At 38.7% G+C, this 72,089-nt stretch overlaps 1 protein-coding gene across 1 annotated transcript; it reads right to left on the bottom strand.

Annotated features, from left to right (window-relative positions):
• Positions 1 to 30,755: 30,755 nt before the first annotated feature.
• On the bottom strand, positions 30,756 to 42,297 carry spp1 (secreted phosphoprotein 1). The gene is made up of 8 exons (XM_038280658.1): positions 42,149 to 42,297; positions 39,277 to 39,352; positions 39,115 to 39,159; positions 38,959 to 39,024; positions 37,527 to 37,589; positions 37,309 to 37,443; positions 34,936 to 35,265; positions 30,756 to 31,695 (listed from the first exon to the last, which is right to left on the bottom strand). The coding sequence occupies exons 2-8, from the start codon at positions 39,328 to 39,330 to the stop codon at positions 31,282 to 31,284; spliced, it is 1,107 nt and encodes a 368-aa protein (XP_038136586.1). The 5' UTR covers positions 39,331 to 39,352; positions 42,149 to 42,297; the 3' UTR covers positions 30,756 to 31,281.
• Positions 42,298 to 72,089: the final 29,792 nt, after the last annotated feature.

Genomic DNA, 72,089 nt, shown 5'->3' with positions numbered 1-72,089 from the left:
GAGAGAGAGCGCATGTTTTGAGTGTGAGCATTATAAGTTTTGAGTGCAAGAAGATGAAATTCTTTTCTCTAATTGAAGTTATGTGCTCTTGCATTATGGCAGGATAATTCTCCCATATCTATGTGCCACCAGTCTGATAGGGCGACACTGTGTGATATGGTAGTGCTTCCTTGGGTTGACTATAGTTCTAAGTTGTACGTTTCATATACTGTTGATTTTGTGTTTTCATTAATACATTGTACTTAAAAATACTTCCTTTATTTGCATTAAAACTTTGTCAGACTGATGTGAAAAAGTCTCAAGGATATCCTTCTTTGCAATGATGCTATTGCCTATTGCCTACTGTCCATTTATGCAACTTGTATTTTGTGGTTAAACTTTAGATTAAGCAGAAATCTATCAAAGATAATGCTGCATTTATTGTTAAGTTCCTCACATATATGTGTTTCTCTCTGTGCCAGGTGTAGAGAAAGACATGCCAAAGTCCAGGTCACACACACACACCAAGCACACACACAGAAACAGGGTTATTGCAAAGCAGACAGGGGTTCCTGACAGGTTGTGGGTGCAGGGGAGATGGGGAAAGATGAATGGCCAGGTTAAGGGTTTATGAAGATGTTGGGAGTCTGTTGGTTAGACAACTGTCTTCTGTAGAAGGTTTCCATTATGATGAGTGGCGAACCACTTGCCTTCTTCCATTTATGCAGTAATGCATGGCACCTACCATTTACTCTTTGTAATTTAGCACATTTTAACTGGTGTAGTTTAGTTGGTGAAGTAGCATTAGTGAGGGAAGTGTTTCCCAGGTATGTTGCTCTTAAAATAATGAATTTATAGACAGCGCCTTAGAAAGTGCACTGAAAAAATTTCGGCGCGCGCTGCGCGCGCGCAATATCTTACCTAGGGGCTAAGCCACCCATGTCTCTCAAACCTAGTGACGGCCCTGCCAAATGTTATTTTACTGGATAAGCTGGGGGTGGCGTGAATCATCTGTAGAGAGAAACGACTCTGAGCCTAAAAAAGCCTGTGATTACTGTCTATCACCACTAGATGTCAGTAAACACCAACGTTACGTTATTCATGCAACTCATGAATTTTCTTCAGAAGTCTCACCAGCAAAATCTGATTTTATTCTTTATTCAGAGCAACACATAGAAAGCCGTTTCAGGAAAAAGAAAAAAAAAAACAGCTTTTAAAACTGTTGTTGGAGCTATTTTTAGTTTACTTTCAATCTGTTGCTTACTTTCTTAAAAGACTTAAAGGACAGTTTTGGTTCAATAATTATGCCTAAGTTTGTATTGTTGAACCACAGTTAAGGTGCCACTGGAAAATCGAGATAGATACAAACAGATTTAACTCAGTGTAAAAAAAATTACCTGAACATGTCGACTCTGCTTTTTTGTTGAATAAAACGAAAAGAAAAGAAAAAAGCACTGAATTTAGGATAAACTTTGATTCATGTCTCAGTTTTATGTTTACATTTAATCACCACATTTTATCACTGCTGCACTTTAAGAAATCGAAATGTCTTGATAGCTGTACTGGACAACATTTTGTTTGGTATACATCCTTTGTACAAAATGACAATAGAAGTTTGTCTAAGTCTGTTGAAAAGAGTGAATAGATCAGCAGGAAAGCATATCATGGTATGTTTATAATTTATTTAATATGACCTGCGAAAGGAAAAATTCTTTTAATTTAATTTGTCATAATTGGTTGTGCATTCTCATTTACTCCTCTACAGAAATAACTTTATTTTTTGTTTAAAACAACATTTTTTTAAATTCTTTCCCTGGACTACAATTGTTTAACATTTACATTTTTTGTTGTTTTGAAATCTGATATGGAAATCATGATGTTAGATCCATGTTAGAAAAACACAGACACTTAAAGGATGTCCTAAAACCCTCCTACTTTTCTCCTAGCTTTAGATGGGAAAAAAAACGAAACAGTTTTTAGGTTCTGAACGATCACGTCTTGCACACACTGCAAAAAATGGAAATCTAAGTAAGTAATTTTTTCTTAAATTGAGGACAAAAGTGAGAGACTTTGCCAAAGGAACAAGACAATTTACATTTAAAATACGAAAAAAAAAACAATTGCATTATCTTATTTCAAGTTCATATTATCTAATTATCTTATTTTAAGAGTAAAGATACTAGTTTCATTGGCAAATCCTCATATTTACCTACTCAAATTAAGGGTAAATACACTTAATTTAAGAAATTTTTACTTATTTGTAGATCGTTTTTGCAGTGCATGAAAAAACATACAAAAATCTGCACTAAATTTGATCCGCGTGACTCCAGAAGCAGTCATGAGGAGGTGCTCTCTTGCTGCAGGACGGTCCTGGGTTCTAATCCCTCCACCTGGAACTGAATGTTTTCTCCAGGCTCTTTGGATCCTCCCACTGAGGGACATACATAACTAGCAGGGATTAGTCGTCTCTAAACTGCCATTGAATAGATGGAAATGACGATGCGATGGTTTCACATTAGATGGAGGGTTTGTGTGTTTGTCTCTTTATAGATTCAAGAAAATAATAGGAGCAAAGTGTAATGTTGTGTTTGGGTGTTTCATGAAATTAATGCCAATATCAGGTGTTAACAAGTTTCTTCCCTTGAATTAAGGAGCTGTTGTCTGAATCATTCATTGGGTAACAGCTAAGTGACTTAAACAAACACCACACTGCTGTCTGTGGGCCACACCAAAACATGAAGCAACACAGATTTAGGCCTTACTAACAGCCCTGCAGATTATCTTTAAATATCAAATTTAAAAGAGTTACTTTGTTGATAAAATAAGCTGAATAAAAAAACAACAAAGTGATTCATTAAGATGTGACACTGTGTACTTTAATGACTTTAATGTTTGTGGTTTAAATACAGGATCATTCTTGTTCTACACAGTTAATCCATCAGCAGTGGTTTTCTTTTTCGTTTTAAAGCAGCTTCCCACAATGATTTGATCATTTAGAGATTAGCCATAAATCTATAAATGTTTCTGAGTTATTGTCATGCACCTGATGAAGGTGATAATTTTTCTAAATCTGACAGCTATTCTCTTAATTCACAGCCAATTCGTATTTGAAGAAACACTTTATCATCATTAGTCTAATAAAGCTAAACCTTTCAGGTCCAAGCAGACTGCTAATTAAATTTAATGAAAACATTCCATTAACCCACTTCACATGTCTGCTCACATTGTTTTTGGTTTTTTATCTACAAGTTCCAACAGTTCATCTATGCAGGTATAATACTACCAAAAATAAAGCTACTGTTGCAATAATATTTTTTAGGGAAGCGCTGGATTCGGATCTGGTGGGAAAATTTTTTTGCATTTGATGGAAAAATCTATCTGTCCTTCGATCTCTATAGATTCCTGCATGATGCAGACATGACTTATCTAAAGGAAAAGTCTGGTCATATTCAGAATACAAACTTCTGAAAGAAATTATTACATACTGTTCAATAAAATGTTTTTAACGAAGAGTAATTTTCAATGTGCTTTACTGGAGGCATCCGTTTTTGTCAAAGAACACTACTGCCACCTACTGGTTTGTGATGTCATGGTGCGGTATCGGCTGTTGATCAAGTCCCAGTGCTGTATCTGGTGTTTGTCACAACGCGCTATTATCCAAGTCATCTTGAAAACATTCTTCTTCCAAATGTTGGCTACATATTACGGGTTTTTTCTCTGGCCAGAAGTTCGATGGCAAATCCTCCCTCTTCAAGTTGGCGATCCAACGACGAACCCGTCCGTGGAGGATCAGGAATCGGAAAGGTGAAATAGCCAAATTTTTTTCACTTTTACCCGATGTATTCCAGCATCCAGCTGCCATGCACGTGGGCATTGTCAGTTTCACTACAGCTCTGGTGAATTTCAATGGTGAAGTCCTCTGGAAATCTTCAATAATTGTTGTTGATTGCAGATGTGTCTAGTAGTTCCCATTGATTTAGCTTGTAAAGCGGAGAGAATGACGCTAGGCTTACCGCACCGTGACGTCACTGCTGGAAGATGGCAGGAGGGAGGGGTTACTATATTTGGACAGAAATGGCCCAAATATAGTAACAAATATAGCAATCACTGAGTCCCGGACTCAGTGGCTGGCCAACATTAGATGACTGGAGGATCTGGTTGAACTGTAAAGTGCCTTGAGATGACTTGTGTTGTGAATTGGCGCTATAGAAATAAACTGAATTGAATTGAATTGAACATCAGAGTCCCTCAGTCAGATCAACTGTGAGCTAGATCCCGCTGACTCCGCGGAGCTTGAATATCCCATATCCAACTTCAAACCAATTTCACCGCGGTGCTGACGGCTGGGTTCTGCTGCACTGTAGTCGACCAAAATCCCGAACAATTTTGAAATTCCCTCCATACATGTTTTTTTTAATGAAAAGTAGGACATATCCGGGAAAAGCAGGACGTCTTGTCACCCCACTGTCCACTGGCGGTGCGCTGTCCCTGGAAATCCGCTACTATTTTCACGTACCTAATCCAAACTGCAGGCACCAGAATAATAAAAGCGAACATATTTTGACATTTTCAGTTAATTTAGTTGATCATAGCGCTCTGCATCAGCAGCGCTGTGTCTGTCTCCCTTCCAGCTCCCAGATCAGCTTCTCTGATTGGTTGATGTGGTGCGTCGAGCAGCAAAGGTTAAATTCTTCCAACTTCAGCAGCTGCTGCTTTTGCGGGGGGTCGTGCGCGTCAAATGCTCAGAAGCTTGTGAGGCGCTGCTCAAAACGCGCTGTGGGACCTTTTGCTCTGCCTTGATGCACGTCAACCATTGACTTTGCTTGTAAACCAGCTGCTCCTGCAGCCTCTAGTGCATGCGGTCTGAACGTAGCATAAGATGGCCTAAAGTCTGCTGTTCTGATCCGCATCCCTCCAGGTGACATCATCAAGTCCTTCTCTAGTTGTTATTTAATGTTTCTGTGACATTTCCCTAAAAAACGCAGAACATGTCCGTATATCTGAAACAGTCTATTTGAAAGTTATGTCCATATATAGCTATATTAAGACTGCACAGGCGAACAAGCATTTAACTTAAACCGCATTCCCAGTCATTGTTTACTTGCCTAAATATAAATTGAGCACTTCCTGATCATGACCACGGACATAATAGGAAATAGCCATGACTGAACAGAACTGGGATTTTCCCACTAAGGCCTCCTAAATAATGCAGCTGAAGCAGTTTCTGGCTTCTGTTGATGGACTCCCACTGTGTGCCTGAGGACGAGTTAACAGTAAAAAGTAATTCTGCTTTTGGTCTCATCTACAGGAGCAGCTGCAATGACTAAATGCCTCCATGCAGCATTTTTGTAGTCACCACAAGGAGCTTCTTTTCTTATTATAGTGTCACATATATTCATGTACTCCTACAGTTTTATCTGATTAAACCATCTTCTTTCATTTTACTAAAAACTGAGAAACATGTAGAAATAGTGGTGATCTCACTGGATGAGGTCATGACTCAATCCTATTTTCAGCTCAGTGATTTAGCATTGTAATGGTGATCTGAAAGATATTGTCAGGACTCCGCTGCCTCTGCCTTCTCCACAGGTGGTCCAGGTTGACTGATAGGTGCTCGCACACCTGCAGGTGGTTCTGCAGCACCGGGGCGCTCTATAAGAACTGCGCTCAGACAGCGGGAGGACGCCTGAGTGTTACCGTAGTGGTATGCAAACCTACCACGGTCTCTAGCCTTCTAAGCTCTTTGAGTAACTAATCTTACCCTCGTGTTCTGATCCTTCCTCTCAAGTCCAAGTTATCCCTCTCGTGGTGGATTCCTCTGAGTGGTTCCCCCGGTTCCTTCCGAGTCGGTTCCCCCAGCTGGTCCCATCACCCTCACTGACTTCCATCAGGTTCCCCCCGCTGTTCTGGATCCCTGGATTTTCCCGGTGCTGCTCGGACCCTCTCAGGCTTCAGTTCTCTGGTCACCTGGACGATCGCCTACTCCACCTTCAGGCAAGCATAGAGTCCAACCCGCCTTCTCCCCGGTTCGGCTTTCCCTGCTCTGAGGTAAGCGTTCGTCCGGCTGTACTGTACATTCCTCTGCTCCGTCCCTGGTTAACCGACCTTCTCATTCCCTTAGACGTTCCCTGGTTCCGTCTCCCTGTGCTGAGCTTCGTTCTGCTGTTGCAGAATCCCCTTTCGTTAAGTTTTTCATTAAAACCCTTAACCCCTAGAACCCTACGGACCCACCGGTGGGTCCAGCTGCTACGTGACCTCGTAATTTTAACAAACCCCCAGTATTGATGTAAAAAACACATTTGGCATAGTTTGGTGACATTTTTGGATAAATGTGCCAAAATGGCCTCTCCGCCTAAGAAATTTCTCACTAAAACCATTCTAAAATAAATATGATTCATCTGATTGAGTCCAAATTTGGTATATTTTTACACAACATTTAGATTTAAAAGTCTGTACTACTTTTTTGTGCTATAAATAATATTTTGGTAGTGTTTTGCAATGTTTATTTCAAAGAAAATTTTGGCGAGGTTCAAAAAATGCAAAATATTTTGTATTTTGTCCCTAATATTTCAGGCAGGGTCAAAGCTACAATGGTGCTGACACCAGAAAACCATTCTAAGACATCTTACCTTTACAGAGGTACCAACAGTTTCTTCTTAAATCTAATAGCTGTGAGGCTATAAGTGATTTACTTTTGTGTGTTTTTGTCAGGCAGAAATTTATTTATACCCCCTGAGGGTGTAAGAGGTTAAAGATCTGCCTGTTTCCGAGTGTTTTTTGCATGTGGGCCAAACACGTCAAGCCAAACATGACAGATATGGAAGTCCAAATTAGATATTTTTGTTGGATAGACGAAGTGGGCACAAACATGGGTGCAAATTGTTTATAAACAGATGTTTATTTAATCTGCCAATCATGGGCGTAGGTTTGATTTCAACTTTGGTAGGGACACTGTTGGTCTGATGTCATTGGTCCTATGCAAAAATATGCATGCTCGTTTTTTTATGCTTGACGTGAAAATCAGGGTGTATTTCGTTTAAAGAGAAAAGAAAAAATCTTTTATAAGCACTACACACTAGATGCTGTTTATCAATGACTGACGCTTTACTGGCTCTGATGAATGAGGAAATAGGACTTTTTTCCACTTTGAAAAGGTTTGCATTTGAAATTACCCAAGACGGTAGGTAAATCTGTGTCTATTTAACAGAATATAGTCTAAATATTTCTGCTATATGTGGATTTATACTTTTTTTTGAAGATATAGAATGGTGCAGAGGTAAAACCCACTTTTATCTTTTAAATTATCTCTTTGTATCATTAAAACAAAGCAAAATAATAGATTCAAGGGACGCCAAATAAATGTATTCTATTTACATGTACACTGGAACTAGAAGAGGAACTGACACTGAGCAGGTAATATATTAACTTCACTCTACAAGCTCTACATCCAGGCTCTAGTTACTCTGTTGAACCCATTTCATGTATTTTATTTAGGACTGAAACAATTCATTGGATGAATCAATTATTGAAATAAATTTAGTAATTAATTGATCCTTATGAAGTATGGAGACTCTAAAAGATGTCTTTAGCTCACAGAGCGACCAACTTAGAGCAGGAATTATACCAAAATTGTAAAAAAAAAATTATAAACATTTTCCATTTTATATAAAACATGTTTTTGTCTGTCAATATTCCCCATTCCAGAACTCCTCTACTGCTGCAACAACGCTGTATTGTAAATTATAAACATGGTATTCACATCTAATTGTTTGCAGGGACAGGTAGGTCGGTCCAACGGTTTGGTAGGGACATGTCCCTATGGTCCCTATGCAAACCTACGCCCATGGTGGGCATAATTCTGAAAAGACTGTTGGATTTAGCTTGTATGGGATCCTTGCTGCTGGTGTTCCCACACCTGTATCGGGAGACATGACAATAGGGCTGGGTGTGGCGTTGGGTACCTTGGATCCCTGCCATGTGCCTCTTTGGGGCCTGAAGTTTCCTGTGCTCCATTTCCTTTGTGTTGGGTGTAATGCTACTCCCCAGAAGTTCCTGGTGTCTGTTCCTCCAGGGCTAATGGCGCCTGCGGGACCTGGGTTCACTTTCTTCATGATGCTCTTTGGTGCTGAGTGCTGCAAAGTTTCCACCCTACAGTAATGGTGGCAATGGTTGCAAAAAAATGGCAATGGTTGCAAAAAAAAGTACTGCGAAAACAAAAATTACATTTGCAAACATAATTAGCCCTACATAAAAAAAAACAAAAATTGCAAAATGAAAATGCTTCAGGTTACACAGTAAATTCCACAGTCTTAAATATGACTGGATTAAGATGCTGGTGAAGATTCCCAGTTATCCAGGTCATAGTCGTTCCAAAAAAATATTCCACTGGACTTTGTTTCCAAGTTTGAAGATGTATTGATTCCCATCCAGGAAGCTTTTTCAATTCAAAATGTCAGAAATAATGTTGAGTTCGAGGCTTTATGGAATAGAGTGGACCAAAAACAAAGCCTTGTTTTGGCTGAGAAAACGGGTCATTGGGTTCTTTGTTAGCCTGTAATAACCGATACCTGTCTTTGTCTCTGAAAGGGGGGTAGTTAGAAGGAGATATTGGCCTGGCTGAACATGGCGGTGCTTTGCTCCCCTGCATGAGGGTGGGGGCTTCAATGATAGCGGAAAGGAATAAACTGTATCCCTTATTGTAGGTTTTTCAAAAGCTGAAATCTGAGTCCACCCCCTCTGTTTAAGGTTGTTTTTTTATTTCTCAACATGTTAAGAAGGGAAGCGAAACGTCTTCAATCTTGGAAACAAAGTTCAGTGGATTGTTTTTTTTTTAATTTTTGGAATGACTGAATGAAGACATACTGTACACTATGTAGAGTGTTAATTTAACACATATTCAGAGTGGGACCTAATGCACTGGGATTAGTGTTAAATTGAACTATTATAGTGTTACATTGTGTAGAAAAAGCTGAAATTAGCTGAAATGTAGTTCACCACATTTGTACAACTTGCGCTTTTTGTAGTTCTCTTTCAGAACGCTGTAGTCCCAAGTTGACATCCATGTGTGTTTTCGTCAGATAAAAACATTGGGAAGCTAAAGGCTGTCTGATTCAGAACATCATCAGTCCAGATTTCCTGCGAAGATTATTTTCTTACTGTTGATCCCTTGAAAAGTGAAGGAACAATTTGTTATTTAAGAGTAAGTGGAAGTTGTGAACCCTAAAGGAACTTACGCCTGGTCCTTTAGGGCCACTAGTGGTGTGGCAGGAAGATTATGAATCTATACATACACACACTATATATATATATATATATATATATATATATATATATATATATATATATATATATATATATATATATATATATATATATATATATATGTGTGTGTATAGATTCATATATCAAACATTCTTTCTGATAAATTTTAACTGGCTTTATTTATACATAGTTCTGTAGGAGGTATCAGTTCTGCATTCTTTGTGTTGGTTTGTACCCTAAAGTGTCGGTGAAAACCATCCTCCAGCTTGATCGTGATTCATGATGAGGTTTAGGCAGGAATTTCACAAACAGCAGAGAGGAAGAGACGTGGGGAAAGATTCAAAATGGTGAAGTAACACGGTGGTGTTACTTGAGATCAAAGTATGGCTTCACTCGGTCTGACCTGTAAAATTCCGACTTAACAAAATTTCAGCCGTCTCTCCCACTGTGGGACCAGCTATTTACTATTTCTGCCACAATGCCTCCGCTGGTTATGATTCCTCACCATTTTGGTGTCATAATGTCAGATTTCCCCTAAGTTTGTGACGCAAAGTTGATGAGTACAAGAATAACCTCTGAGTCAGTGCATTACAATTCTGTTTCCAGGTACAGGAAACATTACAGATGACTTTAAGGTTCCAGTCTGGGAGGAATCCTGAGCACTTTGCAAAAAAGTCTGGCTTTTATGGTGAACACAAACATACAGATCTAAGCTTTGTTCATAGTTTGATATTTCCCCCCCAAAAAGGAATTTTCTAAATGACCTGGCAGGCCTTTAGTTTAAAAAAAAACAACTCCTTTTTTAAGCAGAATGCATCCTTAATATTCTAAATATATTTTCTGCCCTTGTGTGTCTTGTGTTAATGTTTCTTTACATTGATAAAAGTTAAGTTTTTGACACATTTCAGCACTAATCAATCATCAGTCACACTTTTAAATATCAATTAATGTGTCATACTCTAACGTGAATTTCTCATTTTTCAATGAAAATACTGATTTTATGAACATTTAATTGCGAAATGGCCCTGACAAACATTTTACTATAAAGATTGTTTTTTGTTGAAAAAATATGAACAAAGTACATTTTTTTGCACATTATTTTGCTAAAAGTTCCTCAACTTATAAAAATGAATATATTTTCTTCTTCCCTCTCCCTTTTAGGCGTGTTTTTTTTCTATTCTTTTTTTTTTTTTTTTTGTTATTTATAATATGACTCATAAGTTTGAATAGATCAACTGCGATTCATTTGTATGTTTCAATGCATGTATTTGCCTGAAATGAATAAAATAAATAAAAAATAAATAAATAAACTTCAGCTCCTGATTGGCTAACAAAGCTATATTGACTCCTGTCCTTGAAGCAAAGTTGCAAAGCAGCCTAATTTAGCTACCTAAAAAAATGTCCACAAAAAAAAACAAACACATGTTTTATACCATTTATGTTAGATTTGAGGTGTTAAAGGTAGGGGTGTAAATCACATCCATCATGGCGATTCGATTCAATATCGATTTTCCTGACCCAACAATTCGGCGGAGTCAGGTTACCTATATCCTGCTTTTTTAGGCTTTAAAATTTATTCAGGCAAACATATAATGAAATAACTTTAGAACCATCCATCCATTTTCTCCTGCTTAGTTCTTGTCAGGGTCGCGCTGAGGCCGGCGTCTATCTCCGGCAAACTCCATGGAGAAAGACCCTGGGCCAGGAATCAAACCTTCTTGCTGCAAGGCAACAGTGCAGGCAACCGTGCAAGCCACTGCACTACCGTGCAGCCCTTGGCAATGGCGTAAATATTGGTAAGCAGAGACAGCATTTGCTTACGGGCCCACGACCTCTTGGGAGCCCCATTGCTGACACCTGGCTGGCCCCCTACGCAATTGTAGACTAGGATGTCTCTTTGCAGATGTAATGGTGAGAAAAATTCTTCGTAAATCCACCTGATACTGAAGCGACTGACCGGTCCGGATGCCAGATTTCAACATGGTGGTGAGCCGTTTAAACACAACACCAATAGCAAAGCAGACAGTGCTACTTTTAACTACTGTTAATAACTATGTTTTTTCATTAGACAGTTTGTAAAAAATAAACTCATATAATACGTTTCAAACTTTAATAAAAATCTTAAGAACAATGTATTTGACTATTGTCATGGCGGTTTTCAAATGTTTAGCCCACATGCAGAAGCACACTCAGAGGCACGGAAAAAGTTTAACAGTTTATTGAAATGAGAAAGCTCAGAGAGACAACACAATAATTTTCTCAGCCAGGGGAATATCCGGCGGTCTGTTGAACCGGAAGCAGAATCTCTAGGAGGAGATCAGAGTGGCGAGTTCATGGTCCATAGGAAAAACTGGTTGATACAGAAAAGTTGCCTGATAAGAACTCACTGTAGTGGTTAGCGGTTGCTCCTTGGTTCCTGTTTGTGGGGGGCTTGTTCTCAATAGGTGATAACTTGCTGGAGGGCGGACAGGCAGACTTAAGATGGTCCAGAGGAGTAGCGGAGCAGACTGTCATTAGCGTTCCTGAAGTGGAGGGTGTACTGATCAGGTGAATAGTTACTTTTCCTCAGAGAGACGAACAAAATCCTTCCAAGGCTTGAAAGTCCAGGCTTATCCAGAGGATTTGGGGATTATCCTGCCGGAAACCACAAGAGACAAAAGGTTAGAACGAGGTGACTCTGAGAGACAAAAACTCAAAGATTAGACTCAGAGGGGCTAGAGTACCCAATACTGGCACTCTGACAAGGAGATGGTGACAGCCTGCTGCTCAAATACTCCTCAGACGGTGATGACCAATGAGCTGCAGGTGTGAGTAGTTGAGAGCAGGAAGAGGCCCTTCAGACCAACAGAGGAACAATGGCACCATCTAGTGCAGGGGTGCTCAAGTCCAGTCCTCAAGAGCTACCATCCTGTACCTTTTAGATGCATCTCTTCTCCAACACACCAGAATCGAACGGCTCAATCCATCATTTAGCCCAGCAGAGGAAAGGTAACGAGCCACTCATTTGATTCAGGTGTGTTAAAAGTGGGGTGCATCAAAAAGTTGCAGGATAGTAGCTCTTGAGGACTGGACTTGAGCACCCCTGATCTAGTGGATGCATGGAAACACTGAAAAGAGAACACGAAACAACCCCCACAAACTGGAACCCTAACAAGTATTTTATTTTTTACATTTCGACTTGGAATTATGGGTAACCCAGAGTGTAGATTAAAACCATAACCGTTATGTACAATGTTTTAGCGATGATGGATACTTAAGCAGATTCCAAGAAAGAAAAGAAAAAAAGGAGCAGCTGGAAGAACGGAAAAAAATTTATAAGCATCTCCCTGAAAATTGTTTTTGGAACTTGGGATGTCTGTAACATGTGGTGGTGCGCTGTCACCAATGGTTCCATTCAACGTGCGCAGTCAGTATTTTTCCGTATGTGATGTGGGATCATATACTACTGAGAATTGAATAATTGTATCTTCTTGGCCAATTTATGAAAATGTCACCTTATCCTGAACCTTTATGTGTTGTACTTCAAATGGGGCCCACCCAGATAATGTTGCTTACCTATTGTTGTGTCATTACGCCATTGGCTCTTGGGTATCAATATGTTATCAAATATAGATGTTTTCTTCGATTACAAGTCAAAAAACACATTTTCATGAACTAGACATTAGTTAAAAGAGAGAAGTTTCTCCCGCTGTGCCGATTAACTGCTAAAAAAGCTACTTCATCCTAACTTTCAGGCTGAATAATCTTCACCTCTTCCTTATTGGAGAAAGTGTGCATTTTTTTTTACAGTAGTAGGTAGGTGCCTCCTGGATGGGGCAGCTTTATGTAGATATTCTCCAACAGCTTGTTTTCCTGCTCAGGAAGGAGCTGCTGCTGGTCCGACAGCAGAACTCATGAGGATTACTCAGAGATGCATTAATCAAGCAAAATAGCACTTTGTCCCTGATTTTGAAGAAGTAATACCATTATAACATGACTAAAAGCTAAAAAAGTTACATTTTGAATGAAATAGACCCTGTAAAGTCGCGAGAGAATGAAAAACCTTTGACATTTAAACCTTTTATCAGTTCATACATTTTCTTTTTTTATATTTTACAAATGTCTGCTCTTAGCTTTGGTAACAAACTAGGATTTTGTTGTTTGGTTTTTATACTTTTGCTGCTGCTTCTATAAAAATTCATTGTCATTTTATGTTTGTTTTTTTTGGTTAAAATGTTCTTTCTTTGAATAAAGAAAAAACCAAATAGGAACAATATCCATTCTAATTTACTTTAAATTAAAAGTCTAATTTCAATGTCTTACACTGATCAAAAGATGCTTTATTATTTTCTTAGTGTCTGAACTGTGAGAGGGAATAATTTACAGTGATATTTGGAGTATATTTTAAAAATGGGTAAGATGAGAAAAAAAGGGGCAACTTTTTGTTTTATGATATTTTCAGAACTGTTTCTAATGAAGTTTAGTTTCATGATATAAGAACAGAAAGTATCAACAATAAGCAGTGTGGTGTGGTTTCTGCGGTTAGCTTCCAGTTCTGCTCCTCCTCTGCACCTCAGCTCAGGAAAACCAATCTTTCACAACTGGCGCCCCAGGTCTCCTGTCCATCATGGCCCCGCCCAGACCGGCCAGCCCCCCCCACCACCCGCTGAGCCCAGGCAGCATAAAGGAAGCAGCCGCCTGCAGGAGACTCAGAGGCATTTCTGAGCTGAAACAGTGAAACCTTCTGATTTATGCTCAGGATTTAACGACTGACACAGGCAGGTGAGGAGTTTCCTTCTTTCTCATGTTTGACTTAAAAAACCCATATAAAGTTTTGCTTATTGGTAACTTTTCAATAAAATAACCAAATCTTAAACAGATCAATGTATTTTTTTTATGTGTTTGTTTTCATGGTCCTCCGTTAACATTTTGCTGTTTGATGTTTTTCACACACAGACTGTAATCTATCAGAGATGGGGCTTCTGAACATCACTGTGGTCCTCGTTGTTCTTCTCACGACAACAGCCGCTAAACCAGTAAGACAAACCACAACAGCACTGCTATAATATTCCTCTGTCCTGGATATCCCCTCATTCATTGTGCCTTTTTTTATTGTCCTGGATCAGTTTGGAGACACTTCTCCCAGGGTGGGGCTGCAAAACGTCCTTTTATCAGTAGAAATAGAAGTAAATGTGATTTTAAGGATATAAAATGAATTACGATCTCCTTTGAAAGCTTTTAGCAGCGATCCTGGTCTTTTTAAAGGAAATTAAGACCACCTTCCCTCTCCACTGTTATTTTGCCTTATTTACAGACTTTGTTTGTACAATGTGTAATGGTCCTAACACAACATTTTGTTTTTAACATTGGCTGGGACATTTCCCTGCGTTTCTTCTCTGTTGTTTTGAGCTGATGCTGGTTTGGACGATCGTTTTTAATGGTTTCATTTGTATATAATCTTTTTTTTTTTTTGCGTAGAGACAATCAAGCTGTGAGGCAGTGAGCTTAAACCCTTTTACAGATTTATCAGCCATAATAGTTCCTCCTCTAAGGCCATTTCTGTTGATTATAAACCTTAGCAAACATTTTAAGACTAGAAGTTTCTACTTTACCACTTGCTTATAGTTGTACTTTGAGATACCGATCAAGTCATAGTACATTATAGTGTCCTGAATAAGGAGAAATCATCATACCTCCACCGTCATGCTTGAAGATGGTATGTGGTGATGGGCTCATATGCTCTGCTTGTTCTTCTGCAAACATTTTGTTCATTATGACCAAACATTCCTACTTTGACCTCATTCAAACTTGAATCAAGCTGGTTTGGTTTGCAGAGTCTTTCTTTCATTCATTCCTCAAAAGCAGATGTTATAGTTTTTCTGTTCAGCTCCCATCAGGATATTCTAACATTTAACACACCTTTTCAGAGCAGAGGCGGCTTGCCTTTTAAACGCATTGTCGTTCGCTGTTCAAAGGCGGTTTATTACCACGCAGGGTAAAGCAGTGCAGTGGCGGTTCTAGAATATTTTCATAACGGTGGCCAGGCAGCGACCAATGTGCTCCGAAGGGGGGGCGATAATGATTTCACGGTTAATCTATACTGATCACAATAGACCAACAGGAAAATAAACAAATTAATCTATTTTTATGTATTTACCAAATAAAACACTAAAGATAGATACATTTTTATGATAATAAAGCTACAACTGCTGTTTAGATTTGTTTTATAGTTCTAAATAATTTATGCATTAAATAGGTTGAGCAGTTAATCTTTATCTTGAGTCACGGAGAAGACTCCTAAATGACTGCAGTGATAAAATCTCCCCCATAAAACATAAAAAACTAATTGTCAGTTCTTTGTAACTGTAGTATTTTGTTGTGAATGATTATATGCTGGATTTATCTTGTTAAATGCTCAAATGCTTTGTTTTCTTTTTTGGGTTGATATGCTAACCCTAAAATGTCAAAGTAGGATATTCCACATGATGATGTCACTGCTGCCACCTTCTGGTTAGGAGGAGAACTACTTGATCCTGGGGAGGTGAATTACATCCACAAAGGAACACCAAATCACCTCATCCTAATCACATCCAGCTCAGTGATTGGGCAGGGGTGGCCCTGGGCTCCTTAGCCCCCCCACCCACCTCCATCATAGGCAGAGTGAACTGCCTTTGGAGCTTGCAATCAAAAACAAAGTCAGATGAAGGAGAAGCCACTACTGTGTGTGTCTGAAGGCTTTTTTACAAGCCTGAAATCCTCAGTCAACCTTTTTTATTGCTAACTAGAATTGCTGGTGCTAGATTTGAACCACTTGTAAGAGTTGGAAGTAGTTTGACATTTATCTGAGCATAGCATACTCTGATTTTCATTTCTGTATAATATTTCCTTCTGTAGAAAGACAGACTTGAGATAAAGTTGAAAGAGCATTTGTTGCCCTTTTGGTATTAGCACACTGTTAACAAATAGATAAGATAGAATTTACTGATCTCACATAAGAGAAATTCACTTATCACATTGGCTCAATAGTCAAAACAAGGTGCAGAAAGGAGGATCGAGAAAAAACAAAAAAACCCACCATATTTGCTTCATCTTAGCTTATTGAATAATCAAAGTGTGGTTGGCCACCATTTTTGACCAGTCATCCACATCTAAATAATAAATCTCCTCAAAAGGTCAGAAATCCAAGGAAAGAGTTATCATTTGTTGACCTTATCCAACAAGTTACCCTGGTTTTCCTTTGCCTTCACAGATGAGCCGCAGGCAAGACGCCGACATTCCTGACAAACACCATCCACGGAGATACCTGGCAGAGCTAGCTGAAGGCTCCAAGGAATCTTCCGAGGAGTCTTCCGAAGAGGAGACTGAGGAAACAGAAGAAGAGGAGGAGGAAGAAGTCGTTGTTGTTGAGACCGAAGCTGCCACCATCCCCCCCTTGCTGGTCATGACCACAGAGGCCATGACCGCCATCACCTCAGGAGACGGCAGTGTGATCACCCCCGAACCGGACACGGCGAACACGGTTGGACCGGTCATCATGGTCCGTGACACTACGCCGGGGCCGGCGCTGACAGACATGACCCCCGATGTCATCGTGACAGATGTGTTTCAAACATCAGTCCGTGCCACAGAAATAAGGGGGGACATTTAAAGCAACTAAACATTTATTCATTTGGTTTATTTAACATTCGCTCCTCTAGAGGTTGCTTGGGAAGTTTTGAAATCAAAGTTGTTTGTCCTGCCTGGTTTATTTTGTGGTAGATGTAAAGAAATGACCAAATATATCATATAGAAAGACATTCTTCCCAACAACATAGTGCTGCCACTGAGTACATACTTGTATGGTATGAAAATCCCTCTTTATTATTTAGAAAAGCAATGTTTACATGTGTTATTTACCCTATTTCTAATGTACTGTATCCTCTAGACTTGCGGCGCTTTCACCGTCAAGCAGAAGCCTTGCTTTGTACTGTAAAAGCTACTTTAACAGGTTTATGATACATTACAAAAAATATGTGTTGGCATGTCAATCTTTGGAGACTTGTAATTCTTAACTGTAATTAAAGTGAATTAACTTTTTTTTTTACTTTTCCTTTAAAGATTTGCTGATTACTATACAAATATATCAATGCAAGAAAGCAGAAAGCATCCAGAGTATGTAACCCGCAGCTGGATGGTGGCTGGGTGTGTCTGAGTTTTTAACACCGACATTGAGTTCCTGCCACACTGTGGATTATGGGTTGTAAATTTATCTGTTACCCTGATTAAACACGGCTAAGACAATACTAACATGTTGTTGACTGGTTTTCTTTTGTTGCTTGGAAGGTTTCATGTTGGTTTCTGGATCTTATTATGCACTTAGGACCTAAATATGACTGCTGACTAAATCCATGTACAACAAATTCAATTCAATTCAGTTTATTTCTATAGCGCCAATTCACAACTCATCTTCATCTCAAGGCACTTAACAGTTCAAATGGATGCAAAGCACATGTTTTCACAGCCAATTTAACAAGTCCAACCAACTAAAAAAATAGAACAACACACAAACACCAAAAAGCAGGCAAATGAAAAATGCTGCAAGTAGCAAAAACAACTGAAGGTTAAGAAAAGCTTCCAACAGGCACTGCATAATGTGCTCCTGACCACCAGTGGGGAATTCAATTCAATTCAGTTTATTACTATAGCGCCAATTCAGAACACATGTCATCTCAAGACACTTTACAGTTCACCAGATCATAGAGTGAAATGATTCAAAGTTTTCTATCTAAGGAAAACCAGTTGATTGCTTCGACTCATTGACTCGAATGCAATCCCTCACACTGAGCATGCTTGTAGCGACAGTGGAGAGGAAAAACTCCCTTTTAACAGGAAGAAACCTCCAGCAAAAATAGGCTAAGTGTGAGCGGCCATCTGCTGAGGCCGACTGGGGTTCAAGGAGACAGAAGCAGAGATACAAAAAGCAGCTGTAAAAGGCGGCCCCGTCCAGGAAGCACACAGCCAGGCAGACGAGCTCCGAGCCAATCCACGTTTCAAAAGAGGAAGAGAGCACATCCAGCCAGTCACTGTCAGAGAAACAGGACTACACTGAAAAACAGGCTGATCTCCAACATCTAGAAACAAAGGTGTTGATGGCAGCAGCACAGCTGATGGAGTGACACTGGAAAAAAATTAAATCTAGATCAGTATTTTTTTCTTTAAATAAGTGCATTTGTTCTTGGATTTAGGAGGTAAAAGAAAACCTTTGCCAATGGAACAAGATAATTTACACTTAAAATAAGAAAACACAATTGCATTGTCTTATTTCAAGTGCATTGTCTTATTATAAGAGTAAAAATACTCATTCCATTGGCAAACCATCTCATTTACCTACTCAAATTAAGGGTAAATACACATATTTTAAGACATTTTTACTCATTTCTAGATCGTTTTTCCAGTGAGAAACAGACGAGGCAAATCTACTATGAGAAAAAGCAGAGAGAGCAGAACGTTAGAGATTAAACTAATTCTGCAGAGTGGGAGAATAGAGATAGAATGAAGCAGAATGATGAAAAAGGGGTCCCTATGTCCTCCAGCAGTCTAAGCCTATAGCAGCATAACTATAGAGATAGCTCAGGATAACCTGAGCCACTCTAATATAAGCTTTATCAAAAAGGAAAGTTTTAAGCCTAGCCTTAAAAGTAGACAGTTAGTTAGTTAGTAATTTATATATAATAGATGAAGAACTAAAATAATTATGTTCAGTTTATATACATATATAAATCACTCAATGGTAGGATGATGATAACATCCAAAGCAGATGGTCTTTTTTTTTTGTGTCACATCTGCCTGCTGTGGGATCATAGCCATATTGTTCAGAGCTACTGGCAGACATCCTTATGCATCAGAGCAGCAACGGACCAAATTACAACCTCAACTTCTAGAAAACCTCAACTTCCAGAATTATTATGTTTCAAATCAAAGCTTTGTAATAGTGAGGACTTACAGCCTAAAGTGGTCAGCCTTGCCAACATCTAGTCAGACTGAACCAAAAACATCTACTTTGCTCCAGAGAAATCAAAAGTCCTGATCTCGTTCAGATCCAACATGATGCCCACAAGAAGTTTATCCAGGTCCAATGTCTTTTCACTGTAACATCCGGACACACCACATGCTGAGCAATCTGGTGTGTTCTGCTCGTTCTCAGCAGGACTCTGAAAAATACCATTGCAATTGCTTCTAAAGGCTCAACTTGATGTAAAACTAGTCGTTGTTTGCATAATCACAGCAATGAACACCTTCTACTATCTTTTTATCAGCTTACTTTTCATAAGGAAGCAGAAAGGATAAGACATGCACAAGCCACAACATGATTAACCACTGATGGGTTTAGTAAATAACTTCAATCCAGAAACCTGTGGTAATTGTGTTCTTGCTGATCTTACATTGGCACATAACCCTCTACCAGCAGGCACTTTTTGTTACATGGTAAGCATTCTAGGCCCCTTAGGGTCTGGCTATTCAGGCTACGGTTGATTCAGCATCATCCTTTAGCTGGTTACTTTTTCGTTTTCTCAGATTTTACACTGGAAAAAAACAAAATCTAGGTAAGTAATCTCTTCTTAAAATTAGTGCATTTGTTCTTAAATTGAGGAGATAAAAGAGACATTTTGCCAATGGAACAAGAAAATTTACATTTAAAATAAGAAAATACAATTGCATTGTATTTCAAGTGCATATAATCTAATTATCTTATTTAAAGAGTAAAAATACTCATTCCATTGGCAAATCATCTCATTTATCTACTCAAATTAAGGGTAAATACACTTAATTTAAGACATTTTTACTAATTTTTAGATTGTTTTTGCAGTGTGTGTTATTTACAGAAAATCTAAATACACAAAAATAGATGACAGTGAGATTCTGAGAAGTCTTCTCAACCAACATATTCTCATTATCAGTCCGTATGAAATCATACGAAAAGTTATGCACACTATTTCGTACGTTTTGGACGTTTTTCCTCAAAAAACCAGATCAGTGCGCATGCGCTGGCAGACAGAAAAAAAAAGCAGATCCGCGGAAGGATGTAAAACTGGGAAAAACAGTGCAAAAATCACTTATTCATGTCTCTAACTACTTTGCTTGCTGTTTTATATCTTAGGGTTAGGGTTAAGGTCAGGGTTAGGGCTAATTTTAATTTATATTCTATGTTCTTGAATTGTGCGTAAGATGCGCATGCGCATATGACGAAAAAAACGTCCAAAACGTATGAAATTACGGTGCATAACTTTTCGTACGATTTCATACGAACTCATAAAGTCACAAGCTAATAGGTGTTGACTTCTATTAACTTTAAACGTACATGCTGGGTATTTATTCTCTAAAAAGATTACCTAAAGGAGAGGGCTCCAATGCAAACTGTAAGATAATGAAGAAAGAGGGCTTTTAGTTTTAACTCCCCCTCCAAAGAAAACATACGGTTCAAACTTCATGACTATACAGGGCAGCAGCTTTAATTGCAGTTATAAAAGTCAATAAAAGATTCTCTGCATTAAAACAGGTAAGAGTTCAGGGGATCACCGCTTTGCACCCTGAAGATCAAGTACAGAGGTGTTCATAAAGCTTTCTACTGGCCTCTGAGAGCATTCAGAGCATTTTAGGCCAGACCAAATGTCATATAGATACAATAGATTGTTTAGGTGTCAGGTTGAGTGGAGGTTTAAAGAGGACCCAAGTGCAGAGACGGAAGCTGAGCTGGTTTCTTGCAGATTTGATAACAACAGGTGGTAACTGAAGCAAAAATCTAAAAGTAAGAAAACAAAGAAAACCAAAATCTAGGAGACATCAGGGAAAACAAACATAAGGAGCTTGAAAACGAGAAGGAAACAGCACTGAGGAACTGCACTGGGAGAGTATATATGGGAGACTGAACAAAGACTGGGCTAATGAGCTGATAAGTAACAGGTGTGGATGGAAGCATCTAAAAGGGAGCTAGAGGAAGGAGACTGACACAAGGGGGCAACACATGGTAAACAAGAAATACATAAGAACTTAAAAGAATAACCAAAACAACTAGAATTGAAAGCAATGACATTGAAAATACAGAATGAATCAAAATGTAACAAAAAACTCAAAAAGAAAACTTAAACAGAACTAAAAAGTGCCAAATCAAGACATTTGGGGGCAGTATTCGGCTAATCAAGTTGAAGAAAAAAAGAAAGTCTGCATCACCAGAGATATTCTTTAATGCTCTGCATGCTTTGAATCAGTTCTTTGAGCTAAATCATTAAACATGTTTATTTATCAGGCGTTCAGAGTCACAGAAAACTGTCCTGATGGGGACAGCTTCCTCATCTGTTGTATAAGTCTCACTGAAGTTCCACTCCTGAGCCGCCCGCTGACCCCGACTGAACTAAAATAAATCCATCAATAAAGTGATTCGATTCAGTGAGGTTACTACAAACATTTGTCAGTTTGTTACGATAAATCTTTCAAAAGAGACACAACATTTCTCTGATAGGGTTCTGATTAGTTGTTGTTGTTGTTCAGGTGTTTAAATGTAATGGTGTGCAAACACCTTTCTAGGTCTCAAAGCAGCCCCACCACACATCTTAAAAATCTTTTTTACAATTTGCGCTACCTCTCTTCTTCTACTCAGGTGCATTTTTTTTTAATCATATGCTCTCTTCATGTTTTGGCCTAAAAGTACTGAGACCGGTGCCTATCTCTGTCAGTCTACGGCTGAGAGGCAGACTTCACAGGTCGCCGGTCTGTCACAGTGCAACACAAACATGCACACACACCTAAAGATAATTTAAAGAAGCCAATTAACCTAACAGTCAAGTTATTTGACTGGGAGGAGGCGAGAGTACCTGGAGTGAACCCATGCATGCTCAGGAAGAACATGCAAACTCCAAGCAGAAAGACCCCAGGCCAGGAATTGAACCCAGAACTACCCACTGCACCACAATTCAGCCCTTATGAGTTTATCTATATATATATATATATATCCTATTTATTTGCTTCACACATTAACTTTATATATGAAATCCCAGAAAGCAGAAACTATGAGTCCAGCTCTGAAGGGGTTCATGAAAAGGCTGAAAACTCTAAAAAAAACTCTAAGACCTTTTGGCTTAAAAACAGTGTTAGATTTTCTGTAATCCTGAATTATTAGAATAAAGACATCGTTGGTTAACTTGTAGTGGTTCTGGTCTTTCATATAGCGGAGGATTTATCACTCAGGTCAGATCCAGCCCTTTTTGGTAATAGTGCGAATAAACAGAGATAAGAGGTTCTTTAATGATAAATAGTAGCTCTGCTGGCCACTTAACCTGGGTCACTAGATTGGTGGATACCTGGATTTTAACAGCCGGTCCAGGAACCCTCCAGAGGTGCATCCGCAACCCCGGTAAGTAGATAATTTAAAGCTACAATTATCCAATTAAGAACACTAAATTGATTTAACCTTCGATTTTGAATAGGTTAAATAATTAGCTATAACTCCAGTTCTAGTTAATCATTTATTCATTATTTGCAGGATATTATTTTGCACAACAACAGGATGGGTATCTTCATATTTCTGTCCTTAAAAAAAGAAAAAAAAAAGCCTGTCCAGAATCATTATCACCCTCTCACAAGGTTGAAAAATCTGCAAGACAGCAGCTAAGAATAAACAGACATTTAGGCTGCACACTGCAAAATAATTAAATAAGTGTTTGTTTTCTTGTATTGAGGAGGTAGGTGCAACATTTTGCCAGTGGTACCACACATTTTACATAAAAATAAACAATTGCATTTTCTTATTTCAAGTGCATATTATTTAATTATCTTATTTTAAGAGTAAAAATACTCATTGTATTTGCAAATTATCTTATTTATCTCCTCAACTTAAGGGTTAATACGCTTAATTTAAGAAATGTGTACTTATTTCTAAAATTATTTTGCAGTGTCGCAGCCCTGGTTTTTTCATTTTCTGACTTTTGCAAGAGCCTAGAAGAGTAAAATGATTGACATCAAGCAGAAACCTTTAAATATATTGGTATACGGGGACTAAAAAGGCTTTTTCATATCCATATTATTTAAAAGCTTACTGAAAATATTAAATTTTGTTTTATGACGTTCCAATTTGTTCAGGATTCATGTCTCTTCTGAAAAAAACCACAAAAAACTTTAGTGATCCATCCCCATCTAGTGGAGCTATTCAGGTATTGCAGTGTGTTTTTCTAAATCCATACATTTCCCCAGAGTGTTTCTCGACCTCAACTTGTTTTTTGTTTTGGTTTAGTAACATTTTTTAATCCTCAATAATACCTTTTGTTGTTTCTTTGCGATTTCTGTCTACACATAAACCTAAATGATGTGAAGAAAACCTGCTAAAAGATCTCCTGATTTCAGTGGACTCATAGATCTTCTCTATATAATCTTACTGTTCCTTCAAACATTTTTGTCGACTCATAGATCTTCCTTTTGGGGGGTTCACAGCTGCAGTTTGAAAGCTGAATGGACCGAAGCCTCTAATCAGTGTGACGTTTTTATGTGTCTATGTTGTGTTGAAGATGAGAAAAGGACAGAAAAAGAAAGAGATAAAGTTAGAAAAAGACCAGTAGCTTCGTCTGTCCTGGTTGTTTTATGGCACAGATGGGACTAAAACTAGACAATGTTCTATGTCATTATGCATAAATATCTCTGAGCTGTCTGGGTTTGCTCATCAAACTTTGAAAGTTCTCTTCTGGTTTCATTTGCTGCAGACTTTTCTTATCTTGCTACATTTATTCCTACTCAGCATGACCATTATTACATTTATCTTAGCTGTATAAATAGGTACAAGTAAAGGAGAAAGATAGGCCACATGGGTAAATAGAATAATGTCCTCAGCAATGAGGAATATTTAATTAAAAGCAGCTTAAATGGTGGACCAGCTGATTGCTACAACTATTATTTTGACTAATAGAATAGAATAGATAAGAATAGAATAGAATAGAAAAGAAAAAAATAGATTAAAATAGCATAGCATAGAATAGAATAGAATAAATCTTTATGTCTGCCTTGGTGGAAATTTTCTTTTTTTCGCTGCAAAAACAATCTAGAAATAAGTAAAAATATTTTAAATTAAGTGTATTTACCCTTAATCTGAGTAGGTAAATGAGATAGTTTGCCAATGGAATGAGTATTTTTACTTTTAAAATAAGATAATATACACTTCAAATAAGACAATGCAGTTGTGTTTTCTTATTGTAAATATAAATTGTCTTGTTACATTGACTAAATGTTTCTTTCACCTCCTTAATCCAAGAACAAATGCAGTTATTTTAAGAAAAAATGACTTATCTAGATTTTGATTTTTAGTGTTCACCTTATTTTTTTGACACATTTGTTTTGACACGTTTGTTTTATATACTCTATATTTAAGCATAGCCAAATCCAGGGAGGAGAAAAGGAATATACTTCTATTTGATTAGTGCAGAGGTAGCCTCTAAAGCGGCAAATAATTGCACTTACGGCAATTGAGAGGTAAGACAAGTTTATTTTTACAGCAAAATTCAGTAATAGGACAATTTAAATTGCTTCACGTTTATTAAACAATATAATAGAAGAAACATAAGAGCAAATAAAGCCGGTAGTAAAACAAATAAAACAGTTTGACCACAACCTTAAACGGATAATACCTCAGTTAGCAGTTTAACTTCAACATTCAAAGGCATCTCCAAAGCAACGAGTTCCAGATTTCAGGATGGGTGGGGACAGGTGGGCTCTCCTCATCCTCCGGAAGAAGTAAATGCGCTTCTGTTCCCTTTTGACCAGTGAGGTGGTGTTTCCAGTCCAGGTGAGGGTGTCTGTGATGTGCACCCCCAGGAATTTGGTGCTGCTGACACCTCTACAGCTGAGCTGCTGATGAGCAGTGGAGCGTGGTTAGTTCCTGAAGTCCAAGATGATCTCCTTGGTCTTCTCCACATTCAGGATCAGGCTGTTATCTTTGCACCACCAGCTGCTCCGCCTCCTCTCTGTAGTCCTGGTCGTTGTCGTCTCTGATGAGGCCCACCACCGTGGTGTCGTCTGCAAACTTCATGATGTGATTGGTGGTGAACGTGGGGACGCAGTCATGTGTCATCAGGGTGAACAGCAGGGGGGTCAGGATGCAGCCCTGAGGGGAGGGGCTTAGACTGATGACATCAGAGGTGTTCTGTCCGACCCGGACTGACTGAGGTCTGTTGGTGAGGAAGTCTAGCAGCCAATAGCAGAGGGGTGTATTGAATCCCAGCTGTTTCAGTTTGCCCATGATGGTGTTTAAAGCTGAAGTCCAGGAACAGCATCCGCACGTGGCTGTTCTTCTCCTCCAGGTGTGCCAGGCTCAGATGGAGAGCAGCAGAGATGGAGCGGTTTCGTCGGTAGGCAAACTGGAACGGATCGATTGTTGGCGGGAGACTGGAGACGATGTGTTCTTTAACCAGATTTTTGAAGCACTACATCATGATTGGAGTCAGTGCGACAGGCCGCTTATCATTGAGTGAGTTGCCCTCAGGCTTTTTTGGGACTGGAATAATGGTGGCAGACTTGAAGCATGCTGGCACTATGGATGAGGTGTTATAAATGTCTGTGAGGACACCAGCCAGCTGATCTGCACACTCCTTATACACCTGCCCAGGTATGTTATCAGGCCCTGGGGCCTTCCTTGGATTGACTCTCCTCAGAGTTTTCCTCACTTCAGCTACGTCCAGGTTTAGTGCCTCCTCCCCCCTGGTGTGGAACAGCTTTCATTGCTCGAGGCTGTTTAGAACCTTAAACCTTCCAAAGAAATTGTTCAGTTCATTTAGGAAGTAGAGACTGACACGGGAGTGGATTTTCACCCACTCCCACAGAAAAAAATTGTGTCCAGTCCCGATCCCGGGCCAGAGTAGAAATCTAAATCCTGTCCCGTCCCACTCCTGGTGAAATTACTCCCACTCCCATCCCGCTCCCATTCAGAATGACTCCCGCTCCTGCACCAGTCCCATTCTTGTTGTCTTCAATAAGATTTCTGCCAATACATTGAATCTGAATTTCTATGAAGGGTCAGTTAAGTTCCTGTTTCTAACTGGACTAAGAGGACCCTTTGTAAAGCAAGAGCAGCATACTTCTCCTCATTAATAGAGGAGAATAAGAATAATCCTAGATTTCTTTTTAATACAGTTGCCAAACTCACCCAGAGCCATAGCTCTGTTGAACCGTCCATTCCACCTGCTCTTAGCAGCAATGACTTTATGGGATTCTTTATAAATAAGATTGATCTTATTAAAAATAAGATCATAAGCACTCCTCTATCCGCGATTGTACCTGAGGTAGTCATGGAATCTGAACTGGGTTTAGACTGCTTTGATCCAGTTGAACTCTCTGAATTAGCAAAATTATTGTCTTCATCTAAGCCTTCAACTTGTATGTTAGATCCAGTTCCAACCAGGTTATTTAAGGAGGTATTCCCTTTGATCTCCTCCTCCATTTTAGATGTGATTAATCTATCTCTGTTACAGGGATATGTACCTAAAGCTTTTAAGGTTGCTGTAATTAAACCTCTGCTTAAGAAACCGTCTCTTGACCCAGATGACTTGGTCAATTATAGACCTATATCCAATCTTCCTTTCTTATCCAAAATTCTTGAGAAAGTAGTTGCCAAACAAGTTTGCGATCACTTCCACCATAATGAACTTTTTGAAGAGTTTCAGTCTGGCTTTAGAGCTCATCATAGCACTGAAACAGCTCTGGTGAAAGTCACTAATGATATTCTCATGGCCTCAGATAATGGACTTGTATCTGTGCTCGTCCTGTTGGATCTTAGTGCTGCATTTGATACAGTTGACCATAATATTCTTTTAGAAAGACTTGAATATTTTGTTGGAATTAAAGGAACAGCACTAGACTGGTTTAAATCTTATCTATCTGATCGAATTCAGTTTGTTCATGTTAATGATAGATCTTCAACACGCTCAAAGGTTACCTGTGGAGTACCACAGGGATCAGTGCTAGGACCAATTCTCTTTACTTTATACATGCTCCCAATTGGTAGAATTATTAGACAGCATGGGATTAATTTCCACTGTTATGCTGATGATACCCAGCTATATCTGTCTATAAATCCAGATGAAGCTAACCCATTACATAGATTACAGGCATGTCTTGAAGACATAAAAACCTGGATGACTCTTAACTTTCTGCTTCTGAATGCAGACAAAACAGAAGTTATAGTCTTTGGACCAGAGTCTCTGAAAAAGAAACTGATTAGCCAGTCACTTCATTTGGATGGGATTAAACTGATTTCAGATAATAAAGTAAAAAATCTTGGTGTTGTTTTTGATCAGGACCTGTCATTTAGGTCCCATATCAAGGAGGTTTCTAGAATTTCCTTCTTTCATCTGAGGAACATTGCAAAAATTAGAAATATCCTGTCCAGGGGTGATGCTGAGAAACTAGTCCATGCATTTGTTACTTCAAGGCTGGACTATTGTAATTCTTTACTATCAGGAAGTCCACAAACTGTAGTTAAAAGCCTTCAGCTGATCCAAAATGCTGCAGCCAGAGTTCTAATGAAAATTAAAAAGAGAGATCATATCTCGCCTATCCTGGCTTCTCTTCATTGGCTTCCTGTTAAATCAAGAATAGAATTTAAAATCCTCCTTCTCACATATAAAGCCTTAAATGGCCAAGCTCCATCTTATATCAGAGATCTGATTGTTCCTTATGTTCCTAACAGAGCACTTCGCTCTCAATCTGCAGGTTTACTAGTGGTTCCTAGAATTTCTAAAAGTAGAATGGGAGGCAGATCTTTTAGTTATCAGGCTCCTCTCCTGTGGAACCAACTACCAGTTTTAGTCCGTGAGGCAGACACCCTGTCTACTTTTAAGGCTAGGCTTAAAACTTTCCTTTTTGATAAAGCTTATAGTTAGAGTGGCTCAGGTTATCCTGAGCTATCTCTATAGTTATGCTGCTATAGGCTTAGACTTTTGGAGGACATAGGGACCCCCATTTCATCATTCTGCTTCATTCTCTCTCTGTTCTCCTATTCTGCAGAATCTGTTAGTTCAATCTCTAACCTTCTGCTCTCTCTGCTTTTCCTCAGAGTAGCTTTGCCTCGTCTGTTCCTGTTTGGCTGTGACGTCATCCTGGAAAGAAACATCAGCTGTGCTGCTTCTATCAACACCCTTGTTTATAGATGTTGGAGATCGGCCTGTTTTCCAGTGTGGTCCTGTTTCTCTGACCGTGACTGAGTGGATGTGCTTTCTTCGTCCTCTGGCATGGGAGCTGCCTTGGAGCTCGTCTGCCTGGCTGTGTGTTTCCTGGACGGGGCCGCCTTTTACAGCTGCTTTTTGTACCTCTGCTTCTGTCTCCTTGAACCCCAGTCGGCCTCGGCAGATGGCCGCTCACACTGAGCCTGGTTCTGCTGGAGGTTTCTTCCTGTTAAAAGGGAGTTTTTCCTCTCCACTGTCGCTACAAGCATGCTTAGTGTGGGGGATTGTATTTGAGTCAATGAGTCAATGCAATCAACTGGTTTTCCTTAGATAGAAAACTTTGTATCAATTTGATCTGGTTGAACTGTAAAGTGCCTTGAGATGACATGTGTTGTGAATTTGGCGCTATATAAATAAACTGAATTGAATTGAATTGAATTGAACTGTAGTAACTGTTGGTCCCTCCATTGTTGTTTTTGAGCGTGGGTGAAAAACTCAGAGCAGAAGCACTGTTGATTTTTGGGTCGTGTAGTTTTTTTGACTTGTATTATAGAGCAGCCCTGTGTAGGCTTCAAGGAAAAAAACTAGAAAATGGCGGCGCCAATACTGGATTTTTTTTCTTTCTATTTTATTGTATTTTTTGGCATCGATCCTCGTTTTTTTTTAGTTACTATTGGTTTGCTCCCGCTCCCTTGTGCTCCCGTTAATGTTTAATCCTGTACCGTCCTAATCACGTGATTGTTACTAATACTGACTACCATCCCACGGGAATCCCGTGACCCGTGGGATTCCCGAAAAAATGTCAGTGTCTATGTCTATTAGGAAGTCAGTGTTTGCTGCATCTACCGAGGGGGATGGTGTGTTGTAGTCTGTGATCATCCAAATGCCTTCCCACATCCTCCTGGTGTTGCTGTCGTTCAGGAAAACATCTTGGATTTTCTGGTTGTGGTTCTGCTTCGCTGATCTAATGGCACGGTTTAAGTTGGCATGCGCTGTTCTTAGTGCCTCTTTATCACCAGACTTGAAAGCTGAGTTCTGTGCTTTAAGCGATTTCCGAACCTCTCCATTTATCCAAGGTGGTTGGTTGGCCCGGGTGGTGATGTTCTTTTTGATGCTGACATCCTCAGTGCATTTGTTAATGTAGGCTGACACAGTCATAGCATACACTGATGTTTAACTTACACATTTACGCAGTCAGCAATCCTTTGGGGTGCTATTTGGCATCTCTTTCATGCTGTCACCATGTTTTACTCTTCACTGAGACTTTTTAGAGACTTCTTTGTATTTCTGTAAGATGTGCTCATGATTTTTAAGGCGGCAGTGCCGTTAGACGTTTGCCCTGAAATCGAAGGGTTGACGGTTCAAACCCCGGCTCTGACTTTCATTGTCGTTGTGTCCTTGGGCAAGACACTTCACCTGCATTGTCTACTGATGGTGGTCAGAGGGCCCGGTGGCCTCAGTGTACGGCAGCCCCGCTTCTGTCAGTGAGCCCCAGGGCAGCTGTGGCTACAATGTAGCTTGCCACCATCAGTGTGTGAGTGTGTGTGCGTGTGAATGGGTGAATGAATGTGGTGTAAAGCGCTTTGGTCAAATGTCCTGACTTGAAAAAAGGCGCTATATAAGTACATGCCATTTACCATTTTGATTGGTTTGCTCCCCAGAACCACTCAAAACCACCCCATACCCCAACCGCCCCTTATATGTGCACGTTCACAGATTCATGTTCTGTTCAAGCTGGGTCGAGTTAGTGAGTCGACAACCAGCTTGTTTGTACCGCTGATCCTGATTGCCGTTGTTGTGAGTTGGTTAAACTGGGTAGGCTGGAAGTAATCCTGCAACGTTGAGGTCACTTTGTGGGATCTGGTGCTGAAATTCTATTCAGGCTCAAACTGAGAGAATTGTAAACACTATCGGGGCATAAACTATTAGGATCAAATGGTTTTATTGTTCTTTTCTATTTACTGTTACATCATACTCTCTCATACAAATGAAAACAAAAAATGTAAACAGAAAGAGAGTAATAAACAAACCTTAACTTTTATATGAAAACATTTTTTATTAATATCTTAGAAATGGTACAATATGATACATTACAGTAAACATTGCTGAAAACATCACCATGTAGTGAAGGTAGGCACTGTGCAAATAAACAAGACTGTGTTTGAAGGTATACATATGAATACTGAATTTTTACCCAACTAACGTCTATACTGCAATGCAAATGAATCTGTCTGCATCCTTTCATCCACACCAGAAAACATGTATAACGGCGAGCAAAGAAGCTTCAGCCACACTGGCTGCAAATGTGCGGCTTTAAAATCAAGTTTTCTTTTCTATTACACAGAAAATAATACTCCAACGAAAAGATTCATTATCCTTTATTACCAAAGCTCTGAAAACAATAGTTAGCAAATAGCAGTTATCAAATGTTAATTGCACTGTGTGCTGGTGTAGACAAGAGGATTTAACCTTGTCTGTTGTGTTGCAGTTTTGACTTTTAGCCCTGCAGTAATGGGGTTACTGCAGGGGTTAACACCATGAGGTTGGTGAAACCTGTAGCAGGTAGCAGTCGCCATTTTGAACATCCTCTGTTCTCCCCTCAGGGACCAAGCATGACGTTTCTCGACACACCACAGAATGCAGGAGGTATTGCTTTGTTCTAAAAAAACACACAGCAGTAAGGTTGGTTTATGTACAGATTGTCAGAAATAATTGGATAAATAATGTTGGAGAACATTAAAGATAGAAATAATAATGACGCTGTGGTTTTCCCTGTTTGACTCTGCAGTTTTAGTGGCCTCATGAGAGGAGAGGGAGAGGTCTTTACTCCAGGATGCAGCTCTTTATGTGACGATTACACCACCATCCACCAGCCTTTCCCAATGCCTTATTTGGCGGTGACAACTACCGGCGCATCAGTGGTGTTGTCGGGTCCCGCCCCTTCTTCATCCGAGTCGCTCTCCACGCTGTCGTCTTCATCTGAATCAGTGTCAGCAGCTCCAGGCGTGGCGGTGGCCTCCTCGCTGCTCTGGCTCTCTTCATCCTCAGACTCTGCGCTGGCACTGTCGCTTGGGGAGCTAGCTCCTTCCTCTTCCTCCTCCTCCTCTGGAGTGCTGCTGCTTTCGCTCTCGTTGGTGGTGGAGGAACCGCTGCTGGCGTTCTCCTCCTCTTCGGGGAGAGCGGCCTGCCGGGGACTGACGTTCTGGTCCTGAGAGATTCCGGAGGAGGCATCCAGGCCTTGGGTCTCCACCTCTGGGGTGCTGGTGTCCTCTTCAATGAGGTCAGAGTGGATCTGAAAAGCCTGAGAGTCACACAAAGTATAAAGTTATAAAAAATGCTTGCTACACCAGTGAAAGGGATCAGCCTGCTTGGCAATATAAAATCTGCCTGGTATTAAAAGTCAGTCTTAGATATCTGTAAAGACAAAACATATCATCTATCAGACATAAAACTACTTATAAGCCTGTGAGACTCCAGAAAACTCAAATGTGAGCCTTTATGCACACATTGGAAAGTGGTGAATCCTCCCAGTAGTGGCTAACCTCACAAAGTTACTGGAGGTGACAAATGGACTCAAAACCACAGAAAAATGTCTAAAGCGTTTTTTGTAAGGCAAAGAGGGGTTTGCCAGCAACTATCTGGGGCGCCATCTGCTGGACAGGGTGCAGAATTGCAGAATAAAAAAAAGATATATGCTTGATACATACATTTAATATATTTTTAGTAACAGTATTTTTAGTATTCTCAGGGTACTTATCTTTCAAGTTTTTATTAATTTTTTTGTATTTTGCCTTTCACAGTTTTCTTACCTTTTAGTTTTGCTCTTGATTGTGCAGCTTTATGTTGCTTCTGATTTTGCACCCATCACAATTTCAGGTTTTTGGTTATTTTACTATTTTAATTATATCTATCCAATTTATATAAAATCTTCAATTTTTGCATTTAAATTTTTTGTAAACATTTAAGATAAAAATATAGATAGATAGAATTATGAAGAACTGGAGTTGTTTTTTGGGAAGAGTGCAAGCTCATAACTGCAAATATTTGGCTGTAAACAAAAGGTAGTTTTTGTTATACGTGAACTGGCCCATGGGGTAGTTATTTGTCATTTCTTGCCTTGTATTTGTTAACCTGAAGAAAGGAATTCTATTCTGCATTTATTTATTTATGTTTTTTACATTAAAGAAATAAGTTTTAAGGACAATAAAAAAAGCAGTGTTATCTTTGAAATGAAAACCAGAAGCCTACATAATGAGGCAGTTACACTGCAATTATATTTTATCTGTTCTACCCAGTGGCGGTTCTAGACCAAATTTTCCAGGGGGCCAGTGTTTTCATGGGGGCACAGAAAAGCATGAAGCAAAAAAAAAAAAAAAAAAAAAAAAAAAAAAAAACAGGCAAGCTAGTCAAATATATTAAAAGAGCTAAATGAAGTGAAATTTCTTCACAATTAGGTTTAATTAAAATTATATGTCTTCTAACTGAAAATATTTATGTTTGGCTCAAAAATATTCATTTGATTATCGTTAAAATAAAAAAACCTTAGCATAGCAAAAAAACAACTCAAGAAACTGCAGTTACATAAATATATATAAAAAAAGATCACATAAAGCTAATATTTGGAATATTAGGTCAATATACATTAAGAATTTTGGAATTTTATGTATTTTTAACTTAATTTAAGTTAAAATTATAGTTTTCTACAAAATCAGAATTAGAACTCAAGGAAAACTGATAAATTCAGCTGTAAAACATAGTCTTTTTCAAAATTTGTTTAAAAAAAAAACAACAGATGAAAACGGGGATCCTATCTCAATATCACTGAAGCTATCAACTTATGTTTTTTGAATAATTAGTAAAACAGAATTTTTTAAAGAAAAAAAACTTAATAGATCCAAAGGACTTATCAGAAACCATGTCTGCTCCAGCGCACACCATCATTAGAATTTCTCCTCGTATTATGTCTTTAGTACAGGGGCCACAACAGGGGCCAGGATATGATCTACAGGGGCACTGGCCCCCGTTGGCCCCTGCCTAGAACCGCTCATGGTTCTACCACAACAAAAACAAGATGTTTCTTCTCAAGGGGCTATCCAATTATAATAAATTAATTTACAGGTGTTTACCACTGACTGCCACCATTTAAAGGATTAATTGGCGGTTTTTTCCTTTACTGAAAAATCAGGAATTTAGCAGAAGACTTTATCGATTGGAGATAATGTTAAAAATCATTAGTCTTACTCTTAAATCAGGAGAGTTTGGAAGTATACAGCTCGGGGGGGGGGGGGGGGGGGGGGGGGGGGAGACACTATCGTCTTAGCCAACAAAGAACCCAGGATTGTAAAACAGTGATCTAAAGCACTGCATAATCAGAATCAGCCAAATGTAAGTTTTACTGAGTAGCAGCAACTTTTAGCTTTGTTAAAAACATATGACTGTAAATATACAGTCATATTTTTTTAATGTATTTATTACTGTTTTCAAGGCTGCAATTTAAAAAAATTAAATTGTCTAGAGCTGTTCTAAATTAAATTTATTTTTTGTTTACACTCGTGTATACAAAATGACAAAATAAATTTGTCTAAGTTAATTCTCGTGTTTAGGGGAAACGGGACGTCAGTAAAGTGGAGCTCTGGGTCATGTGACTCGCTCAGTAACGGATCAGATTCTAAGTTGACGAGGTCACTTGCTTTAGAAGAGCAGCCTGAATAGAGCATTGATATGCTGAAAAATAACCTAATATATCTCAGTAATATGGCATGAATTTTGATCCAATATTGTAACATACAAAGAACATGTTGTAAATACAATTAAAGTAAAATGCAATTCAGAAAAATGTGAAAATTTTTTAAGTTTTTATTGATTTTTCAGATTTAGTTTTTCAAATCCCATTCTTTTAAATTTGCATTTAACAGATCCTATTCCCTTTACTTCAAGGCCAACAGAAACTCTTAATGCACTTATTAACCAATGCAAATGTTGTTGCTGACGTCCAACGGACCAATAGAAATGCGTCTTAGCTCATGGCTCTAGAGGAAACCCCGCCCTAAAAGGCAGAGAATATCTGATCTGGAAAATGGAAGTTTTAAAAAAATGCAATGCATAAAACTCAATCTGAAAAAATGAAATATGAATAAATAATTCTTAAAAATAGAATCCTCCTTTTTTTATTCCTTTTAAAACCATTTTGAAAAAATACAATAAAATCATAGAAAACTGAGAAGGTACACTCATAACCTTTTTTGATTAAGACATTTTTCAAAGTTTCATTCCTAGATTGCATTTTCTTTTTTAAGTTTCTGATTACAAAACTTGTTATTTGCTTGCAAAAATAATGAAACAAAATTCAGACCATACCAATAATTCAAAACTGATGAAGCTTTATGTTTTAAACACACACAAATAAAACCCTCATAATAATCCCCTTGATCCCCTAGGTTTTGGGAAAGTGATCTTTAGACGGAAGAGAACATTTTTTAAATTATTTTTTGAATGCACCCTAAACTGAAAATGTCTCCCGTTCTCTTCAAACAAGACTAACCTGTCCCTTGTAAACTTTGGGGGATTTCTCCACCTCGTTGCCACCAGTCATGTCGTAGGCCACCTTCTTTCCAACAATCTCATAAGATTTGTAGGGGTTGGGAGCCTTGTGGTAGGACTTCTCTTCCACATAGTAGATGGACTTGTAGTCATCAGGGTATCCCAAACTGTCACCGCGGCCAGCATCGGGATCGGTGACGATGGTCGGGACGATGTATTCTGGAGTGGTTTCCGGCTCGATGGTGCCAGGTATGGGGGTGACGGTGACGGGCACCGGGGTGGATGACTCACCCGACTGTGAGTCGGAGTCAGATTCCTCCTCGTCTGTTTCCTGTTATTGCATATATGAAGACAAAGAACCAGAAAAGACAAGTTTTGTCATGGTCTTGTTTCTATTGTGCTTTACTTTGCTCTGTTTCCTAGTCTTATTGGTTTAATTCCTTTTTTGTTGTAATTTCTAGATTTATGTTAGTTCTCATTTTTTTCTGTTGTCCTCCGTTGCCCTCTTGTGTGTGTGTGTTACTTTCCCCTTGGCTCCCTCGTTGTCTCCTCTCACACCTGCTCCTTGTCAGCTCGTTAGCCCTCCCTTTGTCTCTGTCAGCTATATATGCTCTCCCTCTGCTCTCACTCTTTGTTGGTTCCTTGTCATTGCTGTCCTCCCATGCTGTTGTCCACCTACCTTGTCTCTCCCTGGCTCCTCGTGTTTGGTTTTCCCAGATGTCTCCATAGTTCTGGTTTGCTTTTGATTATTAGTTGGATTTTTGCATTCCTGCCTTTGTTAACTGTTTTTGCCCCATTTAACTCCAAGAAATCTCCTCAGCCTCTCTGTCTCTGCATTTGGGTACTCCAAACCTCAACCAAACCCTGACAAGTTTGGCATTGGAGGGTAGTGGCGGCCTAATGGTTAAGGCATAGAGCTTAGAATCCTGAGGTTGTGAGTTTGGAACCCACTCCCACAGACTGCCACTCTGGGTGTCTTAGCAAGATCCTTCACCCCTGATTGCTCCCCGAGCGCCCATTGATGGCAGCTAACTTCTCCCCAAGAGGATGGGTAAATGCAGATGTATATTTCAACAATGTCAGATCAAAAAAGTTCAAATCAATACAGAGTTTTTCTATTTTTAAATACTTGCTTGTGTTCAGTACCAGGCAGGGTTATGGAGATCTCAGTTTAGAGAATCAAGGTGCAACGTTCATATTGCAGGTTCCACTTCCCCTAAATCCTTTTCTAAAGAGGCAATGTCTAGAGTCCTGAAGGTCAGAACAGAGGAGGTTGACCTTTTTTTTTCTTTTTTTGTGTGTCCTCAGTGCTTTTTAGTCAGGTTTTCAGCCACTCTACACTTTCATAAGGGTTGCCTGGAACTGTACTAGATTGGCTCATGTCTTATCTGGTAGACAAAGAATTCTTTCTGTATAATTAGAAATGTAACCAAACAGAAAAATAGATTAGGAGTTCCTCAAGGCTTAGTTTTTACACCCCTTCTATAGTACCTCTGCATTAGAGGTTACTACAACATAACATTACTTATTACATTATTATTGATGAGACTCCACTTTATTAACAATTAGTTTATATGTTCCTTAACTCTCGAATCAACTACTTGACATTTTAGACCTTCCTGAATTAAATTCTTGTGAAATGAAATGTTTATTTTTGCAAGTTTGCTTGACTTGGCTGGCCTGTTTTCTTCTTCAATGTTTCCTAACACTAATTGCCTAAAACTGAATATGACTTTCTTTTTTTTTTTTCTTTTTTTTCCCCTTTTGAATTATCCTATTGGAATATATTTGTTTTTTTTTTGTTTGTTTTTTTCCCCTTTGAAATTATATTGATCATCTAATTTGTGTGTGTATATTCTATTCATTCATATCCATATAAATCATATAATATAGCTCATTAACATGTATATGTAACCATTACTCTTTCTATTAGAAAATAAATATACAACTATTAATCATAATTTTCTTTGTTGTGCTTATTCACACCCCTTGACTCTGTAGCCGAATCTACTTCTGAGCTCATTTTGCAGTCAGTCAAGCCCCAAGTGTTACAAGTTGTTAAGGAGACATAAAAATGCATTATAGGTTAATAAGTAACATCAAACTATTTATTTAAATAAATCGGTAATAAAGCAAAAGTGCAGTATTTCTCAATAAAATCTAACTCTGTAATAAAAACCTGCTAGACATCTGAGATTGAGTTATTTTGACCACATTTCTTGCACCTTTTCGTTATATTTCCCAACCAAGGATCACTTTGACGACTACAGCAGTAAAGATACCAGTCCTTAAATGTCACATAACAAATATAGGAAATATAATTTAAGCAGCAGAATCAGCCTTTTAAGCAACAATCTTATAACATCGTACTCACACTCTCCTCCTCTTCATTTTCATCATCATCGTCATCGCTGTCTTCACTGTCCTCGCTGTTGACTGATCCAGTATCTGCAGTTGGAAGTGCAACAGCAGCCTTGACCTCTACTGGGGCCTCGTTGGCCGGTGGCTCCTGTACGAACAGAAAACACGTCAAACTGAAACATCTTATCTAAGAATTAAGTCTAATTCTGCTGCTGATCAGCAGTTTCTCACCTCAGCTTCATCTGAGGTATCTTCACTCTCGTCTGATTCGGCCTTAGCTGCTGCTAAAATGTTCTGCACAAAGAGAGCAGGAAGTGTTATTGATTCAATTTATCCATCCACAAAAGACAATTATAGCTATTATTCATAGTTATCATTTATGAAGCTAAGATAACACTGTAAATTTTAGCCACTAGGGGCAGTAGACTAACCTGACTCCGCCAGATGGATTTGCTCCGCATATCCATCTGGAAACCTTCTGTTGAAGTCATTTTGGGAAGGGGCGAAAATACTGGTTAGCTGATTGGCCTATGCTGGTGATAGACGGGCCAAATAAACCAATCAGATCAACGAAGCATATGACGTACTAACAGAGCGACGACGAAAACACAACCACAAGCCAGGCTACTCTTGCCGAAACCAGTCGGGAGAAGAGCAAAAACATCTTTTCCTCTGAGAAAAGCCTCCAGAGCAGTGTTTTGCTCTTCTTTCAGTGAAGAAATACTCTGTAATTCCGATAAAACTTGCTCGATAGCCACGCTAACGCTAGTTTCATCGGCTGAAGGCGCCATGTTCTTTAGACTGAACTGTCGCGCTTCTCGTTGCGTCACACCTCAACCCGCCTCAATAGCCAACGCTGATTGGACGTTCGTTTGGTGAACGGCTCCAAACTTTCTTTAACGGAGAGTCTCTAGACTGATTAGCGAATGAAATCTTGAAAGCTTGCGAGATCAGGATGGTCTCACGAGGCTAGCAGTAGACCTGCAATTTCCAGATTTAGCACCTCTGAAAGCAACTGGCGACACTCCTCATCATATAATTAAACATTCTACCAAAAAAAAAATCAGTTTTTTTGCCAGACAACAACCTTTTAGGATTAGCTGTGGTGTTAAAGCATGGCTCAGACTGCAATAAAGCAGCACTTTGGGTCACATGACACATCATTGGCAGATCAGGTGTTCAATCAGTCAATATGCACTAAATGCTCAAAGGGTTAAAAAAGGTTGGGAATCACTGGTTTATGAAACACTAACTACCTGGAGTTGATTCTGCATTGACTCTATGTCAAAAGGCCAGCTGGGTTGTAAATTACTGTATTCAGTGTTCGGATTATTAGTTTAATTAAACATTGAACTGTTTTGTGCATAAATTAAACATTTATATGAAGATGGTAAAGAGAATCGAAGGCTAAATAAGATGCAGCAGAAGTCCAGAAACCACAGGGAGCTTTTTCTTACAGACAACGATGAAAAGTTATCGCTGCATTTCTGTTCCTGACAGTACAGATAACCTTTGCATTACAGGTTTATCTTTATCTAACCTTTAAAACTCATGTGCTCTGGCGCTTTTATTGATATTGTGAAATAAAAATTTACAGTATTAGCCCAGGCTTAGCTGGAAGATATGACAGTAAAGCCAAAAATGTAAAAATCAACGATTTTACCTTTATTACTTCCTGTCGTGACTTGGAAACGACCAGCTGATGTCGTCTGATGGCCGGTCTTCTCACCTTTGGATAAAACAAACATAGCAGTTGGGAACAGGTCTTAATTTTCTGTCTAAACCACAAACTCGTTAGTAAATATCTCTGGGTCCTTACCACTTCCTCAGAGCTGTCTGAATCACTCTGAGCTACTTTTCTCGCCTAGGAGGAAAAAATAAACATCAGACTTAAATCCGGCATCAAACGAATCTAATGACAAAAGCACTTTATTGGCCACTTTGGTCATTTTTAGTCATAAACTTGTAACGTGAAACTCACCGGCCGGCAGAGAACAGTGGCGAAGAGCAGAACAAAAACAACGGCCACTTTCATTGTGTCACAGTTTAGTGGAGAACTGGGGACACAACCAGAAACACGGAGGTTAAAGTCACAACCAAACACCACTGTACAGCAAAATAAAACTATAAAACATAATGGTGATACTAAAGTACACGTCTGACGGCCATAACTTGCCAGGAAACACAATGACATGTCAAACTTAACATCAGCTTCCTCGTCTCTCACCCAGATTCCTTCCTAAAAATGGAGGCTTCATGGTCACATGACCGTTAACTAGTCTTGGTATGTCACAGGATGTCATGAAGCCTTAATTAGAGACCCAAAGGAGCAGTTATGAGTCCCAGAGTTAAATACTTGAGCATTTTCTCTGTCATCAGGGCCAGAAAATCCCATCGCACTGGAGCGTGGTTTCGCAAACCATGAAACAGGAGGTTTTTGGCTGAATCAGGTCCAAAAGATGTGAGAAAATAATAGGTATGGTAGAGGAATGTCTGAAAATAGTCCTGTTGTAAAGCAGATTAAAGGGGTAAAAACATAAAGAGCATGGCAAGGTTGTGTTGCACTTTCCCTTAAACTCCCAATTTGATCTCAACAATATTCTAACACTCGGCTTTAGGATGAAGAACAAAGAGCTCATCAATGTTTTAGTCAACAGTATTAGTTTAATATCACCACAAAAAACTGTTATGAGTGTTTCTGCTGGACACTAGATAAAAGTTTGACTTCCAGGCTGCAGAGCCAGTTCCCGTGTGGGAGGATCGGTCTGAGTGCCTGTTTCTGTGTTTTAATGATGGACTCCTCATGTGCTGTGTATTTACTGGGTTAAAACTGGAAAGCCACAGGGCTGCCGAACCCTGACAGACGCCCGTTGGACTGTATGCATTAGTATTTTTAAATGTCTATCTTTGGCCTTTGTGTATGACCCAAAGCATAAGGACATTTGGAGATCAATCGATTTAAAATGAAGCAGGAATTGTGCGCTTAGAAAAGAGTTTTATCAAGAGGTAAAACGGCAAAGCTGGGACACTAATGGTCCAAATTTAATCTTTTATAAACAAAGTCTTTATTGTTGTAATGTGATTTGATGGAAAATAAATAAAATGCCCATTAAGTTGGTTTCCTTATCCAGATGTTAAAGCATAGATTAGCATATAGACAAAGCTCTCAGGACATTTCCACTTCTTAAAGTGCAGTGGTAAAAAGATGTTAATATGGTGATTAAATATAAACAAAAGACTAAGGTATGATTTACAGTTTTTCCAACATTCAGTTTTTTTCTTTTTTTTTTTTATTCAACATTCAGAATTCTAATAGCATTGGGGAAGAAGCTGTTGTAGAATCTGCTGGGCCGGTATCTGATGCTTCGGATCGGATGTTAGTTACTTTGATGACAAAAATCAACATTAGATATTTTTCTTATTTAGTTTTTAAGTTATTTGTAACATAGTGAGAGCTATGAGGTAAAACGATTCTACTTTTGAAACTAGCAAACACTTTTTTAAACTTAAAGTTGAACTGTAATTTAATCTCAAAGGAAAGAAAACGTTGCTATTTTAGTAGCTAATAGTCACACTACAATTATTTTCTGGCTCCTAAATATGTTTATATTAAAGCACAAATTAAAAATGAAGTAAAAAGTCTCACATTTTTAGACCTATTTCTTAAACCGTTTTGTATTTTGTTTCTAAAATCTACAAAATGAAAACTGTTGATGCATTAAAAAGCAAACAGTTGGTTTAAAGAATAAACAGAGTTAAAAAAAATCTCTGAACAATTTGAAGATATTTCTTCCAAAGTAAAATGTATTTCTGCAAACAGTCTTTTAATGACTTGATGTTTGATAGCTTGCTATACCTGCTCATAAAATAAGCAGTTACAATAAAAATGTCCAGAACCAGATCCTGTATTGCAGAAATAAAATATCTCTGAAATGTAATCTCAAGAAAAAGTAATGTGGAACATTGCATAAATCTGAATCCAGCTCTTACAACCCCGTACCTATACATTTTTTTTTTTAATTGTTGATTTAATCTAAATGAAAAGAGAATTGGTTGACACTGAAATAACACATTATTTTACATTTTAAGGAACATTCACAACATTGGTTGTAATGGACTTTCCATCATTGGTTGGAGTTTCTCTGGAGAGGCGAGCTAATCTGTTTTCAGAGAGTATAAACCTTCCTATTCTTGTTCCTTTAACTAGATGGTTTTAAAATAGTGATCTCAAACTCAAATCTCCACCTAAACTAAATGTCTAAATTACCTCACCGTCATACAGTCAAGCTCTAGAGTTCTCTAAGGATGAGCTCAGGTTAGGCCAGTGTGTTGCAGCGTTGAAACCTTTAAAAGTTGTAGGACACCAATGCTTGAGGACTGGAGTTCTAGACATTTTCCCCTTTCTATGCTATGAGCTGGACGAAATTTTTTTTATTTATTTTTTTTTTTTCCAACTGTCTGATCCTGGATTATCCACCTCTGGTTCTCTGTGATTAGCGCTTCTAAAACTAGCTGCTGTTCTGGCACAACAACAAATAAAAGTAAATTTGTCAAATTATTCCATTTCTACAGCATGGCAGTCAAATTTAGACTGAAATAAAAAAGGATATGATATAAAATAATACACTTTGAATAGCATGTTACAAATAGAGCTACTTCTTTCTAAGAAACTGCTTTAAAATTTGTAATATTTATAAAAACTTTCTTTTAAATTAGCTGGTTTTATGTGTGCTTCTAATGTGGTCGCACCAAAATAGACTGAAAAAAGGAAATCCAATCCTTTTAGCAGAAAGGCTTTCACAGGAGACAATAATCATAAAAATAACGGTTATTTTGCATGCATTCATTCTGACCTTAGTTGCAGTCAACAGAAGCTGCAGAATGTCAGCAGAACTGGAAGTCTCTACTTGATCTCCTGGCCTTTTTTCCCGTCCTGTTCGCTGTCCGGTGATGCTGCTGCTGAACCTGAGGCTCCTGGTTGGGTTTTAAACCCTCGAACCTCGCAGCAGCGGCCAATCACAGGAGAGTTTGTGATGTCATGAGGTTAACCGCTCCTCGGTCCACCTCTCTTTTCTTCTCCCACTCTTCCTGTGGTTGGTGGAGTGATGGCAGACGCACACATACATGTGCGAAATGCAATGAAAAAAAACAACGTTTAGACACTTAAAACCCAGACGTAAGCATGCCCTCCTGTTTTTGCTTCTCTCTCCTTTCACACACTCATGCAGATTGTGTGTGATTGAAGTTAATTTAAGCACATGCTCGGACAAGCTGAGGGGAAAAACAGCAGCTCATAGATGTAGGTGGCATGACTCTGATTCATCTTCCTCACAGACAGAAGAACAACATCTGTCTAAGGTCTTTGAACATAATTAGAAATTTGTCTATATAAACCAGACTCATTTGTCTAAATTGTAAACGTAAACTTTTTTATTTTTCTTTGCATGTCTATGGCGTTATGATCAGATTGTTTTGTTTTTTTATCTTCAGTATTACAATATACCCCTTCATTGTAACGACAGCCTAATAACTAAAGAATTGACACGTTATTATAACTCTTTTAGAGAATGGCTGGTTGTTTAATTGAAATAAATCCACACAATCAACAGATAATAGACAATAAATACATTATTAGATTTGCTAAATTCAAATAGTGTTTAATCCAGATTTAATCATTTCGCATCACACATATTAAGGTCAGCCTTTTCTTCCATGAAAAATCTGCACAACCATCACTCCATCATAAATCTAATAGGCCCAGTATACGTTTAGGCCACAGACTGTCATCATCTCACATTGTTTTGGATAATCCTCCTAACCTGACTCGGCCAGATGGATTTGCTCCGCATATCCATCTGGAAACCTTCCGTTGAAGTAATTTTGGGAAGGGGCGAAAATACTGGTTAGCTGATTGGCCTATGTTGGTGATAGACGGGCCAAATAAACCGGATCAACGAAGCATATGACGTACTAACAGAGCAACGACGAAGACGAGCCAATTGATAGATCAAACTCTTGCCGAAACCAGTCGGAAGAAGAGCAACAACATCTTTTCCTCTGAGAAAAGCCTCCAGAGCAGTGTTTTGCTCTTCTTTCAGTGAACAAATACTCTGTAATTCCGATAAAACTTGCTCGATAGCCACGCTAACGCTAGTTTCATCAGCTGAAGCCGCCATCTTTAGACTGAACTGTCGCGCTTCTCGTTGCGTCACACCTCAACCCGCCTCAAAGCCAACGCTGATTGGACGTTCGTTTGGTGAACGGCTCCAAATTTTCTTTAACGGAGAGTCTCCAGACTGATTAGCGAGTGAAACCTTGAAAGCTCGCGAGATCAGGATGGTCTCACGAGGCTATAATCCTCCAGGCTGGCATTCGATTTATGTTAAACATTAAAGCTTTTATGAAATAATGTCTAAAGAAAACATTCATTAAAGGACAAGTCCGGTCAGCAAGGAATAATCAATGGATCATTAAACCTAAAAATAATCCGTTCTTGTTGAGTTGATGAATTTAGCATTAATCAGAAAAAAAAAAAAATTCATTGCGATCACTGAGTTTGGGAGCGGCCATTTTTGCCCAAATATAGTAACACCTCACTCCTGTCATCCATGGGCGTAGGTTTGCATAGGGACCATAGGGACATGTCCCTACCAAAATTTTGGACCGACTCATTTGTCCCAGCAATAATTGGATGTGAACAACATGTTTATAATTTACTGATACAGAGAGAGCATATTAAATAAATAAAAATAAATAAATAAGAGTGGGTTTTACCTCTGTTTACCTCTGCACAATTCTATATCTTCAAAATAAATCACAGGATAAATCCACATATAGCAGGAATATTTAGACTATATTTGGTTAAATAGGCACTGGTAAGTAAGCAATTCCACATTTGTCAGAGCCAGTGATGCTTTAAACTTTGATAAACAGCATCTAGTGCGTGTAGTGCTTGTAAGATTTGTATTGATAAAGGAAGAAATGCTGATTTTCTCTTTAAACAAAATGTGCCCTGATGCTCACATTTAGCATAAAAAAGATCATGCATATTTTTGCAAAGGACCGATGACATCAGACCAATGAAACTGAAGACCAACAGTGTCCCTACCAAAGTTGAAATCAAACCTACGCCCTTCCTGCCATCTTCCAGCAGTGACGTCACGGTGCGGTAAGCCTAGCGCCATTCTCCCCGCTTTATACAAGCAAAATCAATGGGAACTACTAGACACATCTGCAATCAACAACAATTATTGAAGATTTCCAGAGGACTTCACCATTGAAATTCACCAGAGCTATAGTGAAACTGACAATGCCCACGTGCATGGCAGCTGGATGTTGGAATACATCGGGTAAAAGTGAAAAGAAATTAGTTATTTCACCTTTCTGATTGCTGATGCTTCAAGAACGTTTTTTTTTCGTTGGATTTCCAACTTGAAGAGGGAGGATCTATTTCTAATTATTACACATGTAGAAATATGTGATCTGCATGTGCAGCACGTGTGAAAACTTGGGGTGCACATTAGAAAAACACGTAGATCACATATTTTTACACATAATATAATGTGATCCACATGTACACGGCATGTGAAACTTTGCAAACGATGTGTGAAAAAGTTGGTTTCAAAAGGGATACACCTGAGATTCACATGTGGATCACATATTATTACATCGTTAAATATTTGGAAATTTTATCAGCATGTGAATTACACTTGAGAACATAGGTTACACAGATGGATTACAGGTGTATCCCAGAGATTTAATGTATATCCAGTGTAAAAAATACATGATTAACATTTGTTTCATATTTGGTAGACGCTTTTCACAGTTGTTGTTTTTTTTTTCTAATTAAAAATAATTGCATAAGTTACTGGATAAATACGTTATAATTCATATGTAGTTATTTCTTCCTCTGTAAAAATCTGTGATGCTGAAACAGCTTGGATGGTTCAGAGGAGTTGATAAGACCATAGGAATCTTGAATGCCGTAAGGTTGATGCTTGTGAGGAACTCACATTTGGGGGGGGTTCTTCTCTCACTCTGAATCCAGAATGTGTCGGTTGATCCTGAAAAGAGGGGACTTGTTGAACGGTAGACATACTTAGGACCCAGAGGAGCAATGGAGGGGATTGTCACTTGGATTTCCGTGAGGGACTTGAACGGCAGATGTGTAGGTTTCTCCCCTGCTCAGTGTAACCTCAGTAAACAATCCTTCCAGGGGAAGAAGGCCAAACATCCAGTACACAGGAGGACTTCCTGCCAAAGACAAAGACAAAAACAAGGTCAGGCTCAGAGAAAAAAAAAAAAACTCAGCTAGGCTTAGTGAAACAAAAACTAAGCTAGGCTCAGTGAAACAAAAACTCAGGTTAGACTTAGCTAATCTAAGCATGGCTAGATTACCCAAAACTAGCAAACACTCTGGCGTCGAGGTAGTGACAGTCCACTGCTTAAGTACTCCTCCAGATAATGATCCAAAGAGCTGCAGGTGTGCCGGGAGGACCAACAATAACAGGGCGCCACCTGGTGGTGGAGGGAGAGACAGACACAAAACAGACCACACAAACTGAATTCCTGACAGATATCAGCACAAGATACATAAGATGACACAGAGGAACACTTTGCACATAGTTATTATTATAATCTTTTTTGTGTGGTGGAAACAACACCTTTAATGGACCGGGGGGGGGTCTTTTTTTTCTAATCTGTAGATACGCAATCTTAATAACTGTATTAGGATTTCTGTTCTTAAATTTCCAGAAAAAAAAATAAAATAAAAGAGTCCAACGCCTGAAAAATACAGAATTTATCAGATAAAAACACACAGAAATACTATGTCCCTAAACAGCACTTCATCCTGCTCATTTCTACTATTTCCTTAATCAGTGACTTCACAAGTTGTAGCTATTGTAGTGATATTGGTCGAAAACTGCTTTCTGTATCTAACCCAACATGCTGTAGTATCTTCTTATTCCTGCACATACATGTGTAGTTAAATTGCATTTCCTTTCTCAAATAAAACTTTTCAAATCTCCAGTATCAGATGTGCATAAACTGAGTCTATAGGAAGACTTTATGGCGCTTTGATCCAATCCAGACAGAGAAGCATTCTTTGAATTCTCTTGTAATTTTCCTTTTACTATCAGTGAGGCGACAGGATCATTAAATATGATTGATTTGTGAATCTTTCAGACCTGCAATTATAATAAAATGTCTGAGTCTCAAAAGATTTGATAAGCAGACGTGACAGGCCAGGTTCTTTTAACCTATATGTACAACAATATAGATAGTAATGTCACACATTATTTAAGTTAGATTAGGATATATGGAGGATTTTTCAAAATACTGACTTCAATCCAAAAGAGAAACATAATCTTAACAAACCATCCAAAGCAATTATCCCTCTACATGTAGGAAGCTCAACTTCCTATATGCAAAAACACTCTGGGCCTGATCTTAAAAAATGTAAATAAGAGGCTTTAAATTGAAAATACAGTTTTTAATTATTAATTTTGGTGGGTCCAATAAGTGGGTTGATCTCAGAAGATTTCTGCGCAAAGTTAAAAAATGTTAGGACAGGTAGCAGGTGTGAAAGTGACTGTTTGCATTACTCTCTAATAGCCTATTGATGTTTTTATTTTTATTTGTGTTAATATTACACATTCACAGGATAATTCTCAACCATTAGGCTTCGTAGCCTCGTGAGACCATCCTGATCTCGCGAGCTTTCAAGGTTTCACTCGCAGATCAGTCTGGAGACTCTCCGTTAAAGAAAATTTGGAGCCGTTCACCAAACGAACGTCCAATCAGCGTTGGCTTTGAGGCGGGTTGAGGTGTGACGCAACGAGAAACGCGACAGTTCAGTCTAAAGAACATGGCGGCTTCAGCCGATGAAACTAGCGTTAGCGTGGCTATCGAGCAAGTTTTATCGGAATTACAGAGTATTTCTTCACTGAAAGAAGAGCAAAACACTGCTCTGGAGGCTTTTCTCAGAGGAAAAGATGTTTTTGCTCTTCTTCCGACTGGTTTCGGCAAGAGTTTGATCTATCAATTGGCTCCTCTTCGTCGTCCTTCTGTTACGTCATATGCTTCGTTGATCTGATTGGTTTATTTGGCCTGTCTATCACCAACATAGGCCAATTAGCTAACCAGCATTTTTGCCCCTTCCCAAAATTACTTCAATGGAAGGTTTCCAGATGGATATGCGGAGCAAACCCATCTGGCGTAGTCAGGTTAAAGGCTTTGTACCAATTCGTCCTTTGTGGCAGCAATGACTGCTTCAGATTTTCAGAAGTACTAAAGAAGCAGTAGAGTTTCTGATTTGGGAAATTGCTTTGTACGTGGTAAATGTTTACATTTACATATCTGCCACCCATGAAGCTGCACAGTTTGGTCATCAGAATATGATATTCCTACCAACCATGACATTCGAAGATTGGATGAGGAATAAATATTGTTAGTGGACGTACAGGTTTTTAAGGTAAAGTTTAAGAAAATAGTTTAGAAAGTGTTTTTTCTTCCGCTAATCGTACATGTTACTTTAGGTACTTTGGATGTTTTAGGTATTCTACCCATCTCTGTTGAATCCAAACCCACATGTTTTTACATTCTATGATAAACTAAATAAATAAGAAAACCATGTATTTTCTACTCAAATCATTATTACAGAATATGTTGTTTTAAAAACGTTAATATTCCGAAAATGTATAAACATTTTAGCGTACTTAAAAGTAAAATATTTGTCAAGGAATGACAAACAGATGACTTCTATTTGCGTTTCTGATCAGCTTTCCCGCAAAATAAATACATGCTTCCCTTTACGTGTCTGCACTGTGACTCCCTGCTGCAGCAGGAGCAAACATGCACACACTAACAGTCTGTTTGTATAAATCAATGTACAGACATGTTAAACCTTGACATGGTGATGACATTTTAAATGTACATTTATTTAAACCTACAGACTCTAAGGAATGTCCCACATAAAACACATACAACACGATGCCAGAGGAGTTTGGTCATATTTTCTTACATGCCTGCGTGTCTCATCTTCATTATGCTTGAGGTGCTGAAAGGGAGAGTTTTTCCTCCTACCTTGTAGCGAACATCTATAGAAACAAGAAGGTTTCAGTTAATTATTAGTCATGGACCAAGGTACCATTCATCAATGCCTCTTTGACTGCATTATAGAGCTCATCATATCACTGAAACTGCTCTGGTGAAATTCACTCAAAACTCATTTTCTCATGACCTCAGATAATGGACTCGTATCTGTGCTCGTCCTGTTGGATCTCAGTGCTGCATTTGACACAATTGACCATAATATTCGTTTGAAAGACATGAATATTTTGAATAAATTAAAGGAAGAGCACCAGACTGGTTTAAATCTTATCTATCTGATCGATTTCAGTTTGTTCCCGTTAATGATAAATCTTCCTCATAATCAAGGGATTATGAGGAGTACCACAGGGATCAGTGCTAGGACCAATTCTCGTTACTTTATACATGCTCCCAATTGGTAGAGTTATTAAACAGCATGGGATTAATTTTCACTGTTATGCTGATGATACCCAGCTATATCTGTCTATAAATCCAGATGAAGCTAACCCATTACATAGATTACAGGCATGTCTTGAAGACATAAAAACCTGGATGACTCTTAACTTTCTGCTTCTGAATGCAGACAAAACAGAAGTTATAGTCTTTGGACCAGAGTCTTTGAAAAAGAAGCTGATTAGCCAGTCACTTCATTTGAATGGGATTAAACTGATTTCAGATAATAAAGTAAAAAATCTTGGTGTTATTTTTGATCAGGACCTGTCATTTAAATCCCATATCAAAGAGGTTTCTAGAATTTCCTTCTATCATCTGAGGAATATTGCAAAAATGAGAAATATCCTGACCAGAGGTGATGCTGAGAAACTAGTCCATGCATTTGTTACTTCAAGGCTGGAGTATTGTAATTCTTTACTATCAGGAAGTCCACAAACTGTAGTTAAAAGCCTTCAGCTGATCCAAAATGCTGCAGCCAGAGTTCTGATGAAAATGAAAAAGAGAGATCATATCTCTCCTATCCTGGCTTCTCTTCATTGGCTTCCTGTTAAATCCAGAATAGAATTTAAAATCCTCCTTCTCACATATAAAGCCTAAAATGGCCAAGCTCCATCTGATATCAGAGATCTGATTGTTCCTTATGTTCCTAACAGAGCACTTCGCTCTCAATCTGCAGGTTTACTAGTGGTTCCTAGAATTTCTAAAAGTAGAATGGGAGGCCGACTTTTTAATTATCAGGCTCCTCTCCTGTGGAACCAACTACCAGTTTTAGTCCGTGAGGCAGACACCCTGTCTACTTTTAAGGCTAGGCTTAAAACTTTCCTTTTTGATAAATCTTATAGTTAGAGTGGCTCAGGTTATCCTGAGCTATCTCTAAAGTTCTGCTGCTATAGGCTTAGACTGCTGGAGGACATAGGGACCCCCCGTTTTCATCATTCTGCTTCATTCTATCTCTATTCTCCCACTCTGCAGAATCTGTTAGTTCAATCTCTAACGTTCTGCTCTCTCTGCTTTTTCTCATAGTAGCTTCATCTGGTCTGTTCCTGTTTGGCTGTGACTCCATCCTGGAGAGAAATATCAGCTGTGCTGCTGCCATCAACGCCTTTGTTTATACTAGATCTTGGAGCTTGGCCTGTTCTTCAGTGTAATCCTGTTTCTCTGACTGTGACTAACTGTATGTGCTCTTTTCCATCCTGACATGGGAGCTGGCTTGGAGCTCGTCTGCCTGGCTGTGTGTTTCCTGGATGTGGTGCCTTTTACAGCTGCTTTCTGCATCTCTGCTTCTGTCTCCTTGAACCCCAGTGGGCCTCAGCAGATGGCCGCTCACACTGAGCCTGGTTCTGCTGGAGGTTTCTTCCTGTTAAAAGGGAGTTTTTTCTCTCCACTGTCGCTACAAGCATGCTTAGTGTGAGGGATTCCCCCTTCGGGTCAATTAATTTCAATCAGTCTGACTGTATGATGTTGTTGTATTGTCTTTGTAAAGAGTCATGAGATATATGCTGTGAATTGGCGCTATATAAATAAACTGAACTGAATTACAAACTCAGGCGCTACTAATCAAATATGATTCATCATTAGCATCTGTATAAAAACATTTTTGTTATTTTTTTGCAATAAAGGTGAACACATTAGAAAGACATTAGAAATTACCTTGCAGATGCAATTATTGCTGTCCATCTATTTGGGAAAGGATTTGAAATTATTTCTAAACAGTCTAAATAGATCAGCATCTGTCTCCGTGGCAATAACTCCACAGAGTTATTGCCATGGAGATAGATGCTGATCTTCATGTGGTCAGATGAAAGAGCTCCATCTCAGACTCTACAGACGACCATGTAGTAAGAAAAAAATATTTATCAATGCAACTTTAGTTGAATAAAGGGAGATCACTCAGTTGGTGTTTTTTGTCTTTGCAAATATGCGAAAGAGATAATCATAACAGTCTTCACCGTACAATCACTCAATCCTATTATGACATATCAGTGTTTTCTAGCTATCTTAAACTGATGCAAAGAACAGCTGAGCAGGTTTAAGTCAAAACGAGTTAAAGATGATTTAAGCAAACAGATGTTGAAAAATCAAGCCCCACTCCCACAGACTGCCTCTCTGGGTGTCTGAGCAAGATCCTTAACCCCACACTGCTCCCCAGGTGCCCCACGATGGCAGCCCACTGCTCCCCAAGAGGATGGGATAAATGCAGAGGTAAATTCATTAGAAATCAGGTTTTCACGGCATGATTTAGACATTTTCCAGTCATTTTCTTATCTTAAGAGTCCCTAAACATGAAGATAAAAAACAAAACTGTGGTAAACTGTTTTTATAATAAACAGTGTTTTCTCAAGCCAAATGACAGGTGCATGGACGGGAAATCTTGCCAAATTTCTCGACTATAGATGTGAGTCTAGGGTAGACTAACATGGTGGATGAAGCCGAACCAATGGTTTTACTGTTTGGGGTGAGTAAAGGTGTTGGGTGAAGGAGTAGAGACAGCCTGAGCGAGGCTCTGCATGCTACAATATAATTTGGAGGTGAATCTTTGCATTCTATTACTCATACTGTAGGTCAATGCTGGGTTTAAATGGGATGGAGGGCAAGGGATTTCTATAACTGTCAATAAAAATGTTTTTCTAGCTGTCTGGGATAGTAAATGTCCATTCAAAATGTTAAAAAATGTACAAATCTACAGTCCCTGATGAAGCTGTTACACTCCTTAACAGTAGGTGGTAGTAATGCATATCTAGGTTGTTTGACAACCACCACTAAATAAGAAGCAGCGATGCAAACAGATCCATCAAGTAAATGTTAAAAAAAATGCATTAAAAAAAACTTAAGCAAATATAAAGTTTAAGTAAAAAGAAGGAACAAATATAAATCTTAATTCTGATATTGTTAATAACCTTACATGTGTGAATTCAGCACCCAAACAAGTGTCATTTTTAATTGACAGCTTTCTTGCTCCATGGTTTTTGGGCTGTTTTGCAGATAGAGGGTTTTAGCATTTTGTCAATGAACCGATAATAAGTTTCTCTGAACCTCAAAGTGTTCTATAGTCAAATATGACTTCTTATCTGACAATTGGCATCTGATGGATCATAACCTGTTCCAGAAAACAGCAGCAAATCTACAAAAACATGCTGGAAAAAAAAAAAAAAACATTTTTTCTTAACATCTAATCAAAATCCAAACCTTAACCTGCAGTTTTGAGACCTTAACCGATCTCTGCAGGAAGACTTCAATGTGATATAGTGATGAATTAATATAGAAAATAGCTAAATTTCACAAAACTAATCATTTCCACAGCATTTTTCACTTTCATCTATTTGCAAGTTAGGAGTTTTAGAACATACAAAAGAATATAATACACTAACAGAAAGAAACTTTAAAATTGGTCCTAATCATCAACCGTGGTCAGAGAGTACCTGATGAAAATGAACGTGTTCTGCAACGCTGAAGCTTTTTGCTATTTTTTGCATGCATCCATTATAGTAGTGACGTTTTGGAAAACAACTTTTATATAGCAACCTCAGGATATTTGCATATTTATAAAAGTTAAGCAACATTTTTAATACAATGCTCTTTCATTAAATATGGTTTTAATAAAAAACACTCAGAGCCGTCCTCAGCTGCAGGGGGAGATGCAGACGTGGTCTGGATGCAAACAGAGATGCATAAGGTCACAGACACTGGTCTGAATACTGTGAAAACCGACCAGCAGCAGGAGTGAACAAACACACTCTTTCCAGGCTATAAATGTGTTGGAACACCGACTTTCAGACAGTGGAATATGACATAAAATGAGTAAAGTGAGAAACCCACATTCATTAGGACTTTTCCAGACTAGCACGTGTCTTTCTGTTGGGAATTTACTTATTTTTTGAATTTCCACAGAGTCAACTTCCCCCTCATGAGAGGAAAATACAATCTTTCACTTTTAAGAACTTTGTTGCATTTTTTAGACATTTATTTTAGAGTCAGGTTGTGTTTTGAGACAATGCACACTATTGTCAAAACTTTGTACCTCTCACTTTTTCCAATCACAACCTTTTTGATTCCTCATTTATGCAAACATCGAATCAGCCAATCATGTGTCAGCAACTGAATATATCGAGGCATCTAGGAATTGCTGAAGTTTAAGCTGAGAATCCGCATGAAAACAAAGGGGATTTAGGGGAACATCTATCCTGCTGGTCGGGCGCTCTGGTTCATTTCAGTTTCAGGGATGATTTCACACCAACATAATCTGTTCTAGAAGAGGGACTCTGGTACGGTAGCATTAAAGCTGCTCATGAAAAACAGAATAAAAGACACTGTAACTGTAAAAGAGGCAGGAGCCCATGACCTGAGAATGACTAGATAATCACCTGGTTAAATTAGCATTTTTTCAGCTTGTAGCTTTAAATAAAATCTTGTTATTTGTTCTGAGCATTTTTAAACAAATATTTCCTAAAATGGAATACTGGGTAAGTTTTATAGACTTGGCAAAAATAACTTTCGGAAGGTTGTACAGACATCTGTTGTGGGCATTCTTGGCAGTTTTTCTGAGGCATCCAGCCCTATCCTCCGCGCGGTTTGCTCGTAATGCCGGGCTCTCACTGAAAATGGTGCAGCTGCTGTGCAGCTGTGGCGTCGCAAGGAACCCAGATCAATAACAGCAATGTGCACAATAACATTAGCCACACAGGTTGCTGCATCAAGTTGCTGAATTTTACACAGAAACAAGAAAAGTCGGATGCCAGAAAAATGAAAGTCACTGTGAATTTCAGAATAAAATCAAATCACCTTCAATCTTACACAACACTTTATTTAACCGTATTGCAATTTACAGTACTATACTTTACCATAGTACCTTGTGATGAACAATACTATCCCACACTTCCCTTTTCTATGTTATATTTTACTTTACTACACTACATGATGTCAGACTATACTATATCGCTAAATACTGCACTTTAAGCTATGCTACTACTTAGGGATGGAACGGTTTATGAAAACCGTCCGAACCGTTCGGTTCTACTGTCTCGGTTCGGTTCGTGTGTGTTTCGTTCGGTTCATGCGCTGCTCCTTTTTCTCATAGGGGAAGCGTGTTCACTCCAGAGCAGAAGGTGGCAGTACTGCGACCAAAGCCAACCACCAGTAGTAAACAAGAAGAAGAAGAAGCGAAGCAGCGTAGCCGGGTGTAGCAGAATAAAATCATGTGTTGTGGAGAATTGTGTGGGTATGGCGAGTGGGAAAGAACAGGAGTTGGAAGACGCGCCAGCAGCACTTTATAGGTCTGCTGTATGACGGTGGAAAGAAAGTTGTGGATAAAAGTGCAACAGTGTGCAAGCATTGTGCAACAAGTTTTGTTTATGGTAAAGGCAACATGACCAACATGTCAGGCTAACCCCGAAATCCCACATACTCCATCAGCGCTCCGCTCCGCTGCGCTCCAGACCGCCTGCACAAAGCAAAGCCTACAGCCTCCACTGTGGCTCCCGTCGCTCCGCTCTGAGTTCCTTGGAGATCGTAGAGGGCATGCGCCAGATGATTAAATTCAAAGCGGCAAAACATGCGGAAATGATCCATGGTTTCCACGGATCATTAAAAATAATTACAATTCATTAATTATTTGGGATTTTTTTCATTAATTTCTATTTTTTCATTAATTTTTATAATTTTTATTAATTTTTTCATTTTTCGGTGTAACAATCAACATATACCGAACCAAACCGAAAACCGTGACCACGAAACCGTGAACCGAACCGTGGATTTTGTGAACCGTTCCACCCCTACTACTACTACTTTACCATATTGTACTTTAGCATATTGTATAGCTTAGCATAGCGTCTTACAAGGCCCAAAATGGCATATCTGGTGTGGACAAAAGTTTAACATTTAATTATGTTTGAGGGTAGTGGTGGCCAAGTGGTTAGGGCATTGCAATGGAATCCAAAGGTTCAAGCCCCACTCCCGCAGACTGCCACTCTGGGTCCCTCAGCAATAACCCTCAACACGACACTGCTCCCTGAGGGGATGGGTTAAATGCAGAGAGTTTGGGGGAGTATTGGCCTAGTGGTTAGAGCTGTGTGCTTGTGCTCTGAGATGGTTGCAAGTAACCGGTTCGATCCCCACAGCCTGCACTCTGGGTCCCTAAACAAAGATTCTTAACCCCACACTACTCCCTGGGCCCCACACAGCGCCAGCCCACTGCTCCCAAAGGGGATGAGTTAAATGCAGAGGTACATTTTTCCAATGTGAGATCAATAAAGTTCACTTATTACCGAAGTAGATGCATCAGAAACAATGAATGGTTTATAAACAACCACACATCTTTTAAAGTTTATTTGGACTCAAATTTATTTTTAGAGCCAGAATCGAGTGAGAAAGGTTACTTCCCTCAGGTCAGCAAAGCAACGGGAATAAAAATAGGAATAAAATATGAAATAGGGAACAAAAATATATTGAAATTAATTGAGCTTCAGGAGGCCTGTTTTCTCAGGCTTAACCTAAACACACTGTACAGTGAAGATAATAGAGCAAATCTGCTTTAAACTCCAACATAATACCAGACTTGGACTTTTGGTTCTAAGAATCACATCAACACAGATAAAAACAATGCAAAAACAAACAAACAAAAAAAGACTTTATTTCTTTTTTTGCTTATTAAGAAGACAATGGCTCAATGTTCCAAACTGGATATAAAATAACCAACGAAACCAATAAGACAAGCAGCTTAAAGTAAAACATACTTTTCAAAACAGCAAAATAAAAATGTTTATTATGTGTTTTTTAATCACTTCCTTCTGTGACTTTTTTTCATGTAAACCATGGGGTCACAAACGAGGCGCTGCATGCATGCACACTAACACCGTATTTTTAGCCTCCACCCACTCCTGGTTTCCACTCTGACTGGATCTCCATGTGCTTCCTGTGTATGGTTTTGGTGGCAGTGTGTTACTTCCTGGAAACATCAGCGTGCTCATATGGAATAACTTGGCTTTCTTTGTTAGCGTCTGTCACATAACACACTTTAATATTCAAAGTTTCTGCCAAAAAAATGAAGAAAAGCCTTTTATGTTAAATGAGCTTTTGTTGCAGAAGCTTTTGGAACTGCAGGAGAGACAGAAACTCGACACGACAACTGTGGTGGTTTGATGGGTCATAAATCAACAAGCAAAGACATATTTACTCTTTCACTTCACAGAGTTCTGAGTCAGAATACAAGTGTTGCAGAAGAAGCAAACAGTGAAGGGTAAGTTAAGGGTCAAAATGTTTAAGAGTATTCAGCCATGTATGATAAAGTCAGCTGCAAAGTCTGAGCCCTTCAATTCTTCAGAAAAAGAAGAATTGGAAGCAAAAATGCAAACCTCTCTAATAAAATTTTGTGCAAATCTTTAACATTTTCATCAATATTATTTTTGACTCCTATGAAGAGCTAGTTTAAAGTTTTGCAGTTCTCCTGTTACCATGTCTTGTCTTAGTCACTAGGCCTGCCTGTCTCTATCTGAGCGTATCTGTCTGAGCTCGCTGCTGGACTCATGGAACGTTGAACCAGCCTCAACGCTCTATGGATTGAACCCTGGATCTGTCTGTTCCTATTTGGATCGGAAACCCTGGTTGGGCTACGGTTTCCCGGACCTCAAAACTGTCCAGTTCTGGACTTTCTCTGACCTGGATCGGTCTCCTGCCTGCTCACTGGGGTTGCTTCATCGGGGACACTCTGGGCGGCTGAATCTCTTAAGCAGTGCATCGGCTGATCCTGCCTCTCCGGAGAGGATGGGCTGATCTGTTAAACCAGGTAAGTGACTCGCATGGATAATCATGTTCTGTCAGATTATCATGGTCCCTTACCTGTGTTTCTCCCACAACCAGAGTGCCAGTGATGGCCGATGCTCTGCCTTCCCCCTCCAATCTCTGCAGGTCCTGCTGATCCTCAGAAGCCCGTTTTTGTGTTTGTGTCAGTTTTTGTCATTAAATGTTTTGAAACTTCCCACTGTCAGACTCGCATGAATACTGGGTCCATCTGTCCCATTTTATGACACATAACCAGGGAATGATTGCAGCAGGCCTTTAAATTTTGCTTTAACAAAAGAAAATTTGGAAAATGGTCAAATAAATAACAAGGGATATTCTTTAAAGAATTTGGCAGTAATGCGACTTCAATGGTTTTTGACTAAATACTTTTAAAACTTGCTTGTATAATGCCAATATTCAATTGAATTCAGTTTATTTCTATAGCGCCAATTCACAACACATGTCATCTTAAGGCACTTTACAGTTCAACCAGATCCAGTCAAATTGATTCAAAGTTTTCTATCTAAGGAAAACCAGATGATTGCATCGACTCATTGACTCTTCAGCAATCCCTCACACTAAGCATGCTTGTAGCGACAGTCGAGAGGAAAAACTCCCTTTTAACAGGAAGAAACCTCCAGCAGAACCAGGCTCAGTGTGAGCGGCCATCTGCTGAGGCCCACTGGGGTTCAAGGAGACAGAAGCAGAGATACAAAAAGCAGCTGTAAAAGGCGGCCCCATCCAGGAAACACACAGCCAGGCAGACGAGCTTCGAGCCAGTCACGGTCAGAGACTGGCTGGATGTTCTCCAGCCAGTCACAATAGCGACTATGACATATTTTGTCTATACTTGTAATATTAAATCCTACAAAAATACGCAGATGTTTAGTTTTAAGATCAGTTTGACTTTTTTTTATGAGTTTTTCTTCATATTCCAAAAGGTTTTGGTTTGTTTTTACATGTATTTTGTGTTTCTGCAGATCTTCTTGCTGCAGATATAGTCAGAGCAGAGCAGCTCAGGCAGAATTACAGGCCTGAAATCTACTGCTTCCTGTCTGTGTGAAAAAATGAAGGGTGGTTCCCTCACAACCTTTTTCAGACATTCCTCTTCTAATTAGGCCAGAGCAGAACATGTCTGTTAGACGGAGGCTAACTGGGACTTTGGGGTAAATGTGAAACATCTAACTTTGCCCACATGTGAAGCTTCATATTTCACCTAATGACTGACGCATTACAGTCTACAATCGTTGTACCCAATAACTGAGCTATGTCTTTAAGTCGGTTTGTACAGTTCAGACAAAAAATTATGTATTTGTTGATGTTGTAGTCTGAGGATGTAATTTTAGTTGTTTTTTGGTATAGCTGGGGTGGAGCTGGATTAAGGTTCATATTAACTTCCCACAAACTCAGATGGGAGGTATTGTGCAACTATTCCTATAGTGCTGTGTGATTTTGTTCTTACAGCAACTTATATAACCTGCACTGATTCTAAAGGTTATGACATATTTTGATATCAGAGTCCAATGGCAGTTTCAGGGGGGATAATGACCAGTGGTTTGGCAACAGGAGGTAAGTATAAGGGTAAAAAATTAGCAAGATCTGTTTATGTACTGCATACTGTAACTATACTCACCTTTATTCTTTTTCTGCTGCTCCATACATGTCCTGATTGCTCCGCTTTCTGTTTTGCTTACCTGCATCACAGCCCCTTTGGATAAGCTAATCATGTTTCCCTGTGATGTTTCTCTTTCCTTCAGTGGTTTATAAATTCAACGGTTGTCACTGTTCTTTGCTGGTTTGTTCTGTTACACTGCCTGCCCCATGCCTGATGATCTAAGGATCAGAAAAGAGGCGGGTGACATTTCTTCAGACCCACACATCCTGGAAACAAGAACTTTAGAATTTTGCTTTCAGATCGGCAGATCAGAGTCCTATTTTTAAAAGCCAGTCACTTCAGAGACAATTTCTTCCCTACGGCTGTTAAACCGACCACCTTACAGCCTTAGAGGTCAGCTACATTTTTGTAAAACAAACTAGGTACATTTGCCCAGCTAAAAAATGACTATAATAATAGTTGTATACTCTATATATGTTTCTTTATATATTTTTTTTTTTACAAATTTCAAAGTTTACACATGTGTTCTCAAGGTACTTCACACAGGAAATTTCCATTAGATCATTGAGACAGATTGTTTAAAGGTTTTTTCTATCTAAGGAAAACAGCTGATGGCATCCAGTGATTAACCTAGCAAGGTTTACTCTTTCTGGATGAATTGCATTGTCTTTAAAGGTGCAGCAACCCTCAGGCAGGTGCAGTGGAGAGGAAAATCTCCCTTTTAACAGGAAGAAAACCAGCAGAACCAGGGTCAGTGTGAGCGGCCATCTGCTGAACGCGACTGGGGTTCAAGGAAAGAGAAGAAGACAGACAAACAAAGTGGAAGCGCTGATGCGTAAATACTTTGTATGTTAGAAAAGGTAACCATAAACTAGCTCCATCTGTGGCTCTGCCTAGCAAATAAACAAAAAAGCAGAGCCAGTCCAAGCCAGTTCTCATGTCAAAAGGGATGAAAGAGAGCACATACAGTCAGTCACAGTATAGCCCATAGCTATGTCTAGTAGAGAAAACAAGACTAAACACCAAACACAGGCCCATCACTGTTATCTATAAATTAAGTTGTTGACGACAGCAGCCCAGCTGATGCCTCCTACCAGGATGGTGTCACAACTAAGCAAAGAGCCAGGTTGGATGAAGCTACTATGGTGAGAAAAAGCAAAGAGAACATAAAGTTAAAAGTTAAATAAAAAAAAAAAAGTTACAGAATTGGAGAATAGCTGTGGAATGAAGCACAATAATAGAAAGTGGTCCCTATGTCCTCCAGCAGTCGAACTATATAGCAGCATACTGTAACTATAAAGATAGCTCAGGATAACCTGGGCAACTCTAACTCCAAAGTTGATATATAAATGTCTGTGAAAGTGTGAAATCTTGCCAGGTCACACAATGTAATTAATAAACATGTAATTTAATGCATCTAAAAAATATGCATACAAAATTAAAGGAATGTGTGTAGTGAAAATTATAACACACTTAATTTTTGCTTCATCTTTCAGTTATAGACAGAATGGTCCTCTAATCATATTACAGAGCTGGGAAGCATAATAAAAATAGTTAAAGTAACATCAGTACAATAATAGCTTGCAGAGTTTTCCCAAAATCAAAGATTAAGAGTTTTAGAGTAGTACAACAGACAAATTACGGATCTCTGCTTAATTCAGGGGGGTCTCTTGCAAGGAAAATGTTTAATTATCCACAACCACACAGCTGCATGTTAAACACAACAACTATGCCAAGGACATATGGCACAATAGAACATACGTAGAAAGCAGAAGCTGTTTTTTTTTTTGTTTTTTTGTTTTTTTAACAGTGTCCTGTCTGGCAATGTGGCAATAAGAATAATTGTCTTGATACCAAAAAGAGCCCAACAGATTTTACTTTCACAAGTGTAGCAGTACGGCAATTGCCATATTGCTCCACTTGTTTCATGCATATAAATTGCTTTATTATAATTATGCAGGGAGTTTTACAGTTTATATGGACACTACAATGTAAATAGAGCAGAAAAACAGAAGAAGAAAAAGAAAAAAAAGAGAAAAGATGAAAGAAAGAAGAGAAAGGAGACAATGACAAAACATTTTCAGTCTGCTTCATCACCTGCGACGAGATGTAAAAAGAACAGCACAACCGAAAGACATGGTGCCAGACCAGGGGCGGAGCTAGATGGGGGGCCAGGGGTGGCCATGGCCAACCTTACCTAATCATTGGCCACCCTACCATTTATTTCCCTCTAATACAGATTGTGGCATCAATACAACTCTTTCAAGTGGAATATTCAAAACATTTACATTTGTTGTTGTTAATTATACACATCAGTTACTAACATCAAAGATGATAAGTACAGAATTCATGGTCTTTTCAGAACTAGATTTTGTGTTATATATAGAAGAAAAAATAAAGAGAAAATGTGTCTCTGCAAGTCATCTAGGAGTCTTCATTGAAATCATAGATTAATAACAATTTTAATAAAAACTTATCAAATAATCAATTTATTTAGATAGAATGTTTATTGACACAAATAGGTAAGTAATGACAATGGAAAAGATTTACTCCCCAGAACTCAAAACTGAAAGAATTTTATCCACTATGCCTTTTATCTAGAAATTACGGATTTTTAAATATATGTGTCTATTTGTTAGCAAAGGCTGTGGGAAAGTATAGTTTGTCTTTTTTTTTTTTTTAGAAAATATGGATTCTTTGCTCATTAATTTTCCTGTTGGAACAGTATAGATTAACCCTGAGGTTCTGGTGCCGATCCGCTTTCAGCCACCCCTCAGTGTACATTGGTTACTGCCTGGCCACCCTTATAAAAATGTTCTGGCTACACCTCTGTGGGAGACATACAATAAAGCAACACCTTGAAACTATTGCTGAAGTGGTATTATTAAGTCTGACATGGGTTGTTTTTTTTAGTGTATCAGCATTATGAAATAGAAGTCTGGAGAAACATTTTCAAATGATTGGTGTGTGTCACTGGAAGTTGCAACAACTGATTACTAAATTTTTAGAGCTGTCATTTTCAAAATCACAAAGCTAACGAGAAGTGTTCTCTGTCCAGGTCCTAAGCTAGCGCCTGGCTAGCTCAATTGGTAACTCACCTTCAAACAGGAAGCCTGGGTTCGTATCCCGGCTGGGGAGAATGAGCTGCTAATGAGGGTCCTTAGGCCTTCACGCTAATACCTGCTTTGGGGAGTCGTGTCTAGTGGTTAGGGCGTTTCACTTGGAATCCTGATGTTCGCAAGTTTTTAAGGTTTCACTCGCAGATCAGTCTGGCTACTCTCCGTTAAAGAAAATTTGGAGCCGTTCACCAAACGAACGTCCAATCAGCGTTGGCTTTGAGGCGGGTTGAGGTGTGACGCAACGAGAAGCGCAACAGTTCATTCTAAAGAACATGGCGGCTTCAGCCGATGAAACTAGCGTTAGCGTGGCTATCGAGCAAGTTTTATCGGAATTACAGAGTATTTCTTCACTGAAAGAAGAGCAAAACACTGCTCTGGAGGCTTTTCTCAGAGGAAAAGATGTTTTTGCTCTTCTCCCGACTGGTTTCGGCAAGAGTTTGATCTATCAATTGGCTTGTGCCTAGCCTGGGTGCCATTCCGAACTTAGTCCCGCCCACAAAGTTTGAGGTCGGGAAGTTCGGTCTGGCTCTGCTCCATAGTAGCGCGAGTATGGTCGCCCACCCTCTGGCGATCCAATCAAATTGTCAGGGCGGGCTTTATACGATGATGGACAGATGATCAACAGTAACGTAATCAACCACGTGACCAAAGCGCGCTTGGGTGACAACAACAATGGCTGCCACTGGAGAGTTTAGGTGAGTAGATTCTGCTATTAGGTCTGTTCTAGAAGATATCGACAGCAATTTAATTTTAAAAGGGGAACAGAGAAACGCCCACTGCAATTGCAGAAAGTTAATTTCATTGCTCTGTACTTGTCACAGTGTAATGACACTGTAAAAATCTTTAAAAAGGGAATGTACCAAAGGGTTGTAAGGTGGTAGATCTCGAGACCTTGAGTTTGAGACCACTGCTCTGTCACTTTTTCTGGCTCTTTTCTAATTTACCTTAATTTATAGACAGCTTGCATGAAAACAGGCTTCTGGCGTATCGTATTTGATACATACGGTTTCTGAAATGTTTTGCGTCTGACACCTTTTGCACAATTTAATGGTAAAAACTTTGCTCAAAATCCTATTGTACACAATCGGATATACCTGATAACAGAGGGCAGAAGACTACACAAAAAATTATCCTGACTTATCGCATAGTAATAGATTATTAATATCAAAAATGTATTTCTGTTTTTTGTTTTTACATATTTTGTTAAAAGGCCAAATAAGGACTTTAAACCAAAAAAAAAGTAATTTTCTGTTTTGTTTTATTCTTGGATCGGGCTTTAAAGGGTTAAGACCATTTATCATATTCTCAATACAGCCTAGAAAATACCCCTGTGGTATTCTTAATGAGGTGGAAATGTTCAAATCTTATCAAGTCATTAAAAGTATTTTTTTCCATTTTCAAATCTCTGTATTTTTTCCTCATTAGTGATGCTAAAACCAGAGGGCGGTTCCTGTGGCTGCTGGTTTTTACATGTGTGTCACCAATTAGATAACCAGCTTAATCATTATTTTAAATCAATTCTAGTCGTATAATAGGTTATTTGGATATAATAGAGGACTGCAGACATTTTATTTAATTGCTCCCAGGCTTTGGCCGAATACTGAGAATGTTTTTGATTTAAGATTAGAGTATGAGTTCAACCAGCTGCTGCTTGTGTATGACTCATAAATTACATTAAAAAAATCTTTAAAAGTGAAAAGATTAAATTAGAGGGGGAAAAAGGCTGAGGGAATAGATATAACAATAGCCTTTGTGCATCAGAAAAGCTTTTTTCATTTTTATAGACTGTTTATGTAATTGACAAAAGTATATTTAGTTCTTTATTTTATTATGTTTTTAAAGGAAGAATGTTTCAACTTTAAGACTAATGTTTTGGCTTATGGCAATACACTGCAAAAAATGTAAATCTAAATAACTAATTTTTTCTTAAAATAAGTGCATTTTACCCTAAGTTGAGGAGGTAAATGAAACACTTTGCTAATGGAACAAGATGATTTACATTTGAATTAAGAAAAATCTATTGCTTGTCTTATTTCAAGTGCATATTATCTAATTAACTTATTTTAAGTGTAAAAATACTCATTCCATTGGCAAACTATCTTACTTACCTGCTCAAATTAAGGCTAAATACAGTTGATTTAAGAAATTTTAACTAAATTTCAGATTGTTTTTGCAGTGTATGGATTTTGGGTTCATATACATTTTGTATGACAGCATTTTGCAGGATGGATGGATGGATGGATGGATGGATGGATGGTTGGATGGATGATGGATGGATGGATGGATGGATGGATAGTTGGATGGATGGATGATGGATGGATGGATGGATAGTTGGATGGATGGATGATGGATGGATGGATGGATGGATAGTTGGATGGATGGATGATGGATGGATGGATGGATGGATAGTTGGATGGATGGATGGATGATGGATGGATGGATGGTTGGTTGGATGGAGGGATGGATAGATGGATGGATGGTTGGTTGGATGGAGGGATGGATAGATGGATGGATGGATAGTTGGATGGATGGATAGATGGATGGATGGATGATGGATGGATGGATGGATGGATGGATGGATGAATGGATGATGGATGGATGGATGGATGATGGATGGATGGATGGATGGATGGATGGATGGATGGATGGATGGATAGATAGATGGATGGATAGTTGGATGGATGGATAGATGGATGGATGATGGATGGATGGATGGATGGATGGTTGGATTTCATATTTTTCAGATCCTTTCCTACCTCTTAAGAATCCCTGGTTTTTGCTCCTTATCTTCTTCAGTAACTCTTTTGAAGAGCATTCCTCATAACAAGGAAACATATTAGCAAAGTTATTTTAATAAGAGAGCCAAAGAAGTAAACAAGTTTTATTCAGTTAATGATCACATTTAAGTCAGCTAGGAAACAGATGCAGCTGCTTTGTTTTAGAACACCAAGGAGACATCATTTGGAGCTTCATAAGCTGGCGCCTGGTTCCGGTTTGCCTCCTCACACACCTGCTGATGGTTTCCTCGTTACCAGAGTGCTCTTCAGCTGCTCACTGCCACTACCTCGACGCCAGAGTGTTTGCCAGTTTTTGGTACTCTAGCCAAGCTGAGTTTTCTCTGAGTAAGACTGAGTTCTTGTCTCCCTGAGTTTTAGCTTTGTTTTTGTCTTTGCGTCTCGGCAGGAAGTCATCCTGCAAACTGGACATTTTCAGACCTCCTCTCCCAGGAGGGATCAACTGAGTCTTAAACTGAGCCAGGGATTCAAACAGGAGATTTGGATCCAGTCTCCTTTTTGAGGACGTTGAAATTACTCTCTGAGCAAGGGAATCATCTTCACCATGACCAGTTCAAGTACAGCAGGAAATCTAAATGGCAATCAGCGTCTCCGATTCACCTACACCGTCCGAGTTCTGGGTAAACCCTGTTCCGCCCTCCGCCGAATCAGACATACACTGGAAAACCAACACACAGATTGGAGTCAAGGATCCTTCACTTCTCTGGAAACGTGAGTCAACAATCAGATCTCCTTCAAGATTAACGAATCAAATTTCCCACTGAGCCTGAACTAACAGTCTATCTTCCCCTCGCCTTCCAGTTCCGGCTGAGCAGAGTACAGGGAAACTCTGCACCGAGCTTAACATCTTCAATAAAATCCGTCAAACTTTTCATCCATGTCTCTCTGTTTGGACTACTGCATTTTGGGTCAGAGCTTAGATAAAATCATGACAATTTATGACTCATTACATAGCAAAGGTATCTAGAACTTGTGGCCATTTTATTACCATTATTAACTTAGTAAAGCAGTTCTGCTCTGTTGCATAGCATCTGATATGATTACACTTCCCCTGCCTGACATGTTGGTGTAATAAGTCTGATTTTGTTAGCTGCCGGTGTGGAGATTTGAGGGATTTGAGATGTGGTTTGTATGTTTGTTTGGAGGTCCTACCCTGTACTGCTTCAAAAAAAAATATGCAGCTGTCAAATTATGTGCATTAACGTGCCTGAAATATCTGAGATGGAGCTATTGGGTTTTGTCATTTCGCCGAAAAGTTGCTGTGACCTTGAACAGAACTTACTGTAAGGAGGAACAGTCTAAAATGTTTTCCACCTCTAAATATTTTTTGTCTTTAAAAAATAATGGACTTAAAATAGTCTGAATAAGATTCCAAAGCCCATTCCAGATCGTTGGCACAGGAACAGCTGCTTTTCTCAAGGTCAAGCTGGTGTCTGCATCGATGCAGGAACAGCAGATTCTGCAACAGTTTCTTCCCCACTGCCATTACACTGCTAAACTGTTAAAAAAACAAAACCTTTATATAACCCTGATAACACCAAACCAAAAATACTGCATATTTGCATCATATATATTAATGCTCTGAACTTCCATATCAATGAGTCTTTTGCACCATGTTTTTCTCTCACACTGTTTACATTTGATCACTGTTGCACTTAAAGAGATGGAAATATTACTTTCTGAGAAGCTATAACAAACAAAATTTCATTTTGTTTACAAAATGACAATAAAAGTTATCTAAACTAAGTTTTTCTTCCTGATATGTTTCAGAACAACATTGCCATGAAGTCCTCTTCAATAGGGGAAAGGTGCTGTTGCTGATGAAGAGAAGGATGTACTTTCTTCTCACCATTAACGTAGTGCTCCCTTCCTTTGCCTGTGGGCTCTCTGCGCTATATTTGTCCAAGGGTGGAGCCACATGGTCTATTTTAGCCTGTGCCTGTGGTCATTTTGTGGTCACAATGTAATCCGACCAGACAGTTTGTCGTCAGAGATGAGGTAGTAAGGTGTAAAGATGACAACAAATGAGGAAGGAAACGACAAGGCAGTGAAAAACAAAAACAGTGTGCACATTTTCTTTTTACCTTAAATGGTCCATAGATTGCATTGGCTGAAACTTCTACCTCACGAGGTACAAATTAGGTTACAAATCGGACTGCAAGATCTTTATGCTAAAGCAGCTTCTCTACACTCTTTTAAAGAACTGTTTGATCTTTTGAAGGTCCACCAAAACCAAACTCAGGCTTTACTTACAGTAAAGACTTCTGGGCAATTCAAAACCTCATCTGGTAAACATTATTTCAACAAGCCTCTCTGCTTTGGCTGCACAAGAACCAGTCTGTGGCTTAAATTAACCTGGCAGAACAGACACAGTTTCACTGTGGTGAGCTATACAGTATCATTGTGGTATATTCTACACCAGCCACAGGTTCCCATCCATTGTCCTCTGACCCCGCAATGTAAACTCTATTCCCTGTTGTCGGAAAAACCCCTTCTTTGTACAATCAGCAGGTTAGGAGTTTATGAACAAACTGTGGGGTAAAGACAATAGAAGGACAGTGATTTGACAGGCCAATTGTCTTTGTGTATCTTGAGGTTAAACTCCTCTTTAAAAGATGCTCTCGTTAGGTTTCGTCTGTGGTGATCATAACCTGGCTCCACTTTCAAAGTGTCTCGTTCAGGAAGTTTGCATTGTGTTTTATTCCCTTGTGTTAATATTCACTAAGAAAAGCCTCCTCATTGTGAGGATGAATCTCAAAATAGCAACACAGTCATAAAAAATGATAACTTATTTAAATCTTCAATGGTTGAGTGCTTATTATATTGCAGTTTTCTCATTTGCCAAAACACAATTTTTGGAATTGTACTCTCTTTGGCCAAACACAAAACACTTTTCATGTACTTAGACACAATCTGAAAAACGTATCTGCTACTTTTTTGAACTGTCATGATCTTGGTACTGATGACTTATTGAATGGTTCATTCCATTCACCTGCCTTGCTCCACCCAGTTTATAATCACTGTTCATCTTATCAACCTGTTCCTGCTTGTTTTTTAAGCTGCTTGCTCCCAGTCATCAGTGCCGGATTATTCAGATTATTCCTTCGGTGAGAGTTCTCTAACGTTCTGATTGCCTGATCCTGACCAGTTCTGCCCTCAGACCTTTGAACCTGCCAGTTCATGTTTCAGATTAGTCTTCCTGATCTGTCTTAGAACTCCTGTTGGTTTCTGCTTGTGGACTGTACCTGGATCGGTCTTCTGACTTCGACTTAAATTTCTCTTCAGATCTCTAATCTTCTGGTCTGTTCTCCTGTTAACCTCTTCAACACGGGCTTGGGCTTCATCTTCTGGATACTCCTGTCTTCCTTTGCCTGTTTGGGTCTGCTTTTCAGCCAGTTCAGCAGTCTTCAGACTCTGGCTTACGGAATTCTCTGGGCTTCTTTCGCCATGTGGTGTTATTTGCTATCCGCCTGGATTATTCTCATTCTTCTGGGCACAGACTGAACTCTAAAACCAAGCTAGTGACTCACACGCTCGTAATCACCCTCTGTCAGATTTTCGTGGTCACTACCCTGAATTTTCCCTCGACAGAGATTCCAAACTTTGACATCTTAGTTGCTGAGTTGCAGATCCGACGTATGTCAATAAACATTTTTGTGAATCTCACTGATCTGTCTGCTTCGAATGCAGGTCCTCAGCTTTGAGCCATGACATAACCACATTATAGCAACGGACGTAAAACTAAGTATTTTGGTCTTAATTGCATGAATTTTAGGATTTACTTTAAACTTAACTATATATTACCCTACATTCTGAGGGTTGTTGGTTCAAGCCCCAGCTCCAGCTTTTAGTGTTGTTGTGTTCTTGGGCAGGATACTTCACCTGCATTGCCCACTGATGGTGGTCAGAGGGACTGGGGGAGCCAGTGTACAGCAGCCTTGCTTCCCCCAGTGTGCCCCAGGGCAGCTGTGGCTACAATATAGCTAACCGCCTGAATGACTGAATTCAGTGTAAAGTGCCTTGGTCAAGTCTCCTGACTTAAAAACAACTCTATATAAGTAAAGGACATTTAAATTTTAACCATTTTTGCAAAAAAGGAAATAAATGCTTCAACAAAATTAATTCCCTGCTTTTTTTTTACACTTACAGTGTTGCTGTATCTGCACCAGATGGATCTGACCACTTTCTCTCCGGCTGGATTTATAGATCAAAAGAGGCTTACACTGGACAAACAAAATATTGGAAAAACTTAGAGGTTTTGAAACTATGAGTTTCACTCCAAGGTATACCTTGAAACTTGCAACTCACCATTTTTAATTTCAGCTATCCCCAGTAATGAAAAAGAAAAATTATTAGACCACCAAATTTCTCTACACTTTGTTGTTTATATCATAACGGAATATTTGAAGATATAAATGTTCAGGGAAATATAATGATTAAAAAATAAAGTAACTTATGAGAGCTTAAGAGCTAAAACCTTTCAATTTTCCATGTTGTCTTGATAGTGACCAACATCACTTAAGTTCTAACGTCAATAGTCATAATATTGCACTCCCCAAAAACAGTTTTTACACATTTCAAGTTTTCTTTAGTCATATTATTACGGAAGAGGATTAGGGCCACTGAAAAAAAAATAAAAAAGGTTAAGTGATTTTTTTCAATTTTATTTCAGTACAATATGAGAAAAAGTCAGAATTCTGAGATTAAAGTCTTCTGACTTTTTTCTCAGAATTCTGACTTTTTTCTCAGAATTCTGACTTTAATCTCAGAATTCTGACTTTAATCTCAGAATTCTGACTTTTTTCTCATTCTGACTTTTTTCTCAGAATTCTGACTTTAATCTCAGAATTCTGACTTTTTTCTCATTCTGACTTTTTTATCAGAATTTTGACTTTAATCTCAGAATTCTGACTTTAATCTCAGACTTCTGACTTTTTTCTCAGAATTCTGATGTTAATTTCAAAATTCAGACTTTTTTTTTCCAGAATTCTGACTTTAATCTCAGAATTTTGACTTTAATCTCAGAATTCTGACTTTAATCTCAGACTTCTGACTTTTTTCTCAGAATTCTGACTTTTTTCTCAGAATTTTGACTTTAATCTCAGAATTCTGACCTTTTTCTCAGAATTTTGACTTTAATCTCAGAATTCTGACTTAAATATCAGAATTCTGACTGAATTCTGACAATAAAAAAAAGTCAGAATTCTGACAAAATAGTCAGAATTCTGAGATTAAAGTCAGAATTCTTCCCATACTATACTGAAATAAAATAAAAAAATCAGTTAACTTTTTTTTTCCAGTGGCCCTAATCCTCTTCTGTATATTATACATGCAGGAGTTGATACGTGATAGTATAAACAGTGTTTTTGATGACAAAGGTGTTCTTATATTTTTTCAATTGCTTTACGTGTTGGTCTGAGTTGAAAGTAAACACTTTGGAGGCAGTCCTGCTTCATGAATTCCTCCACATTGTGCCATCTAGTGGTACCAGTGGCTTTAAAGAATCTCTGATGCATTATTGTGCCACCACCATACTTTAAAGCAGGTGCACTGCTCTTTCAGTGTAAAGTCTCACTGTGAGTCTTCAAACTGCAATATGAGGAGTTGGGTGCAGACTGTACCTGCTAGAAGTGTGTTCGCCAAGCTCTTCCAGCCACTTACACCAGAGGGCGCTGTTTAATGACATGCTGATGTCATCTTGCACATCTCTGATATTGCTGCAGTTTTTCATATATCCATTACCTAAAAAATGTCCACAGCTATTTATTGATTATGTTTTTTCTGGTGTACAGACAATCGTTGACTGGGACACGTCATTGTCTGCTCTCCCATCTATACTGCCTGTGTGCCCCGGTATAGAATGGGATTATTTGTCTCTAGATCTCACCTTGGAGTGGTTGCTGTAACTGTAGCTCCTGCCTTTTGTGGGTTTTGTTCTGAATACCGAGAGCAAAGAAGGAATTGACCTGATCGACCACCATTTGCCTCCTCTGTTTTACTCTGACTGTATTTGTTTGTGTGTCATGAATCAGCTGGCTTATAGCAAAGTTTCAGGGACAAAGCTACTTCACAGAGAAGAGTGAGAAATAGAAACCTTACCCAGCAACTTTTCTTTTGTGGTGGGCTAGATTTGTGGATTTCAATTTTTTTTCTTCTATTTTTATCATCACTTTTAATAATGTATGTTCAGCTCTGATGACTGGCAGCAGTCAGAAGTGTTTCCTCCTGGGGCCTGTTTCAATAAGGAAGTTCAACCAACTCTGAGTTAAAACTTAAACTCTGAGTTGACTTATCCTGTGATTGGAAACTCTGAGTTTTGGGTTTCAGAACAGCTGAAATGAGTTAGTTCAATCAACTCTAAATTGACTGACTCTGAGTTAAGCGCGTGCACCACAACTATAAAAAGCCATTATCAATGGAGCACAGATATTACGAGTCACCATGGCAACAGCGTCAGACAAAAAAAGGTGTGCATATTTCTCACCAGCAGAACTGGATGTGCTTATGCAAGCATATGCAGAATTTGCACATGTATTTAAAAAACAAAAGCAACACGGCTGCAGCGGCGAAGGAGAGAGAGTTAGCTTGGGTGAAAATAGCTGCTCGAGTCAATGCGTAAGTTTACATTTTAATTACTTTAATACAGTGTTGGGTGTAATGAATTAAGTTACTTAAGTCATATAAATACTGTAATTAAATTAAAGACTATAAAACAATATTGGATTTAATATCACATTTTAAAATGTATATTTTGATTTGAACTTTCTCCCTCTAGTTACACACTTTGGTCAATTTAAGATTAATTCATGCAATTGAATATTGTTTATTTGAAAGCATTAGAGGTGCAGTTTCTTGTCTCTCCTTGTATTGTTCAAGTGGTTGAGGTGATTTGGGATTTAGAAAGTAATTAATAAGTAAGTAAAACAAATTAGTAAGTAGACCAATACTTTCTAGAGACAGTAATTATTACATTAATCTAATTAGACTTGTTGAAGATAAAATTTGTAGTTAGTAATTAAGAACCATTTTAGAGTAACTTACCCAACTGTTATAATATCAGAGGTTAAACTGGAAGAACAGTATTTTATTAAACCTAATTTAGTTTTCATGGATAGGTGCAATCCTGCAGGCATCAAAAGAACATGGCAGCAGCTGAAAATGAAATATAAAAACATACTTCAAGCAGGTAAGCCTTGAGCACATCATGGGAGTAGAGTAGCTACCTGGCTTTACAAACATTTGACGTATTAAATGACTAAATGGCATTCAGTGTCTAGCAGTGCAGCAGCATTTTTTGACATAGGTCTAAATGTTCATTCTCATTTGACTTCTACTAAGCCATGAATATGTCCCCAAAGAATCAATGAGGTGTTTAAACACCACTTCCTCTTTAAAAAAGGGGAGGAGACCAAAATAAACTCTGGATTTTCTGAAGAAAACCTGCTCCCGACCAGGTTAGGTTCACAGAGTAAATTGCCATGGTAACTGACTCTGAGTATAAGTTACCTCTCTTTCAGAAACAGGCTTGACTTACTCTGCTTTCTCAGGTTTAACTTACCTCCCTTTCTGAAACAGAAAACCCAGAGTTTCCCTCATTTCAGGGTTAAGAAACTCAGAGTTTTCACTTAACCTCCTTTCTGAAACAGGCCCCTGATGGTGGGCTTCTGTTTTTGCAGTTTGCAGTGATAAACACAACGACACACTGACTTGAAGTGGTGTCCAACATTCTTAGCTTTGAAATTACATTTCTTATAAGGATAATATATCTTTACAATGTGTTGGTTTGTCTATTTGGGAGCCTGATGCTGATGTAAAAGAAAGATGAGGTTCACAGCCATGGAGATGATGCTGCTGCCAACTTGTTTAAAGCTCGACTGACAGACATTGTTGATTTAGTGTGATCAGCGTATATCTATTTCTTTTTTTAATGCTGTATTTAATTGAAGTT

The sequence above is a fragment of the Cyprinodon tularosa genome, unplaced genomic scaffold (genome assembly GCF_016077235.1).
Source record: "Cyprinodon tularosa strain WSP-4 unplaced genomic scaffold, ASM1607723v1 ctg162, whole genome shotgun sequence".
Lineage (NCBI taxonomy): Eukaryota > Metazoa > Chordata > Actinopteri > Cyprinodontiformes > Cyprinodontidae > Cyprinodon > Cyprinodon tularosa.
Note: the sequence above shows the minus strand (reverse complement) of the source record. Positions and strands in the feature narration are given on the sequence as shown.

What these genes read in the sequence shown, in the direction of transcription:
- spp1 (XM_038280658.1), bottom strand. Translation starts at nt 39,330, where the DNA reads ATGAAAGTGGCCGTTGTTTTTGTTCTGCTCTTCGCCACTGTTCTCTGC. An exon ending in CCACTGTTCTCTGCCGGCCG is followed by an intron (nt 39,160 to 39,276) that starts GTGAGTTTCACG and finishes TTTTCCTCCTAG; the next exon opens with GCGAGAAAAGTAGCTCAGAG. An exon ending in CAGACAGCTCTGAGGAAGTG is followed by an intron (nt 39,025 to 39,114) that starts GTAAGGACCCAG and finishes TTTTATCCAAAG; the next exon opens with GTGAGAAGACCGGCCATCAG.